Source organism: Microcebus murinus, chromosome 16 (genome assembly GCF_040939455.1).
Source record: "Microcebus murinus isolate Inina chromosome 16, M.murinus_Inina_mat1.0, whole genome shotgun sequence".
NCBI lineage: Eukaryota > Metazoa > Chordata > Mammalia > Primates > Cheirogaleidae > Microcebus > Microcebus murinus.
In genome coordinates, this window is record NC_134119.1 from 11668529 (window position 1) to 11727105 (window position 58577).

Below are 58577 nucleotides of genomic sequence, written 5' to 3' on the forward strand. Positions count from 1 at the left end.
CAGTGGCTCGCCTGTAATCCTAACACTCTGGGAGGCTGAGGTGGGCAGATTGCTCAAGGTCAGGAGTTGGAAACCAGCCCGAGCAAGAGTGATACCCCGTCTATACCATAAATAGAAAGAAATTAATGGGCCAACTAATATATATAGAAAAAATAAGCCGGCCATGGTGGCGCATGCCTGTGGTCCCAGCCACTCGGGAGGGTGAGGCAGTAGTATCGCTTGAGCCCAGGAGTTTGAGGTTGCTGTGAGCTAGGCTGATGCCATGGCACTCACTCTAGCCTGGGCAACAGTGAGACTGTCTCAAAAAAAGAAAAAGAAGTTAGCCAGTCGTGGTTGTGCATGCCTATAGTCCCAGCTACTCGGGAGGCTGAGGCAGGATTGCTAGAGCCTGAGTTTGAGGTTACAGGGAGCTATGATGATGCCACAGCACTCTAGCCCAGGCAACAGAGCAAGACTCTTATCTCAAAAAAGAGGGTAAAATCATGTAGGCCCTATGTGGACTTTGGCTTTTACTGTGTGAACTGGGGAGACTCTGGAGTGTTCTGAGCAGGGACAGTTCTGTGATTGTTCTCACAGATCACTCTGGCTGCAGTTCAGAGAATAGATTATAGGAGGCAATGTTAGTAGAGTATTCCAAGTTTGGATGATGGTGACTTGGACCAAGGTAGTAACAATGAAGGTGGTTGAGGGGGCAAGTTTCAGAAGATAGAACCAATAGGATCTGCTGTTTCATATGGGGAATGAAAGCGAGTTTCCAACGGTGACTCCAAGGTTTTTGGCCTAAGCAACCAGACTGCTAGTGTTGCCAATACTTGGGGAAAACGGGACTGGGAGTTTAAGAATTAAGCATTCAGTTTTGGACATGACATGTTATATTGAACACACAAAGGAGAACACAAGTCTGGAAATGTAAGCGAGACCACAAAAAACAGCTTTGAATGTCATAGCAAGAAATTAAGTAGGGTCAGATGGCTGATTTAATGGATGTTCCTGACATCAAACCATTAAAGACAAATTGATTATGGAGCTCTATTTACTGCTGTGTAACTAGTTAACCCAAAACTTAGTGGCTTGAAATATATTTGCCTCCACTCTGAGGATGTGCTTACAAACCCAAAATGGCTGTTGGGAGGATTGTTCCTTGCACACTATTTCCTTGTTACACCGACATGGCAGCTTGCCAAGGAGAGTTAAGAGTCAGAATTTTATTACCTAGTCTCAGAAGTGACACTAGGTCCAGCCCACTTAAGGGAAAATTTTCTGAGGTTCACTGAAAACAATTTTAGAAACCTAGAGTCCCAGCTTTCAGAAGTAAAATTCTAAGACCATATTGAAAACCCATGCAAGCTGGGAGGCCAAGGTGGGCCAATCATTTGAGCTCAGAGACCAGCCTGAGCAAAAGAGGGACTCCACCTCTACTAAAAATAGAAATTAATTGGCCAACTAAAAATATATATAAAAAATTAGCCGGGCATGGTGGCAGATGCTTGTGGTCCCAGTACTCGGGAGGCTGAGGCAGGAGGCTCTCCTGAGCCCAGGAGTTTGAGGTTGCTGTGAGCTAGGCTGATGCCATGGCACTCTAGATTGGGCAATAGAGTGAGACCCTGTCTCAAAATAAAGAAAATCCATGCAATTTCAATGATAGAACCTGGAACCAGTAAATAACCCACATGAAACATGTGGCTACCTGGTTGCTACTTGTTAGCACCATTATTGTTTACCTCCAATGGCCAAATACAACAGCATTTTGACTTTAAAGATTTTATTTTCTTTCTCCAGGTAGGAAGGTTACAAAGTTAGAGATTTTACCAAGGTCTAACAATAATTGATTTTTCAAATAATAGGCAGAGCCTTTGAACTCCGGCTGCATACACAATAACCTTGGGTAACTGCTTCACTTTCAGGAGAACAGGGTCAGTCTTTCTTTCAAGAGGCCTCATCTTGTGTTCCAACTCCAATTAAAGAAACTTTCTAAGAAGAAAAAAGGTAGATTACAATCAGTGCTCCATGCTGGTCTTAAGTACTACTTGCTGGGGATATGGGTGCTTCAGACCAGGTCATTCCAAGTCCATCCACTAGGCGGATATACAATCATGCACCGGACCCAAGAGAGCTGGAAAACTTTCAAGAGATATAACTCAAGTACAATGTATAAAAAAGACCTTTTAGGGGCAAATAGGGATAGTTGAATATGAAGAGAATAGTACACATTAGGGAATTATTTAAATATCTCAGCTGTGAGGACCAGTTACATGGGGACAACAGTCTTTTCCAGGGATAGGGGAACCTATGGCCAAGGCTGGTCATCTGCACATAAATTAGCCTTTAGGGATTGAGGGTCATGAAAGCAACTTACTTTCAAATGGTAAAACTATGCACATTTATATACACAAAGACAAAGTGAATGAGAGATCAGTATCATGAACTATAACTTAATTTCTGCATTTAAGTTTTTCATTAAAAAGCTGTAGAGTGGATTATCAGGAACCATATCTATTATAGCAAGCAAAAACACTACTCAAGGGGTGGAGGAAGTGTCATTAGTTTGCTTATTCCCCTTCCATTAATGAAGTACACTAGACAAATCAGGGGATGACATTTACCATAGGGATTTGGTAAAAGCAGCTTCCCCATTAGCATAATTTGTAAAAAGGTGCATATGTCAAGACAAAGAAAATTCCTTTCTTAGAAGACCTATTAGTACCAATAGGCCAACATCAGCCTCCAGAAGGACTTAATTTTAATGCTCCTGGTCTTATACCCAAATAATTTTGCTATGGAGTTGACAGATAAAAACAAAGCAGAAGCCTCACCTGTTACAGGACACGCTGAACAAGCCAAGAGATCAGGCTGACATCAACACCCAATGCCACACAGGGCTTCTGACCTATAGGATGTTAACAGATAATGCCAAAATAAACCATCTGTATGCTTAAAAAAGCCAATAGAGCAAGCCTAACTCTCTCATGTAAGAGAGTAGGCTAGTATGGGTAAGCAGAAAGCAAGGTATTTCTGGGGCCAATGCATCAGACAAAACTGGCTAATAGCATAGATCAACAGGGTCGATCTGATGGGGAAAAAAGGTAAGTCATCAGCTGCAAAGGCCAAATTTCAGTCCGAGTAGAAAAAGAAAAGCAGGCCAGGCATATTGATGCATGCCTGTGATCCCAGCCACTAGGAAGGCTGAGGTGGGAGGAGCACTTGAGCCCAGGAATTTGAGGCTGCAATAAGCTATGATTAAGCCATTGCACTCCAGCCTGGGAGACAAGGGACCCTGTATCTTAAAAAAAAAGAAAAAAAAAAAAAAAAAAAAAAAAGGAAAAGCAGCTACCATCCCCCAACAGATCCTATGTCTATTCAGACAAGGAAGACATGTGGGCACCACTTACCAATCCTTTCCCACATCCAGATTCTTCCTGGTCCATTCAAAGTCTAGCTTGTGCCAAAAGCAAGCCTGAGATGAAAACAGACATGAGCTCCCGTCAGCTAGATACTCAAGAGATCGGGGTGTGCAGAGGAGCTGCTCAAGCTGGCATATCAGACAGAAACTGGCTTAGGCAAGTTAGATCAACATGGTCGATCTGCAGGGGAAAAAAGTTCAGTCATCATATACGCCAGCAGGAAGCTCTTTAGCCCTAGAACACCCTGAGAGATGAATTAAGACTTGGTTGGTATGCTTCCATAGCTGCAAACTCATTTGATATTTGAGCACTTCTGTGTTGTATCCGGCCGTTAGCAGTGATGTGATGTAACAGCCAAAACACCCCTGCCTTCAGAATTTACAACTCTATCTGAGTATAGCCCATGTGATAGCAGACAGTGTGGCTGGCAAGAGTTAATAGTTAGCTTTTACTGAGTTGAGAAGTGACAACGGTTTCTGAGCAAGTGTCAGGAGGTTTTTAACGTAAGACTTTATCACAAAAACCTGACCAAAGAACAATCTGTGACAAGAAGCTTCCATAAGTGTTCCCAAGAAGTCCACCAGCCCTTAAGTGCCTCAATCCTAGACTTCAGGAGGAAAAAAAAAAGCCATGCAGTTGGGAATTGGCTGAGTGGCTAGCTCCAGAGAAAACCACATTTGGTTTTCCAAAATATGTCAACACATAATATACATCCACTTGGAAAGAAATTTAAGTGCCCAAGAAAGCACACATGAAGAAATGGAATCCAAAATCGTGTTCTCAGTGGCAATAAAAATACATTAAACACCTTTTCACCAAAGTTACTCCACTTCAGCCATTTTCTCTTAAGCCTGTTTTTTTCACCAGGAATCTAAGTCCAATAGGTAAACTGTAAGGACAATAAAGCATACAGCACACTTAATACCTAATAAGCCGGCCAGGTGGGGTGTATCACGCCTGTAATCCTAGCACTCTGGGAGGCAAAGAGGCAGGAGGATCACTCGAGGTCAAGACCAGGCTGAGCAAGAGCAAGACCCCATCTCTACTAAAACTAGAAAGAAATTGGCCAACTAAAATATATACAGAAAAAATTAGCCAGGCATGGTGGTGCATGCCTGTAGTCCTAGCTACTAGGGAAGATGAGGCAGAAGGATTGCTTGAGTCCAAGAGTTTGAAGTTGCTGTGAGGTAGGCTGACGCAACGACACTCGAGCCTAGGCAAGAGCGAGACTGTCTCAAAAAAAAAAAAAACCTAATAAGCCAATAAAAATTAGCTTACTTTGCCTATAATCATTACACTTTGGGAGGTGAAGTTGGGAGAATCACTTGAGGCCAGCCCGAGCCAGGAGCCCCATCTCTACAAAAAAATAAACAAATTATGCAGGGATGGTAGCATGTGTCCATAGTCCCAGCTACTTGGGAGGCTGAGGTAGGAGGATCATTTGAGCCCAGGTCATTGAGATTACAGCTATGATCAGGCCACTGCACTCTTCCCAAGGAAAGAGATGGTGACTCAAAAAGGAAAAAAATAAACAAATTATGTAAGTTCTTTCCCAAGTTTGCCTACCTACCTAAGAGGTTCTTTAAAGCATGTATTTCATACAATAGGTCAGGAGACATGCTTACCTAGAGGTCGTGAGATCGAAGGCTGCACATGTCTGCACGTGGCTCCCTCGGAGGCCCAGTGGTCACCCCTGCTCCAACACACATTCTGTACACTCTGATCGCCCTCTAACCTGTGCATCAACAAAGAAAGGACATCAGTCACCACCTTCCCACGGTCAGAAAACAGAGCTGGGTGTTTTTATAGGCTGGTGTATCAGAAATAACTGGCAAGTGTTGTAAGGCATCAGCATTGTCGATCTGATGGGGAAAAAAGTGAAGTCATCGTTTACACCAGCCAAGGACTCCTCAGGCCCGTGCAGACGGCGCGGGTTTTTCCAACTCTAACTCATCTTCCCCGCAGCCCTAAGGCCTATTTGAGGTCAGAGGTGGAACGCCACGGCGAAGGGGAGAGTAGGGCCGGCCGCAGAGACGACGGCACAAAGAGGATAAAGGCAAACCAGAGATTTCGAATGGAGAACTGCAGGGTTTCCACTCACCACACACAAAGCTGGGCTCCTCGGACTGGACGACATCGCACTAAGCACGGTCGCAAAAGACACATACACCGGTAGCGCCGCAGACGCAAAAGAAAGAATAGCCTCCGGACCGCCTTTATATAGCCAAAGGAGGGTCTGGCGCCTGCGCACTGAGCCCGAGGCGCCCAGCTTCCCGCCCGCCCGCGCGGGGCCCACTGGGAAATGTAGTCTCCCAGCCTCCCATCCCGAGGCGCTCTAATGGTTGTCAAGGCCGCGTCTAGTCCTGCCCCATCCCCTGTACACAGGAGGCCACCCAGGCTCGTTGGCCTCGCCGCCATGTCGCGCTTCACACGCACCGAGCCGCCCGCCGAGTCCCCTCTCCTCCCGGGCCGGCTGAGGCCTGCGACGGCCTTGGGCGCATTTAACCCGGCCCCCGCGGTCCCCTCCCTTCAGCCGAGCTCGCTCGAGCCCAGCGGCCACGCCGCTGGGGGGAGCTAAGGCGACGCCCGCCCTGAAGGCGGAGGTGTCTGCTGTGCCCGGGGCCCAGCCTCCCTGCCAGCCGCCCTGAAGCCCCCGCCTTCGCGTTTTCCTCCTCCTCCTCCTCCTCCTCCTCCCTCCACCACCTCTCCGGCCGCCCGCCCGGCTCTTCGCCCCGCCCTGGCCTTGCAGGGAAAGGAAACCGAAAGTGCGCGGCAGCAGGCGGGGTCGCCGACCTGCCCTGGCCAGAGCCTCAACACCAGCCGGCGGCGGAGAGAGGACGCGCCGGAGCCGGGTGAGTGGCCACCCAGCCCTGCACCTGCTCCTGCTGCCCCGCCGCGACCCCCGCCCGCGCCGCGCGCCGCCCGCCACTGCCTGCGCTCCTGCCTGTGCGCGGAGCCCCGGCGCCCCCTTCACCCCCTCGGAGCCCCTGGCCCTTCTCCCAGCGCCCCTGTCATCCCCGCAGCCTCCGGCGTTCCTTTCACCCTCCCCTGATCCCCTGTACTCTCTTTAGCGTCCCCCATCCCCTCAGCTCGCCCAGCACCGCTGTCACGGTGCCCACCCCGGCACCCGACACCCACCTCTGCCCCTGGCCTCACCGGTTCGATCCCTCACCCTGTCTCTTCCCTCCCTGGCTGCTACAGCCACCTCTCGTCTCTCTCTGGCCTCGCCTCCTATCATCTCATTCATGCCCCATCTTCCACAAAACATCCTCAGCGCCCCAGCTGCCCAATCCCTACTCGAGAGCCCCCCAGATGGACTCTGCCCCACCCTCTTCCCGAGGCCCCCTACACTTCCCCAGCTCTCTCCCATGTCCCCCGCCTTGGCCTGGGCACGGTGCCTTCCTTCACAAGGCACCACAACAGCCTGGCCCCTCCCTTGACCCCATAATACTTCCCTCAGGAACGAGTGGGTGCCCGGGTGCCTCTGACTCCTCCAGGACCCTGGAGACTCCCCCAGCGCCCACCCCGCCAAACCCAGCTCTTCTGCCCTCTTGCCTCCACCTTTGTCATCCTACCCTGGTAATTACCATTCTCCTCTGATTCTGACCCCTATGCCAGCTTGACCGTCACTGATTTTCTTCTTCCTGCCCTTTAGGCCTTGATTCCCCCTCAAAAAGCCACTTCAGTCTGTTTTTATCACAGCATTTCCTGTTTCTATCCACTCCCTTCCTTTCCTAGTCTTTTCTTTCTAACATTTCTTTTTATTTTTTCTCTTCTTTTCTTCCATTTCTTTTATCCCAGGAAATTTCTAGGTTTCTATTTTAGTATCTTACAACAAGAGGAAGAAGGAATTTTATCCTCGGAGAATTTTTTAAAACCCCAAACTCTAAATATTGAACCTGAGCCATGAGAGCTGGGTTTGATAAGATGAAGGAGGAGACTCACCAGAAATCTTCCCAGAGGGAAGAATAGGGACTCCTTTTTCCGATGAGGACAAAAGCTACCCCTCATATAATGCCAAATCTATTCACAGTTTCCAAGTATGAATATTTTAAAACTCAGTGGGGACAGTTTAAAAAATCCCTTTGCTGAGGACTCTGAGTCACCTACTCTTTCTCTAGCCGTAGCCCACATAATGTTTATGAGTTGGAGTGAGAAGTTCCCTTAAAGGGGCTTCCTCTTCTTCTTTATAGGACAAGTGTCAAAAATCATCAAGATAGAAGAAAGAGGAGAAAGAAAGAATTGGTGATTTCTAGCTGGTCCAGAGGAAACAGCACCTCGAATATGCCAAGCCTCCTGGTTATTGAAACATGTAATTTCTTTCTCTTGATTCAGTAGAGTGGAGGGCTTAATCATTTGGCTCTGTTTCAAAGAGTAGGATAAGTGATAGCTGCTCACTAATTATTTATAAACTATAGAATATTGCAAGCTATAGAGTACTATGTAATATAAATGCCAGATAGGGTGGTGAGTACATGGTTTGGAGTTAACAAAAATGTACTCCTTTTTGCCCTGACAACAACATTTGCTTTATAAGAGAGGAAAATGAAACCTAGCAACCAATTAAGTACCTTGGCTAAAGGCATAAACCAAACAGTAGTTTTGAATGGGAATTGGTAACGTTCCCTCTTCCCCAAGAAAGTGCAAGGGTAAAGGGAAGGGGAATTTCACCCTGGGGGAAAATCACTCAAAATTGTGAATTTAATGTTTTGTGTCACAATTGGACATTCATAGAGTTGAGCACTTGTGCCCTTGATTAAAATCTGTATTGAACGATTAGTTAACAGATTATTAAAATGTTAACAGAGGCAGAAAGGACTGGCTTGATGGTGTTTGGGTTTTTGTTGCTAGGTTTCAAGGGCAGTGTTTCAAGGGCACTGATAACTTTGAACCTGTACAGTTTTCCAGATAACTGAAAGTAACGTGAACACGGAAAAATTCAGGTGACTCAGACATGGAGGAAAGAAGATCTCATCTGGAGGCCAGACCCAGGAATTCCCATACTAATCACAGAGGTAAGCAAGGTTTCCTACCTAATGAGAAGGAAATTCTAATAATATGAGAAGAAAATTAGGTTCTGTATGAATGAGCAGGCCCACCTCAGATTGCCTGCCTCTCTCAAGTAGAGAATTCCTTAGCTATAGTGTGAATGACTCTGAAAGACAGACAGCTCTCCACTTTCCCTAGGAGAGCTAATGAATGGGTGTAGTCACGTTAGCAAAAATATTGATAGGGTTTCAGAAATGGAAGTAACTCTTGGTGTAGAACAGCACTATCCAGTAGAAACATAATATAAGCCAAAAACATAGTTTTTTAAATTTTTCTAGTAACATTTTAAAAAGTAAAAAGAGGTGCATGCCTTTTTCAGCCTCCACCCATCTGTACCCAGATGCTCAAAAACAATAAAAAGTAAAAAGAGGCCAGGTGCAGTGGCCCACGCCTATAATCCTAGCAGTCTGGGAGGCCGAGGCAGGCTAATAGCTCAAGGTCAGGAGTTCGAAACCAGCCTGAGCAAGAGCGAGACCTCGTCTCTACTATAAATAGAAAGAAATTAATTGGCCAACTAATATATATAGAAAAAATTAGCTGGGCATTGTGGCACATGCCTGTAGTCCCAGCTACTAGGGAGGCTGAGGCAGCAGGATTGCTTGAGCCCAGGAGTTTGAGGTTGCTGTGAGCTAGACTGACGCCATGGCACTCACTCTAGCCCAGGCAACAAAGCAAGACTCTGTCTCAAAAAAAAAACAAAAAAACTAAAAAGAGACATGTTTTTAAAACATTTACTACTAATTTAATAAAATGTAATACTTTCATAATGTCTTAACACAATATGACCAAAATATTATCATTTTATTATAATAATTGAATTTATTTTATTATCATAATACTTTAATAGTTTTAATATTTTTATTTCCCACAAAGTGCTCAAGTATTACCATTTTAAGATATTATCAACACAAAAAAATTTTAATGGGTTATTTAACTTTTTTTGGTATTAGTCTTCAAAATCCCATGTGTGTTTTACACATCTTAATTCAGACTAGCCACATTTCACATGCTTAATAGCTACATGTGGCTAGTGGCTATTGGAAAGTGCAGGTCTTGAGTCCTAGGCATCAAAGCAAAGTTAGTTCCAAGAGTATTACTTGACTAAAGGAATTGTTCTGTTTGCTCAGAACTTGCTAAAACAAAACAACCAAATGGTTTCCTGCTTTCCTTAAGTTTGCAACATGTCTTCTGAGTTTTAGCTATGGAACAAATGAGGAAGAACTGTGGGATTTTATTTTATGAGCTATGTGAATGTTGAAAGAATGGGAAACAATATAATACAATTTTCCATTCTTTCAAAATATAAAGTCTTCTAATCAGATCAAAATATTAAAAGTAGGACTTCTGATATTTTAGGAGTTTGAAAAGTAAGTGTGAAAGTAACAATTATAAAAATTTAGAGTTAGTTATACAGCATTTATAGTTTACAAAATATTCCTTTATGTTATCACATTAAAATTTCTGTACAAAGTACAAAACAAAAATGTGTACATAAATGGATTTAGCATCTTATATCATGAAATGGGTATGATCATCTCAAATATAATGTGTGTGTAAAGCTTTCATGACATTTTAAATCATGAAATCATTGTATACATCTTACTTGTTTTTAAAATCTCCATATCATTCTTCTAAGTTGAGTCAGCAGAATCAGTTTTAGTGAAAAGGAAAGTGAAAAAACTGAACTTTGGTTACGTTGGGCAAAGTCATTTATGAAATGTATGGCAGATCAGGGAAGATAAGTTTGGCTTCATCCACAGAGTGATGTTAGCTTTCTTGTGTGTGCTGGGTGTGTGCTCCTCACCACCCACCTCCCCCACCCACTTCCTGTTTGAGGGTTGGTAATTGATAAGTACTATTTAGATGAACTCCTGCTCCAGAAAGGAGGAAAGCTTGAGTTTCATTTTTCAGTTTCCTGAAACAAAACTTGAGTTTCATTTTCCAGTTTCCTTTACAGTCTATTTATTAGCTCAAAAACATCTTGGTAAAGAAAGCCTCACCTTTCTCTTTCTGATTCAGACTATATTTGCTGATGCTGGGCAAAGTTTAGGTAGTATTTTCCCTTCGTGATTTTATTACACTTGATGTCTCTGTTGCCTGTCATAATTGTTTAGTGGTAGAACCAGTGGCTCCCTTAGAATTAATAGGGTATTCCCAGTAAAATATTATTATTACTGGTACTAGTAATAACTAACATTTGCTGAGAGCTTTTTATGTGTCAGGTACTATAGCAAGCATTTTGTAAACATGTCATCTTTACAAAAACTTAGAAACTGAAACTTAAAGAAATTATACAATATGGCCAAAGTTATATAGTGAGGAAATGACCAAGCCAAGATTTGAACCAAGTCTGTTTGGCCCTGGAACTCATGTTCTGACTATTGTTTGGTATTGGCAAGACATTACAAGCAAAGAGCTAATCTTTTCAGCCCTCTGATACTTAAGTCCGAGATTGTGAGGATTAAATGAAATACTATATGTATTTATTCTCTAACATGTATTAGGCACTGAATAAATGTTTATTCAATAATTATCTTTCATTTATTATACAACTTGGTAGGAATTTTTCTCTCCAAATAAAACCTGAGTTCCTTACTTGTTTTGGAAAAGTAGAGCATGTCCATTGCTGTCCAACAGGGTTTCTTTGCCCCTTGACTCCTGTGCTTACCCAGTATTCCGTTTGTGTTTAGCACCTGTGGATGGAGAATTACCACCAAGAGCTAGAAATCAGGCCAATAACCCACCAGCCAATGCTCTCAGAGGAGGAGCCAACCATCCCGGCAGGCATCTTAGGACCAACAACCATCCTGCTCCTTACCGGCAAAGAGAAGAAAGATTTAGGGCCATGGGCAGGAATCCACATCAGGGAAGGAGGAACCAGGAGGGGCATGCCAGTGACGAAGCTAGAGGCCAAAGACATGATCAGGAGAATGATACCAGGCGGAGAAATGGCAACCAGGAGGATAGAAACCACAGACCACCATGGTCCAATGAAAACTTTCAGCAATGGCGGACTCCCTACCAGAACCCTGCAGAACAGTCACAGCAGGTGAAGAAACTGGGCTACAAGTTTCTAGAAAGTCTTCTGCAGAAAGACCCCTCTGAGGTGGTCATCACACTTGCCACAAGTTTAGGGCTGAAAGAGCTCCTGTCTCATTCTTCCATGAAACCCAACTTCCTTGAACTCATCTGCCAGGTTCTTCGGAAGGCTTGCAGTTCCAAAATGGACCGCCAGAGCGTTCTCCATGTACTGGGCATATTGAAGAACTCCAAATTCCTCAAAGTCTGCTTGCCTGCTTATGTAGTAGGGATGATCACTGAACCCATCCTTGACATTCGAAACCAGTATCCAGAACACATAAGCAACATCATCTCTCTCCTCCAGGACCTTGTAAGTGTCTTCCCCGCCAGCTCTGTGCACGAAACTTCCATGCTCATTTCCCTCCTGCCAGCTTCTCTTAATGCTTTGAGAGCCTCTGGTGTTGACATAGAAGAGGAGACAGAGAAGAACCTGGAAAAGGTGCAGACCATCATTGAACATCTACAGCAAAAGAGGCGAGAGGGCACTTTGAGAGTGGATACCTATACCCTAGTGCAGCCTGAGGCAGAAGACCATGTTGAGAGCTACCGGACCATTCCCATTTACCCTACCTACAATGAAGTGCACTTGGATGAGAGGCCCTTCCTTCGCCCCAACATCATTTCTGGAAAATATGACAGCACTGCTATCTATTTGGATACCCACTTCCGACTCCTGCGAGAAGATTTTGTCAGACCTCTACGGGAAGGCATTTTGGAACTTCTCCAAAGCTTTGAAGACCAGTGCCTGAGGAAGAGAAAGTTTGATGACATCCGAATCTACTTTGATACCAGGATTATCACCCCCATGTGTTCATCATCAGGCATCGTCTACAAGGTGCAGTTTGACACAAAACCACTGAAGTTTGTTCGCTGGCAGAATTCCAAGCGATTGCTATATGGGTCCTTAGTGTGCATGTCCAAGGACAACTTTGAAACATTTCTTTTTGCCACTGTGTCTAACCGGGAGCACGAAGATCTCTGCCGAGGAATTGTCCAGCTCTGCTTCAATGAACAGAGCCAACAGCTGCTAACAGAGGTCCAGCCCTCTGACTCTTTCCTCATGGTGGAGACAACCGCATACTTTGAGGCCTACAGGCATGTCCTGGAAGGACTCCAGGAGATCCAGGAGGAAGATGTCCCCTTTCAGAGGAACATTGTAGAATGTGACTGTCATGTGGAAGAGCCAAGGTATTTGCTAATGGGGGGCAGATATGATTTTACCCCCTTAATAGAGAATCCCTCAATCACTGGGGAATCTCTGAGGAATCCTGAGGGCTTGAGACATCCCAGGTTTAATGTCTTAGACCCTACCCAGTGGCCCTCAAAAGAAGCCCTGAAGCTGGATGACTCCCAGATGGAAGCCTTGCAGTTTGCTCTCACAAAGGAACTGGCAATTATTCAAGGACCTCCTGGAACAGGTAAGACAGAAAATTTTTCAGAGCACATGACATCTGCCCTATGAGATAGCCAAAGGAGGTTTGACCTGAGGTTTCTAGAATGTCTCATTTAGAAACATTCCCCTGAAATGGGCATAAAAGTTGTTTATAAAGTAGCTGCTTATAGTGATTTTCCAGTAGGGACCCGTTGGCATGTATAGTGATAAACCAAAATCACAAGATTAGAAAAGACTGCTAGAGGTCAAATTTAGGGAAATGCATTATCTGTGTTCACCAAAGGATATATTAATTTGTTGAATTTTATTAATAGTAGGCTGAATGAGGTGACTCATGCCTGTAATTCTAATACTTTGGAAGGCTGAGGTAGGAGGATTGCTTGAGCCCAGAAGTTTGAGGCCAGCCTGAGCAACGTAGCGAGACTTCATTTCCACAAAAAAAATTTTAAAGATTAGTCAGGCATGGTGGTACATACCTGTATCCCAGCTAATAGGGAGACTAAGGCAGGAGGATCGCTTGAGCCTAGGGGTTGAGGTTGTAGTGAGCTATGATGGTGCCACTGTACTCTTCCCAGGCAATAGAGTGAGACCCTGTCTCAAAAAAAAAAAAAAACAACTTTCTGTAACATAGCTGGGTATGGTGGCACAGCCCTGCAGTCCCAAGCTATTCAGGAGGCTGAGGCAGGAGGATTTCTTGAGCCCTAGAGTTCAAGGCTGTAGTGCACTATGATCATGTATTGCATTCCAGCCTGGGCAACATAGTGAGACCCCATCTCTATAAAAAAAGAGAAAAGAAAAAAACTTTATGTAACAGAATAGAAAAGTTCTTTCTGATAAGAAACGCCCATATGATGTAAAAATATGCATGATTTAAAGCAATGTTTTGAGAGCTTTAAAGGGAGTAAGGGGAATATACTAGTTTATATTCCCACCAAGAATGAATTAGTGTTCCCATTTCCTAATATCCTTTCCAGCAATGTTGTATGGTATTAGTCTTTTTAGTTTTTGCTGTCTGAGAGGTTAAAATTTTTGGTTCATTATTAATTTTATGTTTTAATAAATAGTGTTACGGCTCTTTTAGAATGTGTCTAACAGGTTTTCCAGTCCTCACCGGAAGACCCCCCCCACCCCCCAAAAAAATTTTTTTTAATAAATAAATAAAGGCTCATTTTTTACAAAAGGTCCTTACCTCCCTCCTCCCACCATCCTAGTCAGTTCACTTCCTTAAATCAAACAATGTTATCATATTCCTGTGTATCCCTCCAGAGATATGCTGTGAATATTCAAGCAAATGCGTACTTATATTTATTACTTCCACTTTCTTTAAACCCACTGTGCTCTACACATCGTTCTGCACTGTTCTGCACATTGCTTTGTTCCCTTATAAAATATCTTGGAGATCCTTTCATATTAGTACATACATGGTTTTACTCTTATTTGTGACTGCATAATATTCCATTGTATGGATAGATCACAGTCTATTTAACTAATTCTCTGCGGAAGTATTTACTGTTACAGGCAGTAGCTTAGTGAATAGCTTTTTGTATGTGAGTCATTTCATGCACAAGCAGAATATATCCAGGAGAGAAATTGGGTCAAGGAGATGTACCTTTGTAATTTTAATAGATATTGCCAAATTGTCCCCTGGCAGTGTGTATTACAGTGGTTACTTTGTATTTGTTCAATTAAAAATGAGATTAGGCAGCACATTGAGCAGTCCCATGGCTCTGTCTCTCCTTCAAGAGTGTTTGGACAGAACAGACTCGAGGAGTCCCTTTAAAAATTAAAATAATAATAATAATAAGAAGATTAAATTCCTTTCTTGTGTTTAGTAGCTATTTATATTTCTACTCCTATCATATTCTTTGCCTGTATTTCTGGTGAATTGCTTCTTGTTATTGATTTGTAGGAGTTTTTTTGTATATTCAAATACGCATATTGCAAATAATTTCCTGTAATGTTATTACTTGAATCAGGACTTGTTAGTTCAAAGTTGAGTAATCATTTCATACTATTGTAAGATGAACACGCCTACCTGTGAGTATGGGAGAAAGTGGTAAAAGGGATCATTTTGGGGTGGAAATTCCAAGAAGTACCTACTACTGTAAGGGGAAGGAAGCAGTGAGAGGAGATAGAGTAAATACTGAATTAAAAACATTTCTCTTTCCTACTGAGAGCCTGATCTCATCCAGTCCTTCAAACTAGAAATCTAGGAGTTATCCTTTTCTGCTCACTCCCCACTCCCCACCTCTGCCAAATTATTACCAGATTCCAATCCATTTTACCTCTGAAACTTCTCCCTGTCTGCCTGCTTATCTGCTCTCCATTGCTGGAACCAGGCCTTGATCTTCACTGACCTCAAAGACAGCAGGAGTCTCCCAACCAATCCCCTCCGTTCCCTCTTGCCCTCTCTTGCTTATTGTCACTTCCCCAGGGAAGCCTCTTCCATTGACTAGGCCAGAATCATAATTACATGTTTTCTTGGTCCATATATTTCTCATTTATCACATTTATGACTTTATATTTGTTTGTGTGATTAATTATCTTTCTCCTCTACAAGTCTGTAAGGTCCAGGAGGGGAGAATAAAGAACCATGTCCTGTTATATCTCTTGTACCTATCACAGGGTCTAACACCTACTAGGTACTCAATAAATATTACTTGAAGAAAAAAAAAGAAGGAAGAAATTAATGCTATACTGAAATCTGATTTTCTTGTATCACTCCCTCACTCTGCTTTGGTTTTTTTGTTGTTGTTGTTTTATTTATTTTTTTTTTTTGAGACAGAGTCTCACTCTGTTGCCTGCACTAGAGTAGCATGGCATCAGCCCAGCTCACAGCAACCTCAAACTCCTGGGCTCAAGCAATCCTCCTGCCTCAGCCTCCCAAGAAGCGAGGACTACAGGCAATGTGCCACCATGCTCGGCTAATTTTTTTTTTTTTTCCATTTTCAGTTGGCCAATTAACTTTTTATTTTTTTATTTTTAGTAGAGACGGGGTCTCGCTCTTGCTCAGGCTGGTCTTGAACTTCTGAGCTGCAACGATCCACCCGCCTCGGCCTCCCAGAGAGCTAGGATTACAGGCGTGAGCCACAGCGCCTGGCCTAATTTTTTATATGTATATATTTTAGTTTGCCAAATGATTTCTTTCTATTTTTTTAGTAGTGACGGGGTCCTTCTCTTGCTCAGGCTAGTTTTGAACTCCTGACATTGAGCAATCCTGCCCGCCTAGGCCTCCCAGAGTGCTAGGATTATAGGTGGGAGCCACCGCGCCCAGCCTAACTTCTATTTTTTGTAGAGATGGGGTCCCACTCTTGCTCAGGCTGGTTTTAAGCAGTCCTCCAGCCTTGGCCTCTCCGCTTTGTTTTTTGACGGTGGTTACCGTACTCAGCCTGACATAATGTTAGAATTTAGTAGTTTGTAGCCTAATTAATTAATGGCCAGTTACTAATGAGCTGATAACTCTAACTCTAATGTTGATTTCTAAGAGTTTTCCCCTCCTATCACAAACGCAAGTCCACCATGGTATATGAAAAGAATTTCTAAAGAATTTGCCACATCAGGCCGGGCATGGTGGCTCACGCCTATAATCCCAGCACTCTGGAAGGCCGAGGCTGGCTGATTGCTCAAGGTCAGGAGTTCAAAACCAGCCTGAGCAAGAGTGAGACCCAGTCTCTACTAAAAATAGAAATTAATTGGCCAGCTAACAATATATAGAAAAAATTAGCCGGGCATGGTGGCGCATGCTGTAGTCCCAGCTACTCGGGAGGCTGAGGCAGGAGGATTGCTTAAGGCCAGGAATTAGAGGTTGCTGTGAGCTACACTGACACCACAGCACTCTAGTGCAGGTAACAGAGTGAGACTCTGTCTCAAAAAATAAAAAAAAAAAAAGAATTTGCCACATCACATTGGAGAAAATATATATGTCATATATGTCATCAGTAGGGAAATGACTAAAAAATACCTTACACCTGTAAAAAAAAAAAAAACAAGAGAGAGAGGATTTTCTTTCATGTACAGATAGAGAACTACCTCCGAGATACATTAAGTGAAAAAAGCAAAGCAAGATGTAGAACAGGGAAAATAGTCTGCTACTATTTGTTTTTTGTGTTTTTTTTTTTTTTTTGAGAGAGTCTCGGTTTGTTGCCCAGGCTAGAGTGAGTGCCGTGGCATCAGCCTAGCTCACAGCAACCTCAAACTCCTGGGCTCAAGCAATCCTGCTGCCTCAGCCTCCCGAGTAGCTGAGACTACAGGCATGCGCCACCATGCCCGGCTTATTATTTCTATATATATTAGTTGGCCAATTAAATTATTTCTATTTATAGTAGAGACGGGGTCTCACTCTTGCTCAGGCTGGTTTCGAACTCCTCACCTCGAGAGATCTGCCCGCCTCGGCCTCCCAGAGTGCTAGGATTACAGGCGTGAGCCACCGCACACAGCCCGCTACTATTTGTATCTCAAAAAGAAAAGGGGAAGGCTAGAAAAAGAACACATATTTGTATTTGTTTATATATGCATAGAAAGACTGTCTGGGAAGTTATACAAGAAACTGGTATCATGGGTTGCTTCTAGCCAGAGGAACTGGGTAGCTAGGGGACAGATGTGTGAAGGGGACTTTTCACAATATGCCCATTTGTGTTTCTTGTATTTTAAACCATTTCAATGTATTGCCTTTAACATTTTTTTTTAAGATTTTGCTCTAAGTAATTAATTACTGCTTTTAGAAAGTTTCTAAATTTTTTAACTCCTTTTTTCTTATTTTCTAGGCAAAACCTATGTGGGTCTAAAAATTGTTCAGGCCCTCCTAAGCAACGAATCCGTGTGGCAAATTAGCTTCCAGAAGTTCCCCATCTTGGTTGTGTGTTATACGAATCACGCTTTGGACCAGTTTCTAGAAGGTAATTTTGTAGGCAAAATTGTTCTATAGCAAGATGTGTATAGTTGAACCATTGGCAACTTTAGTAACTTTCTCCTGGTCTTTGAATAAAGGCCACAACCTTATCATGACCTGCAAGGCTGTTTGTGATCTGTCCCAGCCACACTCTGAACTATACCTTTTGCTTTTTACTTTGTTCTCCCTAACTCCAGCAGCACTAATTGTCTTCAATCTTTGAATTCCTCTAGCTTCTCTCTTGGCTCATGCTGTTCCCTGCCTGGAATGTACTTGTTTCTCTCTCCCTATCTCTTCATATTGAGCTCATCCAGCCTGGCTGGCTCCAACTCATTCTTCCAGTCTCACCTTAAATCTCTCTACTTCAGGTAGACTTTCCCTATTGCCCCAAACAAAGTTAAGTCTCCTTTTGTAGTTTTTATTTTTTTGTAGTCTGTTTTATGTGTCTCTACTCTAGACGATAAACACCGTAAAGGCTGCTTCTTTTCTTGGTGTATTCACAGATCCTGGCACATACTAGGCACTCAAATACTAATTGTATTAATGAATAAATAAATAATGTACTTTTCCTTTTGCTTAAAATAATTATTTTCCATTCTTCTACACCCCTTTTCATCTAGATAAATCTTACTTATTCTTAGAGTCTCAGTTTAAATATTAGATCCTTAAGAACAGATCCCCACCCCACACCGCCCAGATTAGGTAAGGTACTCTGCTATCCACTGGTGGCATCATGTACTTATAGTACTTACTACGCTTATCACTGGTGTAATAAGTTGTTTAATGAGCATCTTCTCTGTTAGACTGTAAGACATGGGAACAAATCAGGAACTGAGTCTGTGTTTTTACTGCTATATCTTCAGAACTTGGCACATGCCTGGAACATATAAGCAATTGGTATAGCTGCCGAATAAAGAATGCTTAACATTTCTTTGTGCTGGGCTCTAGTTAGGAGATATAAAGATATTCTTTCCTTTATCCAGACTATAGCCCTATAAGGAAGTTATTGTTGTCTCTAAATTATAAAGGAGGCTGGGTGTGGTGGCTCACATCTATCACTCTGGGAGGCGTAGGTGGGAGGACCTTCGAGGTCAGGAGTTCGAAACCAGCCTGAGCAAGAGTGAGACCCCATCTCTACTATAAATAGAGAGAAATTAATTGGCCAACTAATATATATAGAAAAAATTAGCCAGGCATGGTGGCACATGCCTGTAGTCCCAGCTACTAGGGAGGCTGAGGCAGCAGGATTGCTTGAGCCCAGGAGTTTGAGGTTGCTGTGAGCTAGGCTGACGCCATGGCACTCACTCTAGTCTGGGCAACAAAGCAACAGTCTGTCTCAAAAAAAAACAATTAATTAATTAAAAAAATAAATAAATCATAAAGGAACTAAGGCTCAAGTAACTTGCCCCAGGTTACACAGCGGTAAGTGGTAGAGCCAAGATTTGGGTCCCCTATTGTCTGATTCCAAAGCCAGTGCTCTTAAGCACTGTGCTTTACTGCTCTGCATCTTCTCTGGGGCCTTCTCACTCATTAATGGGGTACATTTCCTGTAAGCACAAGTTTGTTCCCTAAGGGACCAGCTGAGACAAGATCCCAAACACACATAGCTTTCACCTGAGAGAACCCAGCATAGCTCCTCTCAACCCTACCATACTCCACTTTACTCCACAGGCATCTACAAGTGTCAGAAGACCAGCATCGTGAGGGTGGGTGGAAGGAGCAACAGCGAAGTCCTGAAGCAGTTCACCCTGAGGGAGCTGAGGAACAAGCGGGAGTTCCGCCGAAACCTCCCCATGCACCTCCGAAGGGCCTACATGAGTGTGAGTCCCTGCTCTGGAATATCTCAAGGGTGCCTAAACAAGATAGCAGCGGCTTTCTGGGTAGGCAGCCCAGTGTAGATATGGAGGCTCCTCAAAGCTCTGAAGGACGCAGGAGCAATCCAATCCTTTGCCCTAACAATCCAAGCTGGAGAAAAGACAAAGAAGGGCATACTGCCCCTCCCCACCCCTGCCAGGATCTTAAGGCTCCTTCACCCAAACCACCCACACCACTTCTACTTACAGCCCATTGTCAGGGAAATGTGCCCAACCAAAAATCTGAGTTCTGATTACTAAGGAAAAGAGAGAAGCCAGGCATGGTAATGTATGTAGTTTCAGCTATTCAGGAGGCTGAGGCCAGAGGATTGCTCAAGCCCAGGAGTCTGAGGCTGCAGTGAACTATGATTATGCAGCTGTACTGCAACCTGCGCAACAGCTCAAGACACTGATTTTTTTTAAAAAAAGAGAACATATTGTGAGGCTTAAAGTCTCTGCCACAGTATCCTTGGCCTGTTTTTCTGTCGTACATGTTGAGCATCCAAAATCCAAAATGCTCTAAAACCTAAAACTTTTTGAGCACCAGCATGGTGTTCAAAAGAAAGACTTATTGGAGCATTTCAGATTTTGGATTTTCAGACTTGGGACACTCACCCAACAAGTATAAATGCAAATATTCCAAAATCAAAAAACATTCAAAATCGGAAACATTCTGGTCTCAAGCATTTTGGATAACGGATACTCAACCCGTTATTGTTTCCTTTTCTTACTGATTGGTAGGAGTCTTTTTATACATTTTGGATACTAAGCCTTTGGTTTCAAGACCACAATAATGTGCCTTTGAAATTGCTTTGTTGACTGATCTATTTATTTATTCTCCCTTCTTGCTGTTCCTGTCTTAGCTTTTTTTCCCTCAAGGCAGGGTCTGAGTTTCGGGGATAATGGTATTTCCTCATCATTTCTTCCCCTCTATTCTTGGCAGATTGTGACACAGATGAAGGAGTCAGAGCAAGAGCTTCATGAAGGGGCCCGGACCCTGGAGTGCACCATGCGCGGAGTCCTACGGGAACAGTTCCTGGAGAAGTACATCTCCCCCCAGCATTGGGAAAGCCTCATGAATGGACCAACGATGCAGGTAGGAGTCATCCTGGGGGGCATAAATATCTCCCTTGCCTCAGAACTAGGAGGGAGTCTCCAGCAGAAACAGACATCCAAAGCTTTAGTTGTTTGGTAAACTGAGGCTGCTACAATGTGAAAAATTCCCTTTTGTGATGAGAGGAAGCTGACTGTACTGGTTAGAAACAAGACTCTGGAATTAGACGGTGGGGTTTGAGTCCTGGCATTGCTCTGGTCAAGTCACCTTATTTTTCTGTGCCTGCTTCCACTTTTATAAAGTGGGGACAGTAAGAATTAAGTGGAACCATATGTCAATATTTATAAATTTGACTTACAAAAATGGTAATTTCTTATAAATCAACTTAATTCTTATAGGATTATTTGGATAAATAGGCCACTATTTGTAAAACTCTTAATTTAATCAAAGTGCCGTTAGTGTTTATTAAGTGAAATAAAATTATAACCAGAGGCAACCTAGCACAGCTTGGGAGCTGGGCACAGTGTCTATAGCTTGCAGTCCCAGCTACTCAGGAGGCTGAGGTGGGAGGGCCATTCCCACTGAGGTGGGAGGCCAGGAGTTCAAGACCAGCCTGAGTGATATAACGAGACCCCATCTCAAAAAAAAGAGAGAGGTTGAGAGTTGGACCTTGGTCATACAGACTGTACGACTTGGGCCAGTATGATCCTCAGCAATCAGGGATAATAATGCCTGCTGGCCGGGTGCAATGACTCACGCCTATAATCCTAGCACTCCGGGAGGCCGAGGCAGGCGAATCACTCGAGGTCAGGAGTTCGAAACCAGCCTGAGCAAGAGCGAGACCCTGTCTCTACTATAAATAGAAAGAAATTAATTGGCCAACTAATATATATAGAAAAAATTAGCCGGGCATGGTGGCGCATGCCTGTAGTCCCAGCTACTCGGGAGGCTGAGGCAGAAGGATCACTTGAGCCCAGGAGTTTGAGGTTGCTCTGAGCGAGGCTGACGCCATGGCACTCACTCTAGCCTGGGCAACAAAGCGAGACTCTGTCTCAAAAAATGATAATAATAATAATAATGCCTGCCTTCAAATAATATTGTAAGAAGTAACTGAGGCAATCTCTGTAAAGTGGCTGGCCAGGAACCCAGTGAAATGGTAGCTCTATTATCATTGGGGGTTGGTGATTTTTAGGGTTACAAACCCAAAAGCTTAGAGAGGTCAATCAGGTCCTATAAATAAGTGAAGCAGTCTAGATGTGAAACATTAGGAAGCAGAACGGAGTGTGACAAACTGGAAAAGGAGTGGCAGCAACCCAGCTCCAGTCATTTGTTGCCATTCATTAATGGAATGACTCATTGTTTCCATAGCTCCTGATTTTGTCAAGAAAGGCTAGAAACTTGGTAATTTTTAAAATTCTGTCAAATCATGTTAATTGTTCCAGTTGCCTGAAGGATGCCAGTTTGCAACCTCTGATATTTTGATCCTTTGAAGAGACCCTGCCTTCACATTGGTTGTCATAGAATCCTCGTGAATGATAATTCTTGCTTCCTCAGGATACTGAATGGGCTTCCTTGCAGCGTTGGAAGCATTCCATGATGTTGGAGTGGCTGGGTCTTGGTGTTGGTTTTTTCACCCAAAATGTTGCTCCAGCAGGATCTGAGAATACAGGTAAGAAGTGCATGTTTTCCTAGAATCACATCTTAAGGTAGAATATGGTAAAGACCAGAACAGCAGGACTTAAGAGTAATGCCCAGAGTACATAAAGAGCTGTGAATCAACCAGAGAAAGACAAATAGCTTAATACAAGGAAAACAGAGAAAAGACTTTTAACAGGCACATGAGAAAATAGGAAATCCTATTGTTCAGTAGACATATCAAAAGTGCTCATTAGAAACTAGGGGAATTAAAACCACAATGTGATACTATTACATACCCACCAGATTGGCAAAAACTTTAAAATTTAATATAATCCCATGTTAATGAGAATGTAGAGCAGTGGGAACTCTGATATACTTCTAGTGGTGATATTTAAATTGGTACAACCACTTTATGATAGCAGAAAAACAGAAAGAAATAAAATATCCATGAACATTTCTACAATGGATGGATCAATTTCAGTCTCCTCAGATAATGAAATACTGTACAATAGTGAAAAGGAATGAATGACAGCATATAGAGCAACATATATGAATCTCAAAAACATGCTGAATGAAAAAGGCAAATTACAGAAAAATATATACACTAGATAATGTGTTATTTAGAGATATATAGTATGTATGTGGTAACATTTTGTTTTTAAAGGGAGAATGAGTAATATAAAATTAAAGTTGGGAGGGCCCACAAAGCCCTTCAAAAAATGTAGTCGTTTTTTTTTTCTTCTTTTTTTTGAGACAGAGGCTTGCTCTAATACCCTGGGTAGAGTGTTGCAGTGGCATCATCATAGCTCACTGCAACCTCCAACTCCTGGGCTCAAGTGATCCTCCTGCTTTAGCCTCTCAAGTAGCCGGGACTACAGGCATGCGCCATGATACCTGGCTAATTTTTCTATGTTTAGTAGAGATGGGGTCTTGCTCTTGCTCAGGCTGGTCGCGAAGTCCTGAGCTCAAGCAGTCCTCCCACCTTGGCCTCCCAGAGTACTAGGATTACAGGCATGAGCCACCATGCCTGGCCTAGTTTTACTTCTTAAATTGAGTAGAAGGTACCTAGATACTCACTTTATGTAGTTTTGTTATCCTTTAAATTGCATATTTACATTGTATAATCTCCTTTGTGTATTTGGGGTTTTTTTGTTTAGTTGTGTTATTGAGACAGAGTCTCACTCTGTTGCCCTGGCTAGAGTGCCGTGGTATCAGCCTAGCTCACAGCAACCTCAAACTCCTGGGCTCAAGCAATCCTCTGTCTCAGCCTCCTGAGTAGCTGGAACTACAGGCATGCGCCACCATGCCTGGCTAATTTTATATATATATATATATTTTTAGTTGGCCAATTCATTTCTTTCTATGTTTAGTAGAGATGGGGTCTCACTCTTGCTCAGGCTGGTTTTGAACTCCTGACCTTGAGCAATCCACCTGCCTTGGCCTCCCAGAGTGCTAGCATTACAAGCGTGAGCCACCGCGCCCAGCCTGTATGTGTATTTGATACAAGTAAAATCTTTCTTTTAAAGGCATACATTAATATGACTTTTTAAATGTAAAACATATAACTAAAAGTATTTAAGGAAACCTAAATCTTCCTTCTCCTCTCATTCTTCCCAGTTTTCTTTCCCAGAAGTAACTACTTAAACCCTTGGGAATGTCTTTATGCATCTGAGCTCTTATAGGTGCCCTCTTTCATCCCTTAGCTTCAAGGGTCTCCATCTCTGTCCTGCCTGTTTTCCTTTCTTAGCCCAGGCAGAAGGGGAGGAGGAGGAAGATGGAGAGGAGGAGGGTTCTCTGATAGAGATTGCAGAAGAGGCTGACCTGATTCAAGCAGACCGGGTGATTGAGGAGGAAGAGGTGGTGAGGCCAAGACGTCGGAAGAAGGAAGACAATGGGGCAGACCAAGAGTTGGCTAAAATGCTTCTGGCCTTGAGGCTAGACCAATATGGCCCTGGGACAGAAGCTGGAGAGGAGCAAGCTGCAGGAGAGTGGAAGGTAAACTCACTTCCTTGGGGCCCCTGAAAGCCCCAACAGAATGGGAAACTGGTTATTATTGCCAGGTGGGAGTGGGTTAGACTCTGTTGAAAGAGGCCTGAGAGTGTTGTGACCACTTCAATTTACCACCACTTCTAATATAGTATATTTACTTCCCTCTCATAATTAGCTAATATACCCATGTTATAACCTACCCTCCAGTATAAGATGGGTCTGATTCCCAAGGGTATAAAAATTACAGCTCTATAGAGGGTCCCTTGCAAGAAACGTCAACTTCACAAAGGCAGGAAGCAGGTAGTCAATGGCTTCTGTAGAACTTTTAGAAGAATGTAACACATAGGAGTCTCAGCGCTTTGTGCCTTCAGGGGTGTTATCTTCTTTACTTCAAATAAGTCTGTGAATGTACATTAAGATTTTAGAGGATTAAAGTAAAACAATGAAGCATACCCTCCAGGCTGGATGGAATACTCATCCTTCATTCAACCTGGAATTTGACACTAAACCCAGTCGTCTCAGAATTTCCTGTGCCATGTGTTACTATGATGATAGAGGACTAGATACTCAAAATAACAATTTGTAAACCTCACTGACCTTTAGCAACTTTCAAGGGCAACTTTGAATACAGTTTTCACCTGACTGCTGGCTTTGCACCTGATCTAGTTCAGTTCAGCATCAGACTCGGTGACAGAGCCAGGAGAGAGCATTTCTCATAAATAGTGCCTTTCACTGTGGCACTGTTAAAGGTACTGTGTTGATACGATGGCATTAGGACCACTTTAGCAGGCTGTGGCAAGTCCTGTGCTCAGCACCAGTTGTTAGACACTGGTAGCACAGCATTCAACAGGAGAGACCCACCCCCACTACTTTCATGACACATGCATTTTAGGAATGAGAAACAGACTATGGTCAAAAGATGTTTAAAGATAACTAGCACCAGCACTAATACGCTTTCCATGTATTTACTCCTTCAGTAAAGTCAACAGTCCTATGGAGAGGTACTGCTATTATTCCCATTTATAGAAGGGGGTGCTGAGGGACATAGAGGTTCGGTAACTTGCTCTAGATCCCACAGCCTAAAGAGGTAGAGTGTGGCTCTGAACCAGGCAGACTGGCTCCAGAGCCCTTGTCTAACCACTCTGCAATGGAATAGCTGTTGGGACAGTGAGACACTTCAAGTTCCTCAGGCATGGCAGCCTCTTTTCTTCTGTGCTGTGGCCCCCACCTTGGGCATAGAACTAGGCCTGCCTCTGCTCAGATGGCACCTTGCCTGGTATTGATGTCTACAGATCCCGCGCAAACAGAAAAAGAAAATGAAGAATAAAGTAAAGGATGAGCTTCGTAAACTGAACGCCATGACCAAGGCTGAGGCCGATGAGATCCAGGACGTCTGGCAGCTGGACCTCAGTTCTCGCTGGCAGCTTTATAGGTATTGTGCCCTGTGACCAGCCAGCCCCGCCCAGCCCCTGTAATTTCCCCAGGAATTCCTTTTCTGTTCCCAGAAACCCCTCCCCCCACACACCTTTAGTAATGTTAGCTAGCTGAGCACCACCACTGAGCTGAGTGCCAGGGATGCAGCCATGGATAGAAAAGACACTTGCATTACCTCCATGGAGCTTAAGAATCATCCAAGGACACAAATTAGTCATATAATTCCACAAATAAAAAGTTAAAAATGGGTATAGACACTAAGAAAGAAAAGAGCAGAGAGTACTAAGAATATTACATGGGCTCTAAGCTAGTCTAGTACCCGGGAAAGTAGCCTTGGAGGCAACATCTGAAGGATGAGCAGGTATCATCAAGGCCAGTGGAAAGGGGGAGCAGATGGGAGTTGGGGGGACCACATAGCTAAAGGCCGAGATGGGAGGGAGCGTGGCTGTCTGAGAAACTGAAAGAAGGCAGCCAGCTCAGCTGTGGCGCAGAGAGAGGTGGCCCGTGAGGTCGGAGGAGAGGAGAGCAGAGGCTGGACTGGGCAGGGCCAGACATGGCTGAGGTGAGGAGCATGGATTTTATCTGGAAAGCAGCAGAAAGCCGTGGGAAGGTTTTGCAGCAGAGTCGTGACATTATCTGTTTTACTTGTGAAATGTACTCTGTGGAGAATTAGGCAAGGGGAGGGGACTCAGGCAGGGATGGTACAGGAAAAAGTTAATGAGAAATTCTTCCCAAAGCTTTTGAAGTCTTACTTTTTTCCCAGTAGTTAGCCTTTGTTCTTTATCCCACTCCCTTCCTTAGCTCCTGACCACTTTGCACATCTTTTTGTTGGGCATTTGGACTTTTGAGTCTCTGTCCATCTAGGTCTCTCCCTTATCCTTCCCCACCGTTGCTGTGGCCTATAAGCTCCTCGGGGGTTCAGGGTTTACTTCCTACACTGGGCTCACTGAAGGGGCTGAGAAGCTGCTGAGCCCCTCAGCTGCGTAGCACTGAGATGCTCCACCTTCTCAAAGAGCACATGGCTTCCTTTCCCTGGTTCTTCCCATTCTCCAGGCTGTGGCTGCAGATGTACCAGGCCGACACTCGCCGGAAAATCCTCAACTATGAACGGCAGTACCGCACATCAGCAGAGAGAATGGCTGAGCTGAGACTCCAGGAAGACCTCCACATCCTTAAAGATGCCCAGATTGTAGGAATGACAACCACAGGTAAGAGAGTGTGGGGAAATTGACCTGTTCAACCAAGTTCATTGTGGTGCCAAGATTCTGATAGATTATCTAGGACAGTAAAGAGAAGCTTCTTTAGTAGGTTAGAGGAAAATACCATGAAAAGCTATTGAAAGCAATCCATATTTTGGGAACTCTTGGTGAAATTCACCCACTTGGTTTGCTGAGTTTGAAACCCCAACAGTGACCCACGTGGGTGTGATGCTCTGGAGACCACTCAGCACGCATTCTCTCACTTGAGGCCACCACAGCCCTGGATGAATATGAGGACTCAGTTGTCACTGACCCAGGTTCAGGAAGGGCAAAAAAGGGGACTCCCAGAGAACCAGTGGCCCTGTGTTCCTGTGCCTCGGCTCAGAGAAGCCTCCCTCTTCTTTCCTCACTTGAGGTGCTGCCAAATACCGCCAGATCCTACAGAAGGTGGAGCCTCGGATTGTCATAGTTGAAGAAGCTGCCGAAGTCCTTGAGGCCCACACGATTGCTACATTGAGCAAAGCTTGCCAGCACCTCATTCTCATTGGGGACCACCAGCAGGTAAATCAGGAGTCCTGGGAAGAGGGGCTGGCTCTTTAGGGGGTGGGATCAGAAAGGAAGACCCTAGCCTGTCTGCTTTAGTTGTGTTCAAGCTTGTGAGTGACTTTTTGTGATTCCTTTCCCTCAACTGCCAAGTTCAGTCTAAGAACAGGTGCTGTTAGATTTGGAGTGTATTTTAGAGGTAGCATCATCTATTTCACTCATTCCCTCTGCTATTTTCCTAGTCATCATAGTTTCTTTTTTTTTTTTTTTTTTTTGAGACAGAGTCTCGCTTTGTTGCCCAGGCTGGAGTGAGTGCCATGGAGTCAGCCTGGCTCACAGCAACCTCAAACTCCTGGCTCAAGCAATCCTCCTGCCTCAGCCTCCCAAGTAGTTGGGACTACAGGCATTCGCCACCATGCCCGGCTAATTTTTTTATATACATATTAGTTGGCCAATTAATTTCTTTCTATTTATAATAGAGACGGGGTCTCGCTCTTGCTCAGGCTGGTTTCGAACTCCTGACCTCGAGCAATCCGCCCGCCTCGGCCTCCCAGAGAGCTAGGATTACAGGCGTGAGCCACCGCGCCCGGCGTCATCATAGTTTCTTAAGTGGACTTTATAACAGCATGCACCCCAGTCTCTCTGCTTCCATTTTTGCTGCCCTCTAATCCACTCTCCACAAAGGAGCCAAAGTGAATTAAAAAAAAGGCAGATCAGATCATGTCACTTCCCAGCTTAAAACTCTCCAGTGGTTTCCCATTGCACTTAATATAAAAAATCAAGCTTCTTAAAGTGGCCTACAAAGGCTGATATGATCAGATTTCAGCCTGTTTCTCTGACTTCATCTCATTTGTTCATGGTGTTCCCATCCCCTCAGGACTTGTGGGTTGTCCAATGACTGAATATCTGGCAACTTCCTCCATGCCAGTGTCTACTCAGATGTCACTGTTCAGAGAGGCCGAGCTAAAAAACGAAATCCAACTTTAGATACTCTCTCACATCCCCCTTAGTCCTATTTATCCTTAACTCTAGTCACTATTAATTCAAGCACCTACAATAGTACTTGGCTCTTAGGAGGCACTTCAGAAACATTTGCTAGATGGATGCATGGACAGATGGATGGACGGATGATTAAAATATGTTTTCAATAGAGAATCCTCAGCCATGTTTCTCCTCTTAGCTACGGCCCAGTGCCAACGTGTATGACCTGGCCAAGAACTTCAACCTTGAGGTGTCCCTTTTTGAACGACTAGTGAAAGTGAACATTCCCTTTGTCCGGCTGAATTACCAGGTGAGAAGCTGGGCCTCTGTTATTTCCAAATGCCCGGGAAAAGGCTCCTGGGAACTTGTCAACTGCCAGCAAGAGAGGTCTCATAAAAATAAAACTGGTTTAGTCATGAAATGATTGTCAAACTTACTGTTTTCTGTTTTAAAATACCATAGTATTTTGTTGAGTTTTTGTTGAAGCTGTCTACATTATGCTGTTTTTCCCAATTATTCTTTTTTCTTTTTTTTTTTGAGACAGAGTCTCACTTTGTTGCCCAGGCTAGAGTGAGTGCCATGGCATCAGCCTAGCTCACAGCAACCTCAGTCTCTTGGGCTCAAGTGATCCTGCTGCCTCAGCCTCCTGAGTAGCTGGGACTACAGGCATGTGCCATCATGCCCGGCTAATTTTTTCTATATATATTTTTTTAGTTGGTCAGTTAATTTCTTTCTATTTTTAATAGAAACAGGGTCTCGCTCAGGCTGGTTTCGAACTCCTGACCTTGAGCAATACTTCCACCTTGGCCTCCCAGAGTGCTAGGATTACAGGCGTGAGCCACCACGCCCGGCCCCCAATTATTCTTTTCAAATGTGACTCCCCTAGATTTTCTACCAGCAACCTAGTCTTTAGAGAAATTGTCCATTTGTCTTCTGTTCATGTTTCTAATGACATACATGTTGTTTCAGCACCGTATGCGCCCTGAAATTGCTCGCCTTTTGACCCCCCACATTTACCAGGATCTGGAGAATCATCCTTCTGTTCTTAAGTATGAGAATATTAAGGTGAGTCTGTCCTATCTAATCTTTCTTTGATAGTGTCAGCAACCTAGAAGCCTATATTTTCCTCAAGATGAAAAAAGGCTTTCAGGCCGGGCGCGGTGGCTCACGCCTGTAATCCTAGCTCTCTGGGAGGCCGAGGCGGGCGGATTGTTCAAGGTCAGGAGTTCAAAACCAGCCTGAGCAAGAGCGAGACCCCGTCTCTACTATAAATAGAAAGAAATTAATTGGCCAACTGATATGTATATAAAAAATTAGCCGGGCATGGTGGCGCATGCCTGTAGTCCCAGCTACTCGGGAGGCCGAGGCAGTAGGATCGCTCGAGCCCAGGAGTTTGAGGTTGCTGTGAGCTAGGCTGACGCCACGGCACTCACTCTAGCCTGGGCAGCAAAGTGAGACTCTGTCTCAAAAAAAAAAAAAAAGAAAAAAGAAAAAAGGCTTTCAGAAGGAATAGGGCTAGTTTTTTAAAAAGCTGGTTATTGGGAAGGGGAATGGTTTAGAGATTGAGAATACAGACCTGGGTTTCTGAATCCCAGCTCTGCCACTTAGTAGCTGTGTAACCTTTAGCAAGTTACATAAGAACTCTGAGTGTTAAGGTCTTCTCAACCATGAGCATAATGTCTCCTGCCTCACCCCATGACTTGTTGAAGGAGGTAATGTATGTAAAGCAGTCAGCACAGTGCTCACTGCTCAATGAGTTAGCTGCTGTGCCATCATCTTCATCGTCATAGCAGCTGCTTATTCCCTTGGCTATAATGTTTGGATTATGGATGGCTTTTTAAAATATTAATATTAGGCCAGGTGTGGTGGCTCATGCCTATAATCGTAGCACTCTGGGAGACCGAGGTGGGAGGATTGCTCAAGGTCAGGAGTTCAAAAACAGCCCAAGCAAGAGCGAGACCCCATCTCTACTAAAAATAGAAAGAAATTAATTGGCCAAATAAAAATATATAGAAAAAATTAGCCAGGCATGGTGGCGCATGCCTGTAGTCCCAGCTACTCTGGAGCATGAGGCAGAAGGATTGCTTGAGCCCAGGAGTTGGAGGTTGCTGTGAGCTGGGCTGACCCACGGCACTCAAGCCTGGGCAGTAGAGTGAGACTCTGTCTCAAAAAGAAATAAATAAATAAAATATTACTATTATTAACAAGTATCTTAAAAACTAAAATAGACATAAATTCTTTATCCATTTCATAATTTGCCATGGCCTCAAAATAAAGTACATGGTAACTAACTATTAAAGATAGTGATGTGGAGGGTACAAAAAACCTTCCAGGCTGTCTCTGGAGCAGTGTCCAAGGCATGTGAAGGAAGGAAGAAAAAACAAGTGCCATGTGTGAACCTTCTAACATGCCAGTTCTTTTCCTTTTTAGGGGGTATCTTCCAACCTTTTCTTTGTAGAACACAACTTTCCTGAACAGGAAATCCAAGAAGGCAAAAGCCATCAGAACCAACACGAGGCTCGCTTTGTGGTGGAGCTATGCAAGTATTTCCTGTGCCAGGAATATCTGCCTTCCCAGATCACCATCCTCACCACCTACACTGGGCAGCTCTTCTGCCTGCGCAAACTCATGCCTGCCAAGACATTTGCTGGCGTAAAGGTCCATGTCGTGGACAAATACCAAGGGGAAGAGAATGACATCATTCTCCTCTCGCTAGTACGGAGCAACCAGGAAGGCAAGGTGGGTTTTCTCCAGATATCCAACCGCATCTGTGTGGCCTTGTCCCGAGCCAAGAAGGGGATGTACTGCATCGGGAACATGCAGATGCTGGCCAGGGTGCCCTTGTGGAGCAAGATCATCCACATGCTTAGAGAGAATAATCAGATAGGCCCCACACTCCGGCTCTGCTGCCAGAACCACCCTGATACCCACACCTTAGTATCCAAAGCTTCTGATTTCCAAAAAGTGCCTGAAGGAGGCTGCAGCCTGCCTTGTGAGTTCCGGCTAGGTTGTGGGCATGTCTGCACCCGTGCCTGCCACCCCTATGACTCTTCACACAAGGAGTTCCAGTGCATGAAACCATGCCAGAAGGTCATCTGCCAGGATGGGCACCGGTGTCCCCTTGTTTGCTTCCAGGAGTGTCAGCCTTGTCAGGTGAAGGTGCCCAAAACCATTCCTCAGTGTGGCCATAAACAAATGGTTCCTTGTTCCATGCCTGCATCAGATTTCTGCTGCCAAGAGCCTTGCCGTAAGTTTCTGAGATGTGGGCACAATTGCAGCCACCCATGTGGTGAGGATTGTGTGCAGCTGTGTTCAAGAATGGTCACCGTGAAACTCAAGTGTGGACATAGCCAACAGGTGAAATGTGGTAATGTGGAAGACGTAGCATATGGTTTGCCAGTCAAGTGCACTACCAAATGTGGCGCCATCTTGGACTGCGGGCATCCTTGCCCAGGTTCCTGCAGCAGCTGCTTCGAAGGGCGCTTCCATGAGCGCTGTCAACAACCCTGCAAGCGCCTGCTCATTTGCTCACACAAGTGCCAGGAGCCATGTATCGGTGAGTGCCCGCCCTGCCAGCGGACCTGTCAGAACCGCTGTGTCCACAGCCAATGCAAGAAGAAGTGTGGGGAGCTGTGCAGCCCCTGCGTGGAACCCTGTGCCTGGCACTGCCAGCACTACCAGTGCACCAAACTCTGCTTTGAACCCTGCAACAGACCCCCATGCTACGTGCCTTGTACTAAGCTGCTGGCTTGCGGCCACCCCTGCATTGGTCTTTGTGGGGAGCCATGCCCCAAGAAATGCCGTGTCTGCCACGTGGATGAGGTCACTCAAATCTTCTTTGGCTCTGAGGATGAACCTGATGCCCGCTTTGTGCAGCTGGAAGACTGCAGCCACATCTTTGAGGTGCAAGCCCTAGACCGCTACATGAACGAGCAGGAAGAAGCAATCGCCATCAAGTTGAAAGTCTGCCCTATCTGCCAGGTGCCTATCCGCAAAAACCTGAGGTATGGAACCAACATAAAACAGCGGCTGGAAGAGATTGAAATTATCAAGGAAAAGATCCAGGGCTCAGTGAGGGAAATCACAACTAGCCAGGAACAGCTGAAGGCCCTGCTGGAGAGGAAGAGTCTCTTTCACCAACGGCTTCCTGAAGACTTCCTAATGCTAAAGGAGAAGCTGGCCCAGAAAAATCTGTCAGTGAAGGACCTGGGCCTAGTTGAGAATTATATCAGCTTCTATGATCACCTGGCCAACCTGTTAGAGTCCCTGAAAAAGGTGCACATCTTAGAACGAGAAAAAGTGAGGACTCGACTCGACCAGGTCCACGTGTGGCTAGCCAGGAAGCGCTTGAGCTTCAGCAGCCAGGAACTGAGTGACCTCCAAAGTGAAATCCAGAGACTCACATACCTAGTGAACCTCCTGACACGCTGCAAGATGGCACGGGGGAAGGTGACAGGTAGCCTAGCAGTAGAGGTTTCTAGAATCCGGCATATCCTTGAGAAAACATGTAAGTTCACCCAAGAGGATGAACAGCTTGTGCAGAAAAAGATGGAAGCTCTGAAAGCCACCCTTCCCTGCTCTGGCCTGGGCATCTCAGAGGAAGAACGAGTGCAGATTGTCAAGGCAATGGGTTATCCTCGTGGTCACTGGTTCAAGTGCCCCAATGGCCACATCTATGTGATTAGCGATTGCGGGGGAGCCATGGAGAGGGGAACATGTCCAGACTGTAAGGAGGTGATCGGCGGCTCACATCATACTCTGGAAAGAAGCAACCAGCTTGCTTCTGAGATGGATGGAGCCCAGCACCCTGCCTGGTCTGAGACGGCCAACAACATGATGAACTTTGAGGAGATCCGGAGGATGATGTAGGAAGATGCTGCACAGTGCTGCCTTTTGCCCCAGCCACCATATGACTGGGGTCGGCTCCCTCATGAAGGAACCGAAGTTTGTTTTTTATTGTCCTTTAGTATTAGCGTCTATTTAAGGATCCACTTTTAGGGCTTGCCCACATGTTTCTAGATTTACCCCTGCGCTAGAGTAAGCACTTTACCTCCAGAACTGAGAGCAAAGTTATCAGATCTCACCTTTTTCTCTTCTGCAAGTTAGTGGATAGACTCCTTGAAACATGTTTGGGGTTTCCACCTGGGGCCACCTAGTGTTATCTCTGGGTTCCCACTTGGTCAGATATTCTGCAGTGACCCCCAGGCACAGAGTGTGAGCTTAGTTAAACTGATTCTAATCGCCAGGCCCTAACTTGCAGGCTAACTCTCATCCTAACAGAGGCCCAGAGGAGTTGTTCATGAACTGCTTATCCCTTCAAGGAGCACAAAAATCCCTCCTGCCCTCCTCCTCAGGCACCCTCCCTCTGGGAGGCATGTAACAAGACAAAGACTTTACCAACTAACCCTGACCCAGTTACATACTGAAAGAGGGGAAGCTGGGACTGCCCACATCTGGGAGCTTATGCAGCAGGCCCAGGCTAACTAAGGAGTGACCCCTGTACCCTTTCCTATGACTTGCACTTTGGGATGGTGGAGGTTTCTTTACCTGCCATAGGAGAGGTTCGATAGCAGTGCTGGTCCCCCTGGGCCCTGAATGGAGTTCAACTCGCATTCAGTACCAGCAGCACCTATCCCAGGTGTGATCCTTCATCCCAACACCCTTTCGCAGCTTTTGCCTGGGCAGGTTTAGCATGCCAGCAGCTTCTGCAGGCCCCAAACCCAAGCCAGAAGCCAGCCCCTGGCCTGCTGCCTGCGTATGCGTTCCCTCAGTCCAGTGTTCCTTAGAACAGACACTTAGATATCTCAGGTCCTTTCTAATGTTGGCAAGAAAAAAGTCCCTTTCCTATGTATGCCGTTTTCCCCTTTTTTGTCTTTACTATGCACTTTAGTCTATGAAGCCGATTAATAAAAATGATGATTGAGAAAGTCATGATCCACGTCTGTCCTCAACTTTATTTATTTATTTTTAAGAACGTGTTCAGTAATATGTCCTTAACTTTTAGAAGCTCAGGCAGCTGAAGATAGCAGGGATGGGGACAGCAGGTGCCGCCTACAGTGAGACCATTCTTTGTTTTTGTGGCATGGGTTATTTATTTATTTAGCTGGTGAGTCAATTTCTACTTGTGGTAAAAAAATTTTTTTCAACTTTTAAAAAAGGGTATAGTTGATGTTTTCCTTCCCCAGAGGCAAGCCTGTTAGCTTCCTGAGTCCTCCCAGAGATAATCCACACATATGCAATGTATATCCCTTTAAAAAAAGTACACAGGCTGGGTGCAGTTGCTCATGCTGGTAATTCTAGCACTTTGGGAGGCCAAGGAAGGAAGATCACTCGAACCCAGGAGTTTGAGATCAACCTGAGCAACATAGCCAGACCCTGTCCTCACAAAATATTCATATAAAAAAATTAGTTGGCTGTGGTGATGTGTACCTGTAGTCCCAGCTACTCAGGAGGCTGGGGCAGGAGGATCCCTTGAGCCTGCATTTGAGGTTGCTGTGAGCTATGATCATGCCACCGCACTCGAGCCCTCGGCAACAGGGTGAGACCCTGTCTTTAACACTTCGGTACGAGCATCGACTACAGACAGCCACAGATGAACGCGCACAGCGACTTTAGCCGACAGCCATGATATGACTTTTCTAATTTTTCATTTATCAAAATAAAATTGTGAACATTTAAAAATAACGTAATGAAAACATATATGTATATGTTACCTATTCCGATTTACATTACAAGTAAAGCTGCCTGTAAAGTAAAACAAGCTTTCAGTGCTTTCAAGCTTTCCTCATCACACAAGAGCAAATCGGATTCGTCGTCAAGGCACAGCACAAACCATCGTGCAGACTGAGTGCCGGCTGTGGGCGAGGTTTCGTGGCTGGTGAGCGCCGTACTGAAGTGGTTAAGAAAAGTACACAGTTCTGCACTTGGCTTTTTTAGCCTAATGGCCTACTTTCTATAAAGTGCATAAAGACATTAAGTCTGAACTGTACTCTATCATCCAGTTGTGCTATTATTTTCTGAATTGGACCCTCTGTTGGTGCAGCCTGAATAAATAGCTTTGTTTTGTTTTGTTTTTAAAATTTTTTTTTCATGCCTTCAAAAAGCACTGTTGTTGTTTTTTTCAGAATATTACAGGGGTACAAATGTTTAGTTTACACATGTTGCCTTTGCACTGCCCAAGTAGGAGCTACAACCACGCCCATGCCCCAGACAGTGCGGACCACACCCATTAGGTGTGAATTTACCTATACCCTCCTACCTCCTCCCACCTGCCCCACACTCGATGAATGTTACTTCCTTATGTGCACTTAAGTATTGATTAATTAGTACCAATTTGATAGTGGAGTACATGTTGAATGAATAGCGTGGGACACACTCTTTAGTGTCTAGGTCATGTGCTACCGGATACCTATTATAATTTTTAAGCTGCAAGGGTAGAGTCTATGTATACCCTGAAATTATACATAACATGAACTACAGTTTTCTCAAGGCGTGCTCCATAGCTTTCAGCTAATTCTCAAAGGGACCTGTGAACCAGAAAAGGATGAGGATCACCATTCTACAGGGTAAAAGCAGGTTTTTACAGCAAGGGCTAATTTATGGAGTCAGGGCTCCTGTCCCTCTGAGCTTCCGTTTCTCCGGCAGCACTTCCACAGCATAACGGTAAGACTCAGCGTGTAGGTTCAAGTAGATGATAGCTTCAAAAACCTGAATTCCCAGTTGTGCAACTCTGGTCTTTCCCAAGCCTCTCTCTTTAGTGGAAAAATGGGGATAACACTACCTGCCACAAAGGGGTACAGTGAGTTGAATGAGACACTGCTTAGCGCACAGAATGTCTGGCACACGGTTGGTGATTGGTAAATGATAGCTCTTAGTTCTGCAACATCAACAGAAGAGAACTTTTTGTTTGTGTTTTTGTTCTTTAAGAGATGAGGGTCTCACTATGTTGCCCAGGCTGGAAAAGACCTTCTAACAAGAATTTCCTCATTCCACACCCAGCCCCTCTACAGTCATAAAGGTTATGCATTCCGACTGTATGTGGCAGTGCCAAGCTAGCAGACTGGGGGAAGACCTTGTCACTGAGGAAGAGACAGTAAGAAGATACATAATTAGATTGTTTTTTTTCCTGCCCCGCAAAAATATACAGCTTCCATTTGGTATATCAGTTATATGAAAGCTAATCAGCAAGAAGGGAGCCTTGGCTGATGGATAGACATGTTACAGAAACAGCTACATACCATCACCATTCCCAACTATTTTTTTTAATGCACAAATAACAGCCTTAAAATTTTTTTTCTTACAAACGGAGAAAAGACAGACCAAGCCAGGTGACTTCCCACAGGGAAGGGATTTAAGGGCTGCCCCTCGAACTTCTTCAGGCATCCTTGGCTACTTCCTCCTCTTGTATCTATCAACAAAATCAGCAGAGTTAAGACCAGAAAGAGGAAAGAGAAGCTCCTTTTCCATGAAAATTTCTTCTCTAATCCCAGTCACAACCTCTGGCCCTCCCTCGAAAACTGCCAACATCACCTGGATTTAGATTTAAAGTTTCCTCCTCGTCTCTGGTGGGGCAAGCCCAACTGTTTCCTTTCCTCAAAGGAAGGGCTGTGGGAGAGAAGATGAAATGCTGAAATGAGCAAGCTCTTGGACGAATGAATGGTGTCTCACCCCACCCCACCCAGCTCCCACATGAAGCAGCAGCGTCACTGGGATGCAGCATTTCCGGGACCTGAGTTCTAAGCCTTTATGTGTTTCCACCTGATAACATGAGTTGCTGGAAGTTGGGGCTCAGCTTTAAAACAAGGTTGAAAGAGGCCCTTCTCATGTGTATAATAAGACTACTTGGGAAAATGAGTCTGTCCCCACCCCTGGGGTGGGGCAGGACAGCACATTCCCAAGAACAAGCCACGATTCTTTGGGGATCCCCAGGACTGACCTTCAGATGTAGGAGTTATCACTCCCCTGAAGGAAAATATTTCTAAACCCCAAAATGTGCTATTTCACCTCCAAGGCAGGAATAGCAGTACCTTAACAGCTCTCTCCTGTTCTCACCCTGGGGTCCAGATGGGCTTGCAGGGGAGGTAGGTTGGAGGGACAGACAGGTGCCCTTGAATTTATATATTATAAAGCTATTGGTATGTGAGAATTGGGAGTGGGGAAGAAGAGAGAAGACTTATAGCTTCCATCAGAACATCAAGAATTTGTGATGACTTAAAATCCTACCCAGCTCGATACTGTTTCAGGGCCTTCTTGCTTGTGTTGGTGAGTTCTTCATCAAATACAGATTTCTTCCTCTGCTTTTGCTTCTTGGCTGTGCACAGAGAGTATGGGTTAAATATGATCCTCTTTGGCCCAAGCTCCTAAATCCCCTTAAGCTCAGGGTGATGATTCCATATTCGGTAGATATTCTGGCATCCAAAGACTGCACTTCATTCTACCTTCACTGGTTCCTCTAAGTAGCAGTTAGTGAGGACTTAGGCTCTAGAGTCAGAAAGGCCAGAGTTCAAATCCTAGGTCTCCCCACCAACCAATCACAGGGTCACCCTATCCTCTGGGCCAATAAAGAGACAGCTATACATACTGGTACATACTAATTAAAAAATGTGGGCAATTGTCTTCATCCCTGAAATTTTGTCCCTGACCATAAGCACAGGTTTCAGGGAAGACCTCCCTACTAGCTCGCCCAGGCCTCCCATCCACCTACCAGGGCCTCCTGCTGGCTCCTCCTCGGGCATCGCTCGGGCCCGCTTGGCTCTGCGATTCCTCTTGGCTAGTCGCTCAGCAAACATCTGCGCCTTGAGAATTTCAAACTGGGACCTTTCCTCCGCCTGGTAGGAAGGGGGAGCTGTGAGTGAGGAACAGACCAAGCAACTCCGACCCCTCCCACTGGGTGAGCCCAAATTCCAAAGGAGATGCCACTCACTGTCATCTCCCCCTTTTTCTTGGCATCCTTCATAAACTTTTTCCTTTTCTTCTTTCCTCTTAAGGCCAAGTCAAACTCCTGCAGAGCCTTGGCAACTGGGATAAGAAGAAAGCAGATTTCAGGGGCAATTTTATATCTTTTTTAAAATTCAAGAAGGGCACATATTTTAAATTGGTATGTAACAGCATAAAATGAAAAGCTACAATCACTTTCTCTTCCAAAGATTACCTCCATATAACTAACATGTTTTTTCTTTTTTTTTTTTGAGACAGAGTCTCGCTTTGTTGTCCAGGCTAGAGTGAGTGCCGTGGCATCAGCCTAGCTCACAGCAACCTCAAACTCCTGGGCTCCAGTGATCCTTCTGCCTCAGCCTCCCGAGTAGCTGGGACTACAGGCATGCGCCACCATGCCCGGCTAATTTTTTTTTTTTTATATATATATCAGTTGGCCAATTAATTTCTTTTCTATTTATAGTAGAGACGGGGTCTCGCTCTTGCTCAGGCTGGTTTTGAACTCCTGACCTTGAGCAATCCGCCCACCTCGGCCTCCCAAGAGCTAGGATTACAGGCGTGAGCCACAGCGCCCGGCCCATGTTTTTTCAACTATTTCTCACTTAATCCATTTAAGACCTTCATGATCCATTGACTTTCTGTTATGAAAACTGAGGATTTGGTCACTTATATTTAATACTACTCCACAACTTCCCACCATATAGTTATAACTCTATTTTTAATATAGAAATTTAATATATACACCCTTACTTTTTTGTCTCATAAATACAGTTTCAGAAATTGGTGATACAACCTCTATTTAGGGATATTGTGTAATCTCTAACAAAATTACATATGCCCTCTAACCTACAACTCTACTTTTAGGAATTTATCCTGCTAGCCAAATATACTTGCTTAATTATAAAAAGGCAAATACACAAGGTTATTCATTACATCATTGTTCATAATGGCAAACTGGAATTGTCCCTCAACAAAGGACTAGTTAATAAATTGTGATCTACCCACATGATGGAAGACCATGCAGACATTAAAAAAAAAAAGCAGTTATATATGTGTCTATAGAAAATGATCTTCAACCTACAAAATTAAATAAAAGAGTAAATTGTAGAACAACGTGAATTTGTTATTGTTTTTGGTTTCTAGCATTGGACAGGGAATATATATTTAATTAATCTCCTGATCTTTAAAAAAAAATTTTTTTTGAGACAGAGTCTCACTCTGTTGCCAGGGCTAGAGTGCCGTGGCGTCAGCCTAGCTCACAGCAACCTCAAACTCCTGGGCTCAAGCGATCCTCCTGCCTCAGCCTCTCGAGTAGCTGGGACTACAGGCATGTGCCACCATGCCTGGCTAATTTTTTCTATATATTTTTATTTGACCAATTAATTTCTTTCTATTTTTAGTAGAGACGGGGTCTCGCTCTTGCTCAGGCTGGTCTCAAACTCCTGAGCTTAAACCATCCTCCCGCCTCAGCCTCCCAGAGTACTAGGATTATAGGCATGAGCCACCACACCCAGCCTAAAAATATTTTTTATTGTGGGGAAATATATATGATATAAAATTTGCCATTTTACCCATTCTTAAGTGTATAATTCAGTGGCACTAATTACATTCACAATATTGCACAACCACCACCACCGTTTCCAAAACTCACTGTTTTGGAGGCCATTCACTGTCACCGTCCCAAACAGAAGTTCTGTATAACTCCCCTGGCCCCTTCCTCCAGCCCTAGGCAACCTCCTCTACTTCTGTCTCTGTGCATTTGCTGATCTAGGGGCCTTATATAAGTGGAATCAGACAATGTTTATCCTGTTGTGTCTGGATTATCTCATTCAGCCTAATACTTTCACATCCTTGTAGCAAGTATCAGAACTTGCTTATGGCCAAATAACACCCCATTTTGTGTGTGTGTGTGTGTGTGTGTGTGTGCAGCACATTTTGTGTATCTGTTCATCTGCTGATGGACGTAAGTTTGTTTCCACTTTTTGGCCATCATGAATAGTGCAAAGAACACTGGCATACAAGTATCTGTCTGAGTCCCTGTTTGTAGTTCTTTTTGGGATAGACCCAGGAGTGGAACTGCCGAGTCCTATGTTAACTCTATGGCTAGCTGTTTGAGGAAGTCCCTGACTTACTTTTCTCCTTCTTCCTCTCCTCTCTGGTCTGGAACCAGCTCCTCTCAGGCCCTGGGTCTGCTGCCTCCTTCCCCTTCTCCAGGAGCCGCTTTGCTGTATTGATCTGGGGGACAAAAGGAGGCCGTTGGAAGCCTGGCCCTGCTAGTTCGTGGCATGGCAGCAGCAGGAAGCCACTGCCTGCCGAAGCCTGGGGCTCTGGTAAGATGGAAACATATCGGAAGGGCAGGACCCACAGAGACACAGGGCCGCTGCGGTTTGCTTGCTGAGCTGCAGTGTGGACGAGAGCCCCCTTGCAGCCTCACCTGCGCTTCTGACTGCTGCATCTCCTTTTCCTCCGCCTCCAGCTGCAAAACTGCATACACATCTTTCTCCATTTTTTCAATCTTGTCCCGGAATTTGAGGATAACATCTAGAGGGAAGAGAATAAAAAGAATTTAAAAATAAAGGTGACTGGCCAGGCGCACTGGCTCACGCCTGTAATCCTAGCACTCTGGGAGGCTGAGGCGGGGGTTTGCTCGAGGTCAGGAGTTCGAAACCAGCCTGAGTGAGACCCTGTCTCTACTAAAAAATAGAAAGAAATTAATTGACTAACTAAAAATATATATACAAAAATTTAGCCGGACATGGTGGTGCATGCCTGTAGTCCCAGCTACTCGGGAGGCTGAGGCAGCAGGATCGCTTGAGCCCAGGAGATTGAGGTTGCTATGAACTAGGTCGATGCCACAGCACTCACTCTAGCCTGGGCAACAAAGTGAGACTGTCTAAAAAAAAAAGAGAGAGAAAAAAAAATAAGGGTGACTACTAATACTATGTATCTGATGAAAATAATGTAGCTGTGTATTTACTGACATAGAAAATCGTGTTTAATGTGCGACTTCTGTGCTTCACAGACCCCCAGACTAAGAGTGGCCCCTGCTACCTCTCTGACTTGTGTCCTCCTGCTCGCCATGTCCTAAGCCCCCTGCCCTTCCTTGTACTCACACACCCAGCTTGCTCCCACCTCCCAGCCCCTGCCCGGCTCCCTCAGCTCAGCACGCCCCGCCCCAGCTCTCACTGCCGGTTCAGCTCCAATGCCAGCTGCTCAGAGGCCTTTCCTGAACAGCCTTCCTGAAGTAGGTGCCTCTCCTCCTGTCACTCTCAATCACCTCCACGATCAGCTTATTTGCTGTCCCTTCCTCCCACCTGCACGTCAGCCCTGCTTCGTTCCCCGCTGTGCCCAGCGTCTAGAGCAGGACAGACAGCACCAGGCATGGGGCAGGACTCCATAACCATGTGCGGAGTGAAGGAATAGAATGCAAATGAAGCAAGATCTAGGAATGAAAGGAAGGTCTGAAAGGATGTGTATCTAAATGTTACCAGTGGTGAGCTCTCTGACAAAGAATTACATTTTTGCTTATTTTATTGACTAATTTCCAACAATGACTATGTATTATTTTTATTACTTTAAAAAAATAATTTTAAAAGAAGATGTGCTTTATGCGACCCTAAAGATGAGAAGAAGAATGAGAGGTGATCTCCCCCTACCCTCAGCGCCCTCACCAATAGGAAGGGAAAGGAGTGAGTGGGAATTTAGCCCCAAGACCTTCTCTTCCCAGTTTCCTATAGGAAAACACCTATTAGCGGGGCACTACGGTTACAATTCCACCATTATTCCCTCTTACACACAGGAAGCCAAGCTAGGAGTGGGGAAGCGAGACCTGCCCAGGGTCACTAAGCGAGAAAGGGGCAGAGCTGGGATTCAAATGTGGCTCCTGGCTGCAAAGCATCTGCTGCCAGCCCCTGCGCTCTGCCCCCACCCTGCCCACCTGAACTGCCCTGCGCTGGAGCAGTGGTGCCCACTCACCCTGGGGGAGTATCCGGGCCTTCACAGGGGCCTTGGCAGCTTTTACAATCTCTTTCAGCATCTTCCGCTCCTCTTCCCCCACCAGAGAGACAGAGCGGCCGGCCCTGCCAGCACGTGCTGTCCGCCCCACACGGTGGACGTAATGCTTGATGGTGTTGGGCATCGTGAAGTTGATTACCTGCAAGGTCGAAACTGAACATCGGTCCCACTTGGCAGGGGAAGGGGGAGCCATGAGGAAACAAAAAGACTCCCACCAAAAGTTCAAGGAAGACAGGGCCTGCTCACCGTTTTGACCCCCTCAATGTCAAGTCCACGGGCTGCGACATCAGTGGCCACGAGGATGTCAATCTGTTCATCCTTAAATCGCCTAGAAATAGCCACAAACAGAGTTGTTCCTCCAGATACCCTAGCCCGATAATGCTCCATGGGAGCTGCAGCCAGCAGAGAACATAGTAGGACATGTGCCCTTTCCCAGGCAGCGTCCTCCGGGGCCCCTCAACAGCTCCCACCCTGGGGACAAGTGTCCTAGGGCACGAGGGTCATCTCCCATGAGACTACAAAGTCAGAGTTCTAAATGCATGCGAGTGGTGACCTCACAGTGTTAGATAAAAAGATTTAAAGCAAGGATTACACTGTGTCCCCAGCTATTGCTCTGAAATAACACTTGGGGTCCTATACTTTGTTTTGTTTAGAGACAGGACCTGGCTCTGCTGCCTGGGCTAGAGTATAGTGGTGTCATCATAGATCACTGCAGCCTCAAACTCCTGGGCTCAAGTGATCCTCCCAAGAAAGCCTCCTGAGTAGCTGGGACTACAGGTGTGTACCACCACACTCGGCTAATTAAAAAAATTTTTTTAGAGAAGGGTCTTGGTATGTTGCCCAGGCTGGTCTAGAAGTCCTGGCCTCAAGCGATTCTCCTGCCTCAGCCTCCCAAAGTGCTAGGATTATAGGCATGAGCCACCACACTCAGCCCCCAGGTCCTATTTTTCCTATTTATCTGCCCTGCCCAAGAAGGGAGGGTGGGAGCCCTAGTCCCTGCCCCAAACGTTACCGAAGGGCCTCCAGCCGCTGCGTCTGTGACAAGTTGCCATGGAGCTCACCCACCTGCAGCCCCATGAGCCCCAGGAGGATGTGCATGCGGTGGGCCTGCTTCTTGGTCTGCGTGAACAGCATCACATGGTCGGTGAAGGTTCTCGTCAACAGAGCTGGCAGAGAGAGAAGAGTGAGCCAGCAGCCAGTTCTTGGTTCTTATTCTACAAGTACCCCTTCTTCATCCAACGCTCGCCGCTATGCCTGGCGCTGGGGGTGTCGGCCACCATCCCTGACCCATGGAGTTCACATTTCAGGGCGGAGACAGAGAAGCCAATTCCCAAGGGTGATACACGTCAAGAGAGAGTGAAGGGAGGGTGGGGAAGGTGGCTTTAGAGCTGGCCCCTCTGAAGAGGCGACATCAGGTTGAATGACAAAGCAGGTCATCCACAGGACTGGGGCAGGGTTCCAGGCAGACAAAAGAGCAAATGTAAAGGCCCAGAGGTGGGAACAAGCTTGGCGTGAGAAAGCGCTGGCAGACACGTGGCTGCAGCCAGGAGCAGCCTGCACAGCTGGTGACCCCAGGCAGGCGAGGGCCTGGTCCCAGAGGGTCCTGCAGGGCTCACGAGGGATTTTAGCCTGTGAGCAACGGAAGTCACTGCAGGGTGTTCAAATAAGAATGTAAGGAGAGCGAATGTTCCCTTGTGGGCGATCATCTTTGGTGGTCCCCAATGTGGAGAGTCACAGAGAGCCGGCCAGAGGCTGCACCATGACCTAGACGACACGCGGCAGCTGGCGTGGGAGTTGGGCGGGACACGAAGACAGGCGAGGGAGTGGAGAAGAGGGAGGCTCAGGGAAGAAGGACGCAGTGGAGGACCAGCGGTACAGGGGGACTGCATGTGGAACTCAGGTAAAAGCCAAACACGTCAGTGTGGACACCACCAGCCCACCCTGCCTGGTCCCACCCTGGGCTGCCACCTGCCACGATGGCTTCTCGGTCCCCTTCCCGATTAGGCCGGATCCGGACAAACTCCTGCCGCAGGAAGGGAGCCACGTCGGTGTTGCTGTTCACAAATATCCTGACGGGATTCTTCAAGGAGACCGAAGCCAGGTCTTTCACCTGCCAAGCACAAAGCAGGTTTGCTCGGCTCTCAGCAGAGCCGGGGAAGGAGGGAGCAGCAGCGCGCACCCCGGGCAGCCCCCTCAAGCCCGAGCATGCCTGCCACCCACCACGGAGAAGCCCCCTGGCCCACCTCGTCCGTCATGGTGGCCGAGAAGAGCATGGTCTGGCGATGGTGGGAGCACATTCGGATGATCTCCTTCATCTGCTCCTCAAAGTACTCGTCCAGCATCCTGGAAGCAGCGAGAGAAGGGACATGTCAGAAAGGGCTGGGGTGCTCTTCTGTCACGGTGAGGGACATGGAACAGCACACAGGCTCCCGACTGTCACTGGTTGTGCTCAGGACTCATCTCACAACTCCTAAGGACAATGACCTTCTCCTATATGACAATGTCGTCATCACACTCAACACAAACATTTAGGTGTTTGAATGATATCTAAAGTATGGGCCACATTCACATTTCGACTGTCCCAAAAGTGTCATTTTATAACTGTCTTTTGTTTTCGTCCAAGGACCAAAGTTCTCGCACTTAGCTGCCACAGCTCTTTAGCCTCCCTTCACGGAGAAACGTCCCCTCACCCTTTTCACACTCTGGATTTGTCTAACTGTATCCTCCTGGTCACTGACACAGAGACACCGTCGTCGTCAGGAGAACGCTCCTGGGCACAGCTGTGCCCTCGTGTCCACCGCATTTGGAGGCAGCGGTGGCCAGCCTGTTGCGAACCGCGCTATGCATTTGCTAACCTGGATGTGGCGGTGTCTGCCAGAGGGACCTTCTTCTCTTTGTAGATAATAATAATCTATGCAATTACCTTGTTTTTGTTTTTCTTTTTTGAGACAGAGTCTCACTCTGTTGCCCGGGCTAGACTACTGTGGCATCAGCCTAGCTCACAGCAACTTCAAACTCCTGGACTCAAGAAATCCTCCTGCCTCAGCCTCCCGAGTAGCTGGGACTACAGGCATGCGCCACCATGCCCAGCTAATTTTTTCTATAAATTTTTAGTTGGCAAATTAATTTCTTTCTATTTTTAGGAAAAATGGTGTCTCACTCTTGCTCAGGCTGGTTTTGAACTCCGGACTTTGAGCGATCCTCCCACCTATGAGATTACTTTGATTGCGGCACTTCCCCTCCTCTACAGGGTCTGGTCTAGGGCCAGGTCTGGCATGGAGCTGTCCCGTCTCCTTAGTCTCCTTAATCTCAAACCCTGCCTCAGCCTCCCTTGTTCTTTCAAGACACTGACATCTTTTAATAGTTTCCCCTTTAAATCTTCTCCTTTAAAATCTAAGTCAGATCATGTCCCCTTGGCTTCAACTGGTCCCCTTCACCTCCTTTAGGCCTCAGGAATGCTTCGTTTGTTCTGGGGCAGCAGCCAATCGGTGCTCGGCAAATACTCACTGAGCACCTGCTGTACACTAGCCCCGGCCCTAGGTGTGGGGTACGGCCACATCCCCTTCAGGAACACTGTGTCCCAGGGGAGAGGAGGAACACAAACGCCACACAATGCCTCGGTGGCAATGCAGTAAGTCAGAGAGTCCCAGCCACCAGAGGATGCGGGCAGGAGAGGAGGAGCAAGGCAGGACAGGAACCGCAGAGTGGGCAGCAAAGGCCCCTAATGAAGTGACAACATGAAGGAGGCTGCTCCCCAAAGTGGGGGCATGCAGACGAGCTTTACCAACGGGTGTGCCGAGGTGTGAAAATGAGACGAGATGCCGGGAATTCTGCCTGAACAGCTGGCAGGATGGAGCAGCCATTCCCTGAGGCTGGGGCAAGGCGGAGGGTATTCGGGATCTGATGCTTGTTTAAGGACCTGCTGAGCCCTGAGGTGCTTCAATCTGAGTGAACCTCCCATGCTCTGGGGCTGTTTGTGACCGCCTTGCCCTGCCCCTGCCCCCATTATCGGTCTGGTTCTCGAGGAGTCCATTCTATTCAGTCATGCAGGAAAGAGGTGAGCAGATGCGAGGATACGGGATGCAGGAGTGGGAGGGAGAGAGGAGGCGTGTGGGGCAAAGAGGGAGTTCCCCACCCCTAGCCCCACAGTCCCAGAGGCCACCTGCAGAAGTCTCATTGCCTGTACCCTGCATTACTCCTGGGACCCTCAGCACCATGGGGCAGGTACTATTCTTATCCCCCATTTACAAATGCCAAATAATTTGCTTTGGTAATCTAAACAATGTTTCCAAATCTTGGGAAGTGGCAAAGCTGGCATTTGACCCACTTACCTCTTAGCCATCATATTACAGAAAGAGAGAGACACACACAGGAAAACACGGGCTAAGGCAGGACAGAGGCCCCAGTGTGAGCAGTGGAACTGGCATCACACACCAAAGGCAATGGCCGAGCACCACGAAGAATAACTCCGGGCGGCAGGGCCACACTCCAGACACGGGCATTGGGATCCCAGAGTGCCTGGGGCCCCGCCATGTGCTGTGTACCTGTCAGCCTCGTCCAGGATGAGCACCTCGATGCTGCTAAGGTGGAAGGAAGGGCAGTTGTGGAGGTGATCGATAAGCCGACCTGGGGTGGCGATGAGGATGTCCGGCGCGGCCCGAAGAGCTGCTTCTTGAGACTTCACGTCCAGGCCACCTGCAGAGAGCCAGGTCTGTCACTCACCAGCGTTAACCCAATACCTGCCACCTGCCAGGCCGCATGCCAGATACAGAGGGAACAGCAGAGAACAAGACTGACAAAGGCCCCACCCTCATGGATATTCCAACACAATGGAATAGTCAGATTATGAAATTGCAATTGTGCTAAGTGAGAAAACAAAACACGATGGCGGCTGGGCACGGTGGCTCACGCCAGTAATCCGAGCTCTCTGGGAGGCCGAAGCGGCCGGATTGCTCGAGATCAAGAGTTCAAAACCAGCCTGAGCAAGAGCAAGACCCCATCTCTACTATAAATAGAAAGAAATTAATTGGCCAACTAATATATATAGAAAAAATTAGCTGGGCATGGTGGCGCATGCCTGTAGTCCCAGCTACTCGGGAGGCTGAGGCAGAAGGATTGCTTGAGCCCAGGAGTTTGAGGTTGCTGTGAGCTAGGCTGATGCCACGGCACTCACTCTAGACTGGACAACAAAGCAAGACTCTGTCTCAAAAAAAAAACAACAAAAAAAAAACGATGGCGACACAAAGACACTTCAGAATAGAATGATCGAACCATCTGAGGACTAAGAGAAGCAGCCAGCTTTGGAAATGATGAAGTATCTGTATATGGAGACAAAAATCACTTTATTATTATTTTTTTTGAGACAGAGTCTCACTCTGTTGCCCATGCTACAGTGCCATGGCGTTAGCCTAGCTCACAGCAACCTCAAACTCCTGGGCTCAGGAGATCCTCCTGCCTCAGCCTCCCGAGTAGCTGGGACTATAGGCGTGTGCCACCATGCCCAGCTAATTTTTTCTATATGTATTTTTAGTTGGCCAACTGATTTCTTTCTATTTTTAGTAGAGACAGGGGTCTCGCTCTTGCTCAGGCTGGTCTTGAACTCCTGACCTTGAGCAATCCACCCGTCTCGGCCTCCCAGAGTGCTAGGATTACAGGTGTGAGCCACCACGCCCGGCCAAAAATCACTTTTGATTTCCAATTGCACAGGGAGGGCAACCTCTGCCCAAAATAATATTTGATTCATTATTCACGCTAAGCTAATATCCTAAAGGATATTAGGATATTCATGCTAATATCCTAAATTTATGCAAACTGAGAAAGGCTTTTTTCCCATAATTTTGAGGTGTCGTTTTTCAAGGTTGGTTAAGTCTCAATCAAATCCGCCCCCCCACTATGTATTATGAAAACATCATCTAGTTTTTAAGTGGATTCAATCAACATAAAGGCCTTTCCTGGAGCCCGTCACCCGCAGATGGCGGAAAGCATCCGTCCTCTACCACACTGAGGTCTCTCGGGGACCAGCAGCCCTCGGCCAGAAACTCACCCACTGCCAGGCAGGTGGTGATGTTGCAGAACTGGGCCAGCTGCCTGGTGACAGAGTGCACCTGGATGCCCAGCTCTCGGGTGGGGACCAGCACCAGCACGCGGGTCACTGGGGCCTGGCGGGGCTTGTAGATCAGACGCTCCAAGACGGGCAGGGCAAAAGCAGCAGTTTTACCTGGAGGGAGGGCAGCAAGGAAGCAACGAGAAGAGGGTCAATCCCTTCCAGGTTGGGCTGTCATTTGAGCACAGAAAACCTACAAGTCTGGTCAGGGGGAAATGAAGCAACTTATTTTTCATAGAACTATTTTTATGCTCTTGAATCAGGTAGGCAGTGTAAAAATCTCTCAGAAATACAAAAAAGCATGAAAATAATAAAAATCACCCATAATCCAGTCAACCAGAAAGAAACATTATTAACATAATGGTATCTATATTACCAATCTTTTTATTTACAGACAGAAATATAAAAAATAAATTTTAGTTTTGTATCTTCCCTTTTTCAAAAACTTGAGAATATATATTTTTCCATTTCTTTAAACTCTCTTCCCTTTTTTAAAATGGTTGCATAGTATTCTAGTACATTACTATTTCTATTATAGAATTAACTGATCTCTATGGTTGGACGTTTCAGTTGTTTTTCACTAATATACAATGCAGTGATGAACACCCCTTTTATAAAATTTTATTCCTATGAGGGGCCAAACTTAGAGGGTCCCAAAGACACTAACAAAGTGGCTGGGTAGGGAGAGGGAACCAGGCAGATGGGGAACTTTTTTTACTGTACACTTTTCTAAAGTATTTGATTTTTGAATTATTACATGTATTATCTATTCAAAACCAGAAATGTTTTAAAACATTAAAGCAGCTAATTATGACAAATCATATTTCATAAAACCTGGTTTTGTCACTTGCTCCAAATACAGAAGTGAGCCAGCCCTCTCAACCTCTGAAAAGTCCATCTTTATTTCTTCAGCATAAATTAATCTAAATAGGTTAACTGAATAACTCACAGTAATGCCTTTAAGAGTTAGACTATCTACTGCCAAACTGCCTCCAAAAAATGAAATCATTTAACTTCCCACCCGCAGCGTGTGAACGAGCGAAGTGTGGCAATTCTCACTCTTTCCCCAAGATGGAAAGAGGCCAACGCCCAACAAAACAAGGGGAGGTCGTCTTTAGAATTCAACGCTGCACACGCTGGGCCCCAGCCACGCGCTACGTGGTCTGGGAGAAAGGACCAAGTGCTGCAAAGAATCACCCCCGCAGGGCTGAGGACATACACTCCTGCCACTTGTCACTTATGACCTAGTGAGACAGAACTGAGGATCACTGACCCATCCCACCCGGGTTTACAGGAAAGTGGATTCCTGGGCTCTGCAGGAACTGGCCAACGAGGCCGACTGTCCTATTCCTTTAAGCCATGTATTGGCAATAGACAGGGTTTTGATTTTGTCTTCATCACAGCATTTTAAGGACTGGACTGTTCAATCCATCTCTCCCCTCAGTCCCCGCTGTGGTTGTAGAGAGCTAAGGCAGAGAGGCAACTTTGTGTTGGGGCCGAGATGGAGCGGCCCAGTCTACACTGCACCCCTGCCCGCCCAACCCCCAGCTCTCCTGGACACTGGGATGGGAAGTAGTCTAGGCTGTGCTGGGCACTCTCTTCTCAGCCTCTCCCTGCAAAAGGGGACCCTCCCTGTCCCCATAGTTCCCTCCCACTACAGCCATGGGAAATAGGGCAGAAACTAAATATTCTGTCAACTGCTACTATGAAGACAGAATGGAAGCTGGTCAACTCTAAGCCCCCAAAGTCTTCAAAAGCCATTAAAACCACCAATCCAATATGAATTTCTAGAAACATATCAAATAGTTAAAAAAATAAGCATTTTTAGCAATATTATCCTTTTCTTAAGTCAACTTAGAGCCCTGTTCTGGGTTTCACATCCTTCCACCCGCCCCAAGTCCCTGTCCTTTTTACCTGTCCCAGTGGCTGCACAGGCACAGATGTCCTTCCCCAACAGACCCACAGGTATGCACGCCTTCTGGATCGGGGTGGGCTGCTTGAAGCCCATGGCTGTTATGGCCTGAGGAGAAAAGATGGGGGACAGGGTTCTCAGTACAACACAAACAGGGCAGGTGTCCAGACAAGTGGTCACTGTATGAGTCCCTCCCATTCATTCCACAGACGTTTACTGGGCACCCACTACCTGGGCAGGCACTGAGGACACAGCAGTAAGCCAGAGAAATAAAAACCCTGCCCTCGGGAATCTTACAATCTGGTGGAAAAGACACAGACCCAAAACCAAACACATGCCATGTGGATATGGACGCTATGGAGAAAAATGCAGCAGCCATGGGGGCCAGGGAACGGGTTCAATTCCCAACAGGGGTATCAGGGAAGTTCTCACTGAGCAAGGGATATTGAGTTGAACCCTGAAGGAGGTGAGGAAGCACCCCAACAGATTCCTGGAAGAAAAGTCTACCAGATAGAGGGAACAGCAAGTGCAAAGGCCCTGAGGAAGAGGACACATGACCTGTGTGAGGGCCAGCAAGGAGGCCAGCATGCCAGAGCAGAATGGTGCTAGCAGATGTCATCAGAGGGGACCAGAAGGGGCACAGTCTTGTAGGTCAATATAAGGACTTTAGTTTTTAAGCCAAGTGAAACTGGAAGCCACTGAAGGGCTTGGAGAAGAGGAGGGACACAATGGAAATGATTGTTTTAGGGTTTTTTTCTTTTTTTCTTTTTCTTCCTTTTTCTGTACCAGTCACACAGAAGTGTCGGGTTTTTTATTTTGTTTTGTTTTGTTTTGTTTTGTTTTGTTTTTAGAGACAATGCATTGTTCTGTCACCCAGGCTGGAGTGCAGTGGTGTAATCATATCTCACTACAGCCTCAAACTCCTGGTCTCAAGTGATCCTCCCACGTTGGCCTCCCAAAGTTGGATTACAGGTGTGAGCCACCACACCCGGCCAGAAATTACTGTTTAAGGGGGTTCTCTGGCAGCTGTGTGGACAACAGAGCCCAGGGAGGCTAGTTTGGGGCTACTGCAATAATCCTACAGTTGCCAAAGGAAACCACTACCTTCAGAAGAGGACGGGAAAGGTTCATGTCCTGGAATGAGAGGTTTTCATCATACTCAGAGGCATCTTCAAAAAATCCTCCTGCTTCCTACGCCAGAAAATCAAAAGAGAATGAGAAGTCAGCAAAAAGGGCCCAAACAAACCAAATGACCTTAAAATCCTTCCAGGTTGCCAAAACGAGCTGCATACCGTGTTCCAAACCCACACTCACCTGTCCTTTCTTCTTCTTCTTCTTCCGATCCTTTACTTTGAGTGTATCTATGGAGAAAAACACCGCTGACGAGCACGGCTCAGGCTGACCAAGCACTTGCACTCTGCTGGACGCTGCCCTGAACGCTTACATGACAAGCTCACCACCCCACACATCAGCTATGAGGGGGCAACTGCCACCAGCCTCATTCACAGGATGAGGACACTGTGTGGCAGTGCAGTGAAGGAACTCGCCTACAGTCAGACAGGAGGTAAACCCGGAGAGTCTTGTCCAGAAACCAGGCTCTCAACCGCTACGCTACATTACAGTATTTTAGCCCACATTTCTGCAAGGAACACTTACTAAGCACCCACTCCGTGGCTAGACCCATCTGATGTGGGACACCCAAAATAGGTTTGAGTCAGAGGCGTCCAGAGGCTGTGTGGGGCTAGAGACGGGGAAAGCGCGAACTGCCTGCAAAGTGTAATACCCCGAACAAAAGCCCAAGAGAAGAGAAAACCTAAAAGAAGGGAGTTCGACATAACAGGCAGGCGATCTTAAATATCAACTGTGCAGAAGAAAGGAGGAATTCCTACAGAATGAAGGTGACACCCTCCCACTTCCTGTCCCCATATGACACCCTCATGGTAATGCCCACCTGCTTTGGTGAGGATGCTCTCGTCAGCAGATGAGTAGTCAGTCTCTGATTCCTCATCCTCTGAGCCTTTCTCATCTTTCCCTTGAAGGTCTCCCTGCTCCTCCGGTTCGGAGCCCTCCTTCGCTTCTTTCTCCTTCTCCAACCCCTGGGACTTGGCTTCTTTATCCTGGAAAAAAATTAAAATAAAGAAGGCTGACTGTAAACTTTAGGAAATTCAGAACCTGAGCAGAGCAATGTGCAACTGTACAAAGCAGACAGAACGCCATGTGGGTCCTTCGCAAAGATTAACAGCGAGCACCCAGAGCAGAGTGCCCGCACCAGCCACACCCCAGCTAGGGCTTATGGAGAATGGTGGGGTCGAGTGGAGTGAAGCTCAGGAGGTAACTGCGACAAGAAATAACTGCTTTCCATTCTCACCTCTGTTTTCCTCTTCTTTCGAACTTTCTCAATCTTCTCATCTAGGGTAGTGGCTGCCTTCTGCAAATAAAAACAAAGAGATAAAAAAGAAATACACATGTGGGAAAGAGACAAAGCCAGGTTTCTCTGAGGGTCAGGTCTCAAATGTTAATATAGAAAAAGCTTGTCTGTCCTCGGCCAGATTACTCCATCTACAGATTATTCATGGCAAAAAAACCCCTCAGCATTAAGTAACGGGCCTATTTGTGAAGGAATTTTATTTTTTTATTTTATTTTTTTTTATTTTTTTATTCAGATTCTTAGTGATCTATGTGAAGGAATTTTAAATTACCAAGCGCCAATACAAACATCCACATCTTACTTTTTTTTAAGTGACAGAGTCTTAATACATTGCCCAGCCTCCGCCTCAGTCTTCTAGGTACCTGGGGCTACAGGTGTGCGCCACCATGCCTGGCTCACAAACAATCACATTTTAGAAGGTATTTACTATTTAGAACCATAGAATTACTAAGAGACACAAGAATTATATGTAAATAATACTTGGAAAAACCCTTCCCCTTGCCAATCAGACATAATTAATTAAAATATTAACATCTGAGCAAATTTAGGTAATGCTGGATTATTGGCAAAACATTAGAAAGGTAAGTAAATGGTAGGTGCACTTCCTGCACACTCAAGGCACACTGACCTGCTACAGCACTTGCCACAAATGCAATGCACTGTGCAATTATTTGTCTCGTTATTTCCTACCTTGCTAGACTATAAGCTCCATAAGACCAAGTCATTAATAACATGAGGCTATGTGCCAAGATCTGGCAACAAATACAGTATCTGTTAAATAAACCTGAAATAAATTTTCATCAAAACATGGAACAGGAGAATAAACACTTTATAATTAATTTGAAAAAGAAAAACTTATTTCACATTCTCTGGAAAAAAAAAAATATATATAAAATAAAAAATCCTCTCAAGATGATCTTGAAAAGGCAACGCTGATTTATTTAAATCAGAGCAAGGACCATCAGAATTAAAAGGGATTAAACTGTTCTGAGCAAGCAATATTTCTCTTTGAAGTACATGAAATGGAAAATTATTTTGATGCATCTTCTAGCTTGTTAACCAGATTCACAGAAAGCACGGGATAATGGCATTTGTGGCAGCTTTGGCTGTGCTGTGTGGGAACCAGGAACCCTGGACATGCTGCCACGTAAGACCACGTGGCAAGTGATGGAGAATAGCAGTATCCATGGGGCAGAGTCTAGCTTTAAAACACTACGAAGGCTGCCTGCTAAATCATTCTTTGTTACAAACTCATATAACACAGATTTGTTTCTAATATTCAAAACAAGAAGGCCAGGTGCAATGTCTCACGCCTGTAATCCTAGCACTCTGGGAGGCCGAGGCAGGAGGATTGCTTGAGCTCAGGAGTTCGAGACCAGCCTGAACAAGAGCGAGACCCTGTCTCTACCAAAAATAGAAAAAATTAGCCAGGCATGGTGGCACATGCCTGTAGTCCCAGCTACTCGGGAGGCTGAGGCAGAAGGATTACCTGAGCCCATGACTTTGAGGTTGCTGTGAGCTAGGCTGACGCCATGGCACTCTAGCCCAGGCAATAGAATGAGCAAGAAGTACATCTAAAAACAGAACACTGGCCGGGCGCAGTGGCTCACGCCTGTAATCCTAGCACTCTTGGGAGGCCAAGGCGGGTAGATCGCTAAAGGTCAGGAGTTTGAAACCAGCCTGAGTGAGAGCAAGACCCCATCTCTACTAAAAATAGAAAGAAACTAATTAACCAACTAAAAAATACATACACAAAAAATTAGCTGGCCATGGTGGTGCATGCCTGTGGTCCCAGCTACTCGGGAGGCTGAGGTAGGAAGATTGCTTGAGCCCAGGAGTTTGAGGTTGCTGTGAGCTAGGCTGACGCCATGGCACTCACTCTAGCCTGGGCAACAAAGCGAGACTGTCTCAAAAAATAAATAAATAAATAATAAATAAAAAACAGACCACTTTAACACATAAGTGTCAAGGAATTTATGTACTGTTTGGTGTTCCTAAACCATGGGGCCAGAATCATCAGATTGCCTCTAGGACTTTTTTTTTTTTTTTTCATATTTTAATGTCTATAAAATCAAGGTCTTTCCTAATACAAGACTGAAATTAGGGCCAGGCGCGGTGGCTCACCCCTGTAATCCTAGCACTCTGGGAGGCCGAGGCAGGCGGATTGCTCGAGGTCAGGAGTTCGAAACCAGCCTGAGCAAGAGCAAGACCCCGTCTCTACTATAAATACAAAGAAATTAATTGGCCAACTAATATATATAGAAAAAATTAGCCAGGCATGGTGGTGCATGCCTGTAGTCCCAGCTACTTGGGAGGCTGAGGCAGAAGGATCGCTTGAGCCCAGGAGTTTGAGGTTGCTGTGAGCTAGGCTGACGCCACGGCACTCACTCTAGCCTGGGCAACAAAGTGAGACTCTGTCTCAAAAGAAAAAAAAAAAGACTGAAATTAGTCTTAGCTCACCATTCCCTCCTCCAGGAAAAGCTGCCATGGACATTTTATAATGAGGGAAATAAGATATTTTTGATACTTCTAAATATCATCTATAGATCAATGAATATGTTTGTAACTAAAGTCTACAATAAATCTATTTTACAACAGTTTATACTTTGGTGTTAATCAAGACTATGAGTCATCTGTAACCCCCTCTTTCCACCCCCCCAAAACTATACTACCTATTTGCAAAGAGGTTCCAGCATCTGCTGAGTGTAAGCAGAAGGTAAAAGGCAGCGAGGTCAGGGGTAGTCCCTGAAGCCCACAGTCCAACCTTTACACCCAAGGTCTGGAACTTTCCATCACTGTCAGTCTCACCTTCTTCTTGAGCTGGCTCATGACATCAGCGAGCGCCCAACTGCCATCGTACATCCCCTCTTTCTCAGTGAAAACAAAGTCTGGGTTGAAATCAGCACTGCGGTTCTTCTGCAAGGCTTTTTGCTTTTTGCCCAGCACGATGGGCTCCTGGGAAGAGGGAGAGGCAGAGTGACTATGGGGCTGAGAGGAAAGAAACTCTGGACTGCAGGTGTCCATGCACAAGATGGCAGCAGACTGTACTAGGGTGGGTACAGTGTGAATGGAGAGGAGGGAGAAGCCTGGGATTCACGAGCTAGCTTGCAGAGCCCTGGAGGGGGTGAGGAGAAAGAAGCTGTCAAGAATGACCCCAAGGGTTCTGGCTTGAGACAGAAACAGGATGGGAAGGTGAGGGAGACCACAAGTTCAGTTTTGGAAGAGTTGAATTTGTAGAGGCCATGGGACATCCAAATGGATGTGTCGAACAGGCAGATGAGAGTACAGAGGGGCTGAATCTTTGAATCTGAATTCATCGGGGTTGAATCTTTGAAGGGCAAGCACTGTTTTCGCGACACTGATCCCTTTTTAACTGCGGTAATGTCACGTCTGTAAACCCGCCCCCCCCATGCCACCATGAGCTGAGAGTGGCGCCCATCTTATTCGTTGCTACGTCCCCAACGCTTAACACTAAGGCTAGCCCACGTTAAGTGTCCAATAAACACTGCCTCGCTGAACACATGAGTGATGGATAACCACGGCTCCTTGGGCAGGAACCAGGGCTCACCTGTGATCTCTATGGTCTCTCTCACGCAGGTCAGTGAATGGATACTGAGTTCAGCAAGGCGAAAGAAATGACACGGGCAAAGGCGTGGAGGTGGGGGAAAGAGAGCGGTGAGCAAACTGGGGAAGATCTCGGGGTCTCAATGAGACCCTTCTCGGGAAAGCGCCCGGCCTGGCGGGGGCAGCTGAAGATTCGGGGACAAGGGTCTGCGTAGTCAAGGGGACAGGTAGTTGTCCAGGAACTCCAAGGGGCGGCAGCCATGCCCCCACCCCTGATCGGCTCGTACCTCCTCCTCGTCTGCGGAGTCAGACTCGGGCTCCACTGGCACCTCGTCATCTTCGCCAATGGTCCCGATTAAACCGAGCTCCGCAAGCATGCTGTCTCAGGAGCCACTTCCGGAAGCGAGCGCAGCTGGCCGCCCGGCCCTTACTTTTTCGCAAGCTCCTCGTCGTCACTGCGCATGTGCCACGCTTCACTTCCGTTTGAGCGGTCCCTGCGCCCTCCCCCTTTCGACCGCTTAGAATGCGCTTTCAGCAATCTGGGGCGTGGTTTCGCGTGATGACGTCACGGGCGGGGCTTTGTTTTAATTAAGCAAATTCCATTGTCTCGGTGGTCAGGAAGAAGACGGAATCTTTGAGGAGGGCGCGCGGGGTGAGGGAGGAAGTCTGAAGAGGTGCAGGGATAAGCTCTATATGTGCATATTCATGTGCAAAAAATTGTGGGAGCAAATACAACAAGCGGTTAGCAGTGATTGTTCCTGGGTGGTAAAATTATAAGTGACTTTTAATTTCTTAGTATTTTTTCTACAATAAACATTTACTGGCAGGGCGCGGTGGCTCACGCCTGTAATCCTAGCACTCTGGGAGGCCGAGGCAGGCGGATTGCTCGAGGTCAGGAGTTGGAAACCAGCCTGAGCAAGAGCGAGACCCCGTCTCTACTAAAAATAGAAAGAAATTAATTTACCAACTGAAAATATATATACAAAAAATTACCCGGGCATGGTGGCGCATGCCTGTAGTCCCAGCTACTCAGGAGGCTGAGGCAGGAGGATCGCTTGAGCCCAGGAGTTTGAGGTTGCTGTGAGCTAGGCTGATGCCATGGCACTCACTCTAGCCTGGGCAACAAAGTGAGACTGTCTCAAAAAAAAAAATACGTTTACTTTCATAAAAAAGAAGAAAATTCAACAAGCATAAGACTGACTCTTATGTAACATTTACTATGTGCCAGTACTAATCTAAGTGCTTTTACATGCATTGACTAATCCTGACAGCAACCTTAGGCTGGAGGTATCATTGTCACTGTGGTTTTACAAAGGAGACTGAGGCACAGAGGGGTCCTGAGGTCACAGAGCCAGTTCCTAACAGAGCCAAGAGTATAACCCAGGCAATGGCTCCTGGTTTCTTAGCAAAGTAAGTCTCAGAGCTTTCCAGGAACTTTTCCTCTCATTTCTGCTTGTGAAAATCTTACTCTTAAATCTTACTTTCTCACAATTACCTACCTCCTCTGGGCAACTTTTCCCAAAACATCACCTCGCATATGATGTCACTCAAGACTATTTATCCTTCATAGCTGTTTGCCCCTTCCATAACAGCACTTTCTACTTCCAACAGAGTTGTAGCTGTACCACAAAAGTAGCTTCAGTTGTCTTTTTTTCATTTGACGATTTTATTCATTTTTAAGTGTACAATTAAATAATAATTACACTCACAATATTGTGCAACCTTCACCACTATCTGTTTTCAAACCTGTTTCATCACCCCAAACAGAAACTGTGTAATCATTAAGCAGTAACTCCCCCATCCCATTCTCCCCCCAGCCCTTGGGAACCTCTAATCGACTTCCTGTCTTTATGAAGTGACCTATTCGAGATATTTTAGCTAAGTGAAATTATACAATATTTGTCCTTTTGTGTCTGGCCTAGTTCACTTAGCATAAGGTTTTCAAGGTTCATCCACATTGTAGTATTTATCAAAACTTCATTATGGGCCGGGCGAGGTGGCTCACGCCTGTAATCCTAGCACTCTGGGAGGCCGAGGCGGGCGGATTGCTCAAGGTCAGGAGTTCAAAACCAGCCTGAGCGAGACCCCATCTCTACCATAAAAATAGAAAGAAATTAATT

General features: G+C 45.8%; 2 protein-coding genes, 1 long non-coding RNA gene and 4 other non-coding genes across 8 annotated transcripts; 2 read left to right on the forward strand and 5 right to left on the reverse strand.

Moving 5' to 3' along the window:
• Positions 1-1745: 1745 nt before the first annotated feature.
• On the reverse strand, positions 1746-5612 carry LOC109729664 (uncharacterized). Its single transcript, XR_002221809.2, has 5 exons — positions 5503-5612; positions 5027-5136; positions 3390-3454; positions 2814-2887; positions 1746-1971 (listed from the first exon to the last, which is right to left on the reverse strand). It is a non-coding gene; the product is annotated as an uncharacterized LOC109729664 (long non-coding RNA).
• On the reverse strand, positions 3018-3105 carry LOC142861517 (small nucleolar SNORD12/SNORD106). Its single transcript, XR_012912742.1, has one exon. It is a non-coding gene; the product is annotated as a small nucleolar SNORD12/SNORD106 (small nucleolar RNA).
• LOC142861518 (small nucleolar SNORD12/SNORD106) lies at positions 3529-3619 on the reverse strand. Its single transcript, XR_012912743.1, has one exon. It is a non-coding gene; the product is annotated as a small nucleolar SNORD12/SNORD106 (small nucleolar RNA).
• LOC142861516 (small nucleolar SNORD12/SNORD106) lies at positions 5211-5301 on the reverse strand. Its single transcript, XR_012912741.1, has one exon. It is a non-coding gene; the product is annotated as a small nucleolar SNORD12/SNORD106 (small nucleolar RNA).
• A 218-nt stretch (positions 5613-5830) lies between the features above and the next one.
• On the forward strand, positions 5831-34434 carry ZNFX1 (zinc finger NFX1-type containing 1). Of its 2 annotated transcripts, XM_012760349.3 has the most exons (15): positions 5831-6253; positions 7595-7713; positions 8302-8416; positions 11141-12949; positions 17688-17819; positions 19484-19632; positions 20609-20761; positions 22274-22388; positions 24105-24352; positions 25639-25778; positions 26834-26988; positions 27395-27540; positions 28703-28813; positions 29473-29568; positions 30934-34434. In XM_012760349.3, the coding sequence occupies exons 3-15, from the start codon at positions 8356-8358 to the stop codon at positions 33370-33372; spliced, it is 5754 nt and encodes a 1917-aa protein (XP_012615803.1). In that variant the 5' UTR covers positions 5831-6253; positions 7595-7713; positions 8302-8355; the 3' UTR covers positions 33373-34434. The 2 variants fall into 2 exon arrangements, with proteins under 2 accessions (XP_012615803.1, XP_012615802.1); XM_012760348.3 differs by lacking the exon at positions 7595-7713.
• LOC142861487 (U7 small nuclear RNA) lies at positions 13986-14047 on the forward strand. The gene has a single exon (XR_012912713.1). It is a non-coding gene; the product is annotated as a U7 small nuclear RNA (small nuclear RNA).
• A 2308-nt stretch (positions 34435-36742) lies between the features above and the next one.
• On the reverse strand, positions 36743-56946 carry DDX27 (DEAD-box helicase 27). Its single transcript, XM_012760347.3, has 21 exons — positions 56745-56946; positions 55702-55848; positions 52834-52893; positions 52417-52582; positions 51780-51826; positions 51570-51656; positions 50468-50573; positions 48494-48667; positions 46995-47145; positions 44694-44793; positions 44419-44560; positions 43463-43616; positions 42697-42778; positions 42412-42589; positions 40871-40977; positions 40569-40671; positions 38426-38520; positions 38207-38330; positions 37726-37813; positions 37033-37107; positions 36743-36910 (listed from the first exon to the last, which is right to left on the reverse strand). Exons 1-21 carry the CDS (start codon positions 56832-56834, stop codon positions 36892-36894), a joined length of 2295 nt encoding a protein of 764 aa, XP_012615801.1. The 5' UTR covers positions 56835-56946; the 3' UTR covers positions 36743-36891.
• Positions 56947-58577: the final 1631 nt, after the last annotated feature.

Coding starts and splice junctions, on each gene's coding strand:
- ZNFX1 (XM_012760349.3), top strand. CDS start 8,356: ATGGAGGAAAGAAGATCTCATCTGGAGGCCAGACCCAGGAATTCCCAT. Junction 22,389..24,104: donor AGCAGGATCTGAGAATACAG/GTAAGAAGTGCA, acceptor TTCCTTTCTTAG/CCCAGGCAGAAGGGGAGGAG. Junction 24,353..25,638: donor AAGCTGCAGGAGAGTGGAAG/GTAAACTCACTT, acceptor TGATGTCTACAG/ATCCCGCGCAAACAGAAAAA.
- DDX27 (XM_012760347.3), bottom strand. CDS start 56,834: ATGCTTGCGGAGCTCGGTTTAATCGGGACCATTGGCGAAGATGACGAG. Junction 52,583..52,833: donor GAAAGAAGAGGAAAACAGAG/GTGAGAATGGAA, acceptor ATTTTTTTCCAG/GATAAAGAAGCCAAGTCCCA. Junction 44,561..44,693: donor CGGCCACCATGACGGACGAG/GTGGGCCAGGGG, acceptor TGTGCTTGGCAG/GTGAAAGACCTGGCTTCGGT.